We start from the raw sequence: 72,089 nt of genomic DNA, 5'->3' as shown, positions 1-72,089 counted from the left end.
CATGGGAATGGTAGTACCTAAGACAGATAACATTTCATGCCTAAGATTTTCAAATCTAAAGTTAGGATCCTAAACTTATAGTTGGGGTCCTAAGTCAGTGTTCTGATTTTTTATAAGTGCTGAGTGCCCCTGCAGCTCCTATTGAAGTAAATGGAGTTGTTCCTACTTACAGCCAGGGCTGAATTTGGCCCAATATGTGCAAGGCGTGGTACTGAATTACTGCTGGTGAAGCTGTTGTGCTTGTAGCTTTGAACTTCCTACCTTTTAAATTTAAGAGTTAAATTCTCAACCCTGATGTTACAGTGATTGTGTGAAAGGGTCCATAGCAGTCAGTACTGTGGAAAAGTTCAGGCAGACACAGAAGTCCTACAGACCATATGCTTAATAGCTGTTGCACATAATAGATGCTAAAAGCAAAAAGAAAAGTCTGATTTTTCCTGGTGCGTGGCATCTGCATTTCCCTTGACTACCATTACAAATTCTCAGCACCTCTGAATTCAGGCTATAAATGAATCATGGTGAAAGAAGTAAACCTTATCCTTGCTGTTGAGACTGCCAATCATGATGGTGTCTTTTAGTTATGTGGATCCCTGTGTACTAAGAAATGGACAGAGATCACCGAACATAGAGACAAATAAACTGCTGATCAGGGGGTAGTGATTTTTCGTCGTACCATCTCATCCAGAATTGAATTCAAACCAGTAACCAAGAGATAGAAAGCTTAGTGACATGCTGAATATTTGGTAAGTGTGTGTGCGTGCACACACACATTCATATTCAGGGCCAAATTCTCCCTTCACTTATGTGTATGTAATTTCCACCAAAGACAGTGAAAGTTGTACATGTATTATCAAAGGCAGACTTTGACCCTTTGTCTTCCATCAGACCCAGCTGCATTGACTTGGAGTGAATATGCCCTAGATCAATATAGGCTAATGTTACAGTAGCCAGCCTGTAATTAGCCCCCATAGCCTTCTAGATCTGTTTTTTTAGAATAAGAGATACTTTCAGCAGCCTAAAGTCTCCTAAAACCCATCAAGTTACAGACATATAATGTATCTACTTCAGCAAACACTTTTAAAATTTATTGGTAAGATATTAAATACATTAGCTTTCACTAATCAATCCATATTGTAACATTAAAATAAATAACAGCATATGCCTCCCATCATACCTTTAAAATCTGGAGTGCACACTTTGACTTCCCTCTGCAAAGTGCTTCTCTTCCAAAGAGCACCCAGTTGTGCTTGCAGAGTCTATTTCAAGGACTTCCCTTCTTCCCACCCCCCACACTCGTTTTGAGCCACCTGAATATTAATCCACGCTTGCACAAAATCACTTATCTTTGTGCTCAGAGGTGTAGCAACCAGTCCCTAGGGACACCACTTTGCTCCAGGATTCAGGGACAATTTCAGGGTCTCTAGTAACAGTAGTGAGGGGAAAACCCTTAAACCGATAACTCTTTCTATTTGTTTCCACACTCACATCCACCAAGAACAGCAGCTGAAAGTCAGAATCGAGGTGGAAAATAGTCAGAGGTGGCTGTTTCATGGCTTGATACAACATTCAATTAGATGTTAGCTCCCAAACCTAGAGCAAGAATAGAGGTGGGTCACTGTTGCCAAATTCAAAATGAGGTCTGGAATCTCCCATGTATAAAGGGTGTATGGAGTTGGGGACTCACTGAGCTAGAGACCAGCTGTGAATTTCAAATCCTGGCCTGTTTTCTGAACCATCCCCACCTGCACTTTCTGGGTTTGGGTCTGGGGCTTTGGATTAGGCTTTAACAAAAGCCAGTGTCCCTTTTATTCATCATTGCTCAACTTTCTATGCCCCTGATCTTGAGCTTCTGACTGTCACTTCCTGTCATTTCACCAAAATCCGACAACCCCCAGCAATGTAAGCAGTAGAGAGGTACACCCTCTCCCGCTTGCTTGCACTTCAAACGATCAGTTCATTCATACCCTTTGTAGTAAGAAGAGGGCCTGAAACGTAAGGCCTTGTATCAGAGGCCTGGTATGAGGCCTGAACTAAAGCAGTGATCAAAACTTTGCTGAAGCAAAGTCAAGTTGTGAGCAAGAGGCAGGCCCTGCTCACAGAATTTGGTAAGCACAGGGCTGATACTGCAAAAACACATATTCCTGAGAGGTGCTGGGCACAGAGCATTCATACAAGCACATTCCAGAAAGGTGGCACCAAAGCACCTCGATACCAGCACATTCCCCAAAGATAACAGGAACACATTGACCCATCCTAATAAGGTCAGGATGACAGCATGATGGATAGAGATGTTTTGATCAAACCAACAAATACATCAGAGGGTGGCACCTAGAGATGTCCGGGGTGATATGTAACTTGTTTGTATTTGTGTATAAATATGTATCTCAGAGGGAGTGTCTTTGGCTGGCCTCGGGGATAATGGAAAGTCCCACCATTAACTGAGCTAGTCCATTGCAACGGGCATACATGTGTTAGTGTAACTGTAACCATTGAGCCAGGACATTAGGACCCTGCTTCATTGATGACAAAATTGACCAAGTTCCTTTGCTATGAACCGAGTCTGTGGATTTACTGGGCAGTTTGATTGGAGCCTGCTGTACAGGCTATCTGGGCAGAGGCAGTACAGCACGCAGAAAGAACACAGACACGCACACACAGCCAAACATCTGACCACACCCTTCTGTATCCGTAGCCGTAAGGCCAGCCCACCATCAGAGCATAAAACTCCTTCAGTTACAATCTGTGTGTTCAGGAAGTGTTCTCTTCCCCACCAGGCACCAGTCGTCAAATGATCTCACTGCAAATACCAGACTGTCCTGTCCTGATCCTGTTGTTTAGCTTGCCATCCTATGTCATGTCTCAGGTGAACGGAATATTTTCCCTTTGATGTTTTGTCCTATCAGTCATCTGGAGCAGTTTTATGCTATCAGCTCTTCCCATTCAGTAGTAGGGCTACGCTTCCACTTTCTGGTCTTTGGCAATTATAAACTGGGTTGTCCTTTTAAGAATCTGAATTTTGAGTTTAAAGGGTTCCCTTTAATCAATTTCTTGGCTTTTGTGTCCACTGACACACCTAAATTGACCCTCTTCCCTGGGTTCTGGAAGAAGAATTTTTGTTCATACAACCCACTGAAAAGGTCTTTCTTTGTCTCCCCCTTTAAGGCTGTACACAGCTAAGGCAGAATTTCTGCTAGACTATAAGTTTTCAGGTGTCTGTTTGTTCTCTGTCTTGATGGATTGATGGTCCTGCAGTCTTGTAAGCATACTTTGAATTCAGAATTGTTTGGCTTTCTGAGAAGAGGTTTTAATACTTTTGTCCTCATGCTATTATTACTAACTTACAAATGTATCTGTCTTCCCATCCATCATCTGTTTTTGTGTGCCAGGCTAGTGCTTTACAGATGCTTCCATCACCATGGTATCTAGGTGCCAAAAAAGCATGTCAATATTTTTTATTTTTTAAGGAGGAATTTCCTTAACTTTTTCAATAGGATTTTGTAAGAATTACAAACTGGACAGTCTCTATGTAAAAGAATAAATGGACACAAATCAGATGTCAAGAATTATAACATTCATAAACCAGTCGGAAAACACTTTAATCTCTCTGGTCACTCGATTTCTGACCTAAAAGTGGCAATTCTTCAACAAAAAACTTCAAACCCAGACTCCAATGAGAGACTGCTGAATTGGAATTAATTTGCAAATTGGATACAATTAACTTAGGCTTGAATAGAGACTGGGAATGGTTGAGTCATTATACAAAGTGAAACTATTTCCCCTTGTTTATTCCTCCCACCCCGCCACTGTTCCTCAGACGTTCTTGTTAACTCCTGGAAATGTGCTGGAAATGGCCCACCTTGATTATCACTTCAAAAGGTTTTCTCTCCCCCCACCCCACTCTCCTGCTGGTAATAGCTCATCTTAAGTGATCACTCTCCTTACAATGTGTATGATAAACACCCATTTTTTCATGGTCTGTGTGTATATAAGTCTCCTCACTGTATTTTCCACTTTATGCATCCGATGAAGTGAGCTGTAGCTCACGAAAGCACATGCTCAAATAAATTGGTTAGTCTCTGAGGTGCCACAAGTACTCCTTTTCTTTTTGCGGCTACAGACTAATACGGCTGCTACTCTGAAACGTGTTATTACCAGCCCACCAATGTACTTTACAAGTCAGTGGATGCAGAGCTGTAGGTCCAGTGGAACCTCTGAGACATACCATATCCTGCAGCGTGTCTTTTACCCTATTTATATTGTTTTATTTAATCAATTGAGTCTTTCATTAATTACTTTTCTGCTCTGGGACCAATGACTTTAGCACAGTTAACGAATGTAGTAACCTGGACTCCTGTGTGTTAGTCTGCTAGACTTAGAAAGACCTTTATAAATGCCATCAGATGTTTGGTGAACTCAATAAAGTTAACCAGACACAGCAAAGCACATAACTTTAACCAGCAGAGGAGTCCTGTTGACTTCAACTGTTAATCATGGGCTTAAATATACACTTAGTCCTTTTTTGGAGTGGGGGACTGGTGAACTTTGTAAAGTCTGCCAAAACCTGATGAAGCATTCAAAGATTCAGAATGCAGAACTTCTGAACAGGTATCCAGGCTTGCTCGAGCTAGCCCCATGCACTACATCTCATCAAAGACTCTTGGCTGATACGTGTTTGACATTTCTAGGCCTCAGCATTTTTGAGAACCATAACTGTTGTTCACGCTGCGGAACGTTGCTATGGCTGCTCAGTTTCTGGCGCGCCGATGTCAGCTGCACTAGCGGTGGGTGCAACGGCTGACTCGGCGTTGTTCATATAGAAAGACCACAGGGGCTCGGTTCAGTGGCAGAGGCACTTGGCCAGGTTTATGGTCTATGAAGCACGGTCTTAGCGCCCTGGCTCCGTGGTTACAGGTAGCCTAGGGAAGTGGTTCTCACCCAGGGTACGTGTTCCCCCTGGGGACACGTAGAGGTCTTTCAGGGGGTACACCGACTCATCTAGATACTTGCCTAGTTTTAAAGCAGGCTACACAGAAAGCACATGCGAAGTCAGTACACACTACAATTTCATACACAGAAAGTGAGAAAGTCAGCATTTTTTCAGTAACAATGCACTGTGACACTTTTGTATTTTTATGTCTGATTTTGTAAGCAGGTAGTTTTTAAGTGGGGTGAAACTTGGGGTACGCAAGACAAATCAGATTCCTGATAGGGATACAATAGTCTGGAAAGATTGAGAAGCACTGCACTAGGGTGATCAGATGTCCCGATTTTTATAGGGACAGTCCCGATATTCAGGGCTTTGTCTTATATAGGTGCCTATTACCGCCCACCCCCATCCCCATTTTTCACATTTGCTATCTGGTCACCCTAAGGTACACTAACATACATACGCCCGCAACAATGGTACCCGCTCAGTCAGTGCACCAGGATGCTGCTCCCTCGGTGAGTGCAAAGATACCCCTCTTATGACTTCTCCCTTTATACATCGATACAAGCAATTTACATATTACATTCCACTTCATCGGATGCATTCAGTGGAAAATACAGTGAGGGGATTTATATACATAGAGAACATGAAACAATGGGTGTTACCATACACACTGTAACGAGAGTGATCACTTAAGGTGAGCTATTACCAGCAGGAGAGCGGGGGTGGGAACCTTTTGTAGTGATAATCAAGGTGGGCCATTTCCAGCAGTTGACAAGAACGTCTGAGGAAAGCTCACCTTAAGTGATCACTCTCGTTACAGAGTGAATGGTAACAGCCATTGTTTCATGTTCTCTATGTATATAAATCTCCCCACTGTATTTTCCACTGAATGCATCCGATGAAGTGAGCTGTAGCTCACGAAAGCTTATGCTCAAATAAATTTGTTAGTCTCTAAGGTCCTCCAAGTCCTCCTTTTCTTTTTGCGAATACAGACTAACACGGCTGCTACTCTGAAACCTGTCATATTACATTCCGTATACTTTTTGTTACTATCCTGTACCTTGTACCTGCAAGTTTGAACAAAACTTCCTCATCCCTTATCTAGTCATCTCCTCCTTATCTTACAAGGGGTCTGTGTGTCCCTGTACCATCTCCTAGGAATGTGTTTACGCAGTTACTTGAGAGCTCTGGATGTTCCTATGCCATCCTCTCAGCTCAGGAATGTGCTTGCTTATAGAATCATGGAATATCAGGGTTGGAAGGGACCTGAGGAGGTCATCTAGTCCAACTCCCTGCTCAAAGCAGGGCCAATCCCCAATTTTTGCCCCAGATCCCTAAATGGTCCCCTCAAGGATTGAACTCACAACCCTGGGTTTAGCAGGCCAATGCTCAAACCACTGAGCTATCCCTCCCCTGATAGATTGCTACTTTGCCAAAGCCAGGCCTACTTTGGTTCACAGTCTTTTGTTCATAGTGGGACTTATGCTTAGGGCTCCAGCAAGACCTCAGTAATGACAAACAAGAATGACATGGAGAATTATACCCATTTTTCGTAAACCTCAGAAGTGGCTTGTCTGTCTGGCCTCCAGCTTTGGCCCCAAAGTACTCTGGGGCTGCAAGCAACACGTGAAAACGTTTGAGCACAAATGACATTGGTGAAGAATTAAGAGGAGGACCCAAAAATAGCTTGTAATGGGAAACTAGTTACAAATTTAATGATCAAGTGACTGATCCTATTAGTGAGAAAGTGTAATTTACTTATGCCTGTAGCAGTCTATAGTCGTCACTGCAAAACAATTAGATCCATCAGTGGAGCATAACTGTCCCTGAGGCATGGACAGTCTGTTAGCTCTGGGACAAGTGATTCAGAAAAGTTCCGAATGTTCTTTTCCCTCATGCTTTGGGTATGAAATGTCCTCACTGCAAAGAGATAATGTTGCCATGCTCCAGCCCCAGTCTGGCCACCTCCCACAGTCCTAGGGTTTGAGGTCTGAAGAGACCATGAGGCCATCTAGTCTGACCTCCTAATATCACAGGCCACCATCACCAGCTTGAACCCACACCCTCAACCCAACGACCAAAATTAGATGAAAATATTACAGCACACAGGAGACTACACTAGTATGAGCCACAAGCAGAGAATCAGACGGACTGAGGTGCACCAGAGCCCGAGGCCCCTGCAATAGCAGAGAAATAATTAAGTGAGACATACCCAGATAATTCTGGCAAGTGACCTATGCCCTGCAGAGGAAGGTGAAATCCCCCCGTCCCCCCCAAGCTCGCTGCCAATATTACCTGGAGGAAAATTCCCTCCAACCTAGGTTGATCAGTTAGACCTGGGACATGTAAGCAAGAACCAGCCAGCCAAGCACCTAAGAGAGAGAATGCTCAGTGTCCCCTCAGAGCCCTGGCGCACACCACCAAGTGTCCTATCTCTAGCTGTGGCCATCTTTGATGCCTCAGAGGAAGTAGAGAAAAAAACCCACAGAATACAGGGGGGGCAAAAATCCCTTCCTGACCTCTACATGTGACCAGCTAAAATCCTGAAGCATGAGCTTTGGAAACATAAAGCATTAACTGCGGGGGACGGGACTCCTAGGGCTATGGAGCCTTTCCCTCCAAAGCACAAGCAACCCCATCATATAATCCCACTCAAACATTTGTCCATGTCTTAAAATTAATCAAGTTATTTGCCCCCACAACTCTTATTGGGAGGCTGTTCCAGAACCTCCCCCCTCTGCTGATTAGTGACCTAGAACATTCCCTACATATTATCCCTTCCATGTACCCCCAGAGCTCTGCTACCCACCCTCTGGTGCAATTTGAATATTCAGTGGTAGGGTCAAGACAGAGCCACGCCCTTTGCTCGAGGACGACTGAATGCAGCTGTGGCATCCATTGGGGTCTCATTTTATTCAGCCAGTGTTACTGCTTCTGGATGGCAAGAGAGGCTTGGGAGTTCCTCATGCTGCTTTAGCAAACCCAGCTCCCTAGAGCCAGAGTGAAGTAAGAAACAAACCCTTGTTTAAAAAATCACAGCCCTGCTGGTGTGGGGTATTTTTACAAAATTCCAGTACCCTTGGCATAAAGGAAGCATGCTGAGTTTATCAGCAGCCAGCATCATAAGGATAAAAGGAGGGGTACAGCTTGGAATGGGTGCTCTTCTATCATCACGGTGCATTTATTGCATAGGCTTATTTCTATGTCACTTGGCAATTTGCAGTGCAATAAAATTAAAATAAATAAAAAAATACTGAGGCAGCTTGGATCCAGGACTGGCCGCTTGTGCCCAGCTCTGCTAAACCCACAGGAGAACTCAAGTGATCTAACGGAGTGAGTGACACTGGGAAACAGTAGTCACTGAGTATGTCTTTAGGCTAGGTAGGACAATAAAGAGGAGAACTATTAACCCTTTGGGTTAATCAGTGACATATTTGCCTCTGGGCTAGGACAGGCCAAGGCCTGGGGAAACAGTAAACAGGAAGTAGCATCCAACAGTCATGACCCTAGTTGGGGGGTCTCCTGGATTTTCCAGGTGTTTAAGCCCCAGCATGTGGTGGCTGGAGGGGTTTTCCCATAGTTCTGATCTCCACCGGAAGCTGGACACAGAGGACAGGCCTCTGCCAGGCCATGCTGCTACTGGTCTTGGGGGAGAGATAGACTAGTTGTTGGGCTGGGAGGGAGGGAGGCAGGCAGAGAGCAGCTGCTGCCATGATTCTGGGAAAGAGGGCGGGGTCTGTGTGGATCAATGAGGGAAACATGATCTGTGGGGCAATGGAAGAACACCCAGAGTCTGAACAGGGGTTGGGGGCCAGGAGCTTGGGAACACATGTAGAATCAGCCTGGAAGGGGCATACCCAGAATCTGTGATGGGGATGCCTGGGTTTCATGTGGCAGTGGGGGATGCACTTGGGCTGTATGGGGCAAGGAGGGGGACAGAATCTATGTGAAGGGGGCACACAGAATCTATATGGGGGAGTGGAGCAGAACCCAGATGATGGGGAGGGACACTTCTGATGTGGGGTGGGGGAGGCGGGATCACACCCAGAATCACCTTTGATTTCTTAGGGATGGGGACGGTGAGACTAGATGGCTAATCAGCAGGGAAAGGGGGTGTGATGGGGTGTCCATCCCACACAAGCCCTGAACAGCTTGATGGTGCCAGGAGGAGCCAATTAACCTTAGATGCTGCATCTGGAGGGGAACCAGGGCTTGATAAGCATTAATGGCAGGTGAAGCCCAACTGGGCTAGGAGTGTAAAGCCTGGAAGTGAGAGCGGGAAGGGCACTGCAGTCACTCTTTTTATAGCAGTGGTCACCAACTGGTAGATTGCGATCGACTGGTCGATCGTGGATCTTCTGACAGTCAATCTTAGTCTAGAGTTACCAACCCTCCTGCAGCCAAACTGGGAGATCAGCTGCTAACAGTCTGGTGGCACAGCAGGGCTAAGGCAGGCTCCCTGCCTGCCCTGGCCCCATGTCCTTCCCGGAAGTGGCCGGCATGTCTGGCAGAGGATCCGGGAGGGATGTGGGGGAGGGGCAAGGGGTCTCAGCGTGCTGCCCTAGCCTGCAGGCAACCCCCCCCCACCTGTAGCTCCCATTGGCTGGGAATGGGGAACCGTGCTGTGGGGGAGTGCCTGTGGACAGGGGCAGCGCATGGAGCCACCTGCCCCTCCTCCCCCAAACCCCAGAGCCACTGCCGGACATGCAAGCTGCTTCTGGGAGCGGTGTGGGGCCAAGGCAGGCAGGGAGCCTGCCTTAGCCCTGCTGTGCCGCCGCCTGGGAGCCACCTGAGGTAAGCCGTGCCCAGCCAGAGCCTGAACCCCGCCCCACACCCCTCCAACCCCTCTAACCCCAATCATGAGCCTCCCTGCACCCCAACCCCCTCCCAGAGCCTGCACCCCAACCTGCTGCCTGAGCCCTGAGCCTAGAACCCCTCCCACACTCCAAACCCCTTGGCCCCAGCCTAGAGCCTCCACCCCCTCCCGCACCCCAGCTCCTGTCCCAGCCTCGTGAAAGTGAGTGAGGGTGGGGGGGAGCAAACGATGGCGGGAGGGGAAATGGGTGACCGGAGCAGGGGCCTCAGAGAAGGGGCAGGACAGGGACATGGCCTCAGGGCAGGGACAGGGCAAGGGTGTTTGGGTTTGTGTGATTACTGTTATTTCTCCATTTTCTTTGTGGTAGATCCTGGTTTGCACTTAAATTCAAAAAGTAATCTTGTGCTTAAAAAGATTGTAGACCACTGCTTTATCGGGAAAGAGAGCTGGGTAGGAAGAGCTGGCATTCCAGCCACCCTTTTCTGGTTGGGCAGTTGCGCTTTCGGAGCTTGGGGCGGCAAAAAAAAACTAGAGCCAGCCCTGGTTAGAGACAAGGGGGAAGTGCAGGGGGAGAGTAAGCACTGGAGTCCTATCCTAGGGAAGAATTGGTAGGGGACGTAGAAGTGGGTAGCAACCTGGGCAGCAATGACCGTGAGATGATTGAGTTCAGGATCCTCACAAAAGGAAGAAAGGAGATTAGCAAAATACAGACCCTGAACTTCAGAAAAAGCAGACTTTAAGTCCCTTAGGGAACTGATGGGCAGGATCCCCTGGAAGACTAATATGAGCGGGAAACGAGTCCAGGAAAGTTGCCTGTATTTTAAAGAAGGCACAGGAACAAACCATCCCAACTGAGGACACAGGAACAAAGCATCCTAATGTGCAGAAAGAATAGCAAATATGGCAGGCGACCAGCTTGGTTTAACAGTGAACTCTTCAGTGAGCTTAAACACAAAAAGGAAGCTTACAAGAAGTGGAAACTGGGACAGATAACTAGGGAGGAGTATAAAAATATTGCTTGAGCATACAGGGGTGTAATCAGGAAGGCCAAAACACAACGGGAGTTGCAGCTAGCAAGGAATGTGAAGGGTAACAAGAAGGGTTTCTACAGGTATGTTGCAACAAGAAAAAAGGTCAGGGAAAGTGTGGGCCCCTTACTGAATGAGGAAGGCAACCTAGTGACAGATGATGTGGAAAAAGCTGAAGTACTCAATGCTTTTTTTGCCTCGGTCTTCACAGACAAGGTCAGCTCCCACACTGCTGACCTGGGCAACACAGTATGGGGAGGAGGTGAGCAGCCATCAGTAGTGAAAGAACAGGTTAAGGACTATTTAGAAAAGCTGGACATGTATAAGTCCATGGGTCCGAATCTAATGCATCCGAGGGTGCTGAGTGAGTTGGCTGATGTGATTGCAGAGCCATTGGCTATTATCTTTGAAAACTCATGGCGATCGGGGGAGGTCCCAGACAACTGGAAAAAGGCAAATATAGTGCCCATCTTTAAAAAAAGGAAGAAGGAGAACCTGGGGAACTACAGAACGGTTAGCCTCACCTCAGTCCCTGGAAAAATCATGGAGCAGGTCCTCAAGGAAACCTTTTTGAAACACTTGAAGGAGAGGAAAGTGATCAGGAACAGTCAACATGGATTCACTAAGGGCAAGTCATGCCTGACCAACCTATGATGAGACAATTGGTTCTGTGGATATGGGGAAAGAGGTGGATGTGATATACCGTGACTTTAGCAAAGTTTTTGATAAGGTCTCCCACAGGTTTCTTGCCAGCAAGTTAAAGAAGTATGGATTGGATGAATGGACTATAAAGTGGATAGAAAGCTGGCTAAATTGTAGGGATCAACAGGTAGTGATCAACAGCTCGATGTCTAGTTGGCAGCTGGTATCAAGCGGAGTGCCCCAGGCGTTGGTCCTGGGACGGTTTTGTTCAACATGTTTATTAATGATCTGGATGATGGGATGGATTGCACCCTCAGCAAGCTTTCAGATTACACTAAAATGGGGGGAGAGGTAGATATGCTGGAGGGTAGGGATAGGGTCCAGAGTGACCTTGGAGAATTGGGCCAAAAGAAATCTGATGAGGTTCAACAAGGACAAGTGCAGAGTCCTGCATTTAGGATGGAAGAATTCCATGCACCATTACAGGCTGGGGACTGACAGGCTAAGCGGCAGTCCTGCAGAAAAGGACCTGGGGATTACAGTGGATGAGAAGCTGGATATGAGTCAGCAGTTTGCCCTTGTTGCCAAGAAGGTTAACAGCATATTTGGCTGCATTAGTAGGAGCATTGCCAGCAGATCGATGGAAGTGATTATTCCCCTCAATTTGGCTCTGGTGAGGCCACATCTGGAGTACTGTGTCCAGTTCTGGGGCCCCCACTACAGAAAGGGTGTGGACAAATTGGAGAGAGTCCAGCGGAGGGCAACGAAAATGGTTTGGGGGTTGGGGCACGTGACTTAGGAGGAGAGGCTGAGGGAACTGGGCTTGTTTAGTCTGCAGAAGAGAAGAGTGAAGGGGGATTTGATAGCAGCCTTCAGCTACCTGAAGGGGGGGTTCCAAAAAGAATGGAGCTCAGCTGTTCTCCGTGGGCGGATGACAGAACAAGGAGCAATGGTCTCAAGTTGCAGTGGAGGAGGTCTAGGTTGGATATTAGGAAACACTATTTCATTAGGAGGATGGTGAAGCACTGGAATGGGTTACCTAAGGAGGTGGTAGAATCTCTATCCTTAGAGGTTTTTAAGGCCCAGCTTGACAAAGTCCTGGCTGGGATGATTTAGTTGGGGTTGGTCCTGCTTTGAGCAGGGGGTTGGACTGGATGACCTCCTGAGGTCTCTTCCAACCCTAATCTGCTATGATTCTATGATTCTTTGATCCTGAACTAGGGAGTCTTATAAGAGGCTTAGAGAGGAGAAGTAGCCACAGGGACTGGAGAAAGCTCCTGGAGACAGGCTGGGAGATAGAGAGGTGGGGTAGGAAGGAGCTCAGGGAGACAGCGACAGGCTCTGAGACTGAGCAGCCCTAGGTTGCTAGTCTGAGGGTCCCTGGGATGGAACCTGGAGCAGCCACTGGGCCTGGGTTCCCCTACCAGCCCCTGGCAGAGTGGCACTGCACCTAGATTTGAAACAGAAGACTGCCTGAGATGACATATGGATGACTTGTTACCCTGGGGGTACTATACAGTGACCTGGCTGGAGGGCAGAGTCATGAACATGGAGCCCCAAGTCCTGGAGAGAGAATGGGGCCACAGCATGAGCAAACCAACCGAAGGGGGTGCTAAACAGGGTGAGAGCTAATTCCCAGGCCCAGCCATGAGGAGGTGCACTTGTGGTGAGTAGAGCCTCTTTAGAAGGGGTGCTCATGGTCTAACTCCCTGTCCCCGCTACAGTTCCATTGGGAAACTGCAGCCATTTGCTATCCCATTTAGTGTGCAGAATGGTGCTACAGAGGAGCTGATGGCATCAGGAATAGCACAAGCCCCTGAGAATCTAAAGGAGAGAGATGTCAAAGGAATAGCCTTGAAACATTTAAAAAGATGCTGTGATGTTTCCTCCTGGTCACCAGAGATGTATCTGTGAGGTATGAATGATGTAGAAAGAAACCACTCTGCAAATTATTGCTGGTTAGCAATCAGGGCAGGAGTCCTGGTAGTGCTTATGATCCCTGCAGGGTGGGGTTTATAATTTCCGCAAAAGCATATACAACTAGGTGAGATTATTCCCTTCCTTCAGGGCAGGAGATTCACATCTCAAAACAGGGCTGGAGGTGTCACTCAGCCATGTCTCACTGAGATTTCAGTGGCCATCCTAGAGCGCTCAGAGATTAGTGTGCACAGGAGACCTCATGTAGCTCTGATGTTCCCCAAATCCCTATTGAACAAGTTTGTAATTGGCCAGCCAGCCTTCCCTAAAGTTCTAGTCAGCCCTTGAATGAACCACGGTTGGGGCTTCTGGGCCATGCTGTGTTTGAGATTTGAGATTCTGAAAGAAAAACTTCCAACAATCTTATGAAATTGAGAGGGCAGTTTGAAAATTTGAGGTTATCTGTCCAAAGAATGCTGAGTCCAGTCCCTCCCCACATTCCACACCAACTCTGCCCCGCAGTGGGGCACACGTGCTGAATGTCAGGTCAATTGATTCAGGCCAATGTAGAATGTCAACTAACGTGCAACAAAGCTCACTTCAAAATCAGTGTTTTCTCCCTTTTTATGTGTTTCACAAACCCATGCCATTTCTCTTTTTTTTTTTTTTTTTTTTTTTAGTGTTTTGCGGATAGATTTTTTTCATGGACTCTTACGGCATTTTAAAACATACAGCATTATTGCATCTGAACTTCTTCTATCACTTTGAGCAGCTAGGCAAGGGCAGAAGGCACTTTAAGATATTTTAAAATGTTTATTACCCCCTTTTAAGTGGCAGAATGGAAGCATACTGTTTGTAGATGTGGTTAGCTTTCTGTACACCAAAGGCCTGTGGCTGGCTAGGAGATATATAGGAAAGGGTCTATTTAATCCTCTCAGAGCAGTGAAAAAATTACACCAGCCTGCCCTCAATGAAGTAATGGACCAGTGAAGGAGTGAATTACCTGATTTCCCAGCTGGGGTGAATTACTTGATCCCTCATCAGATAGATACACTCTACTGACACAAGTCTTCTCTGTGAGATAGGGGAAACTGGCTGGTAGGCAGGCAGGAAAAGCTCTCACTTGCACATGCTCTTTCTCACTCACACTAGAATTGTTTTTGGCTGGGCAAATCTCTTCGGTTTTAATAAGTTGAGTGGGCTGAAAGAAGCACTTCCTGGGTGATTGAGTTTGTGCTTCAGCTGCATAAAATCTCCTTGGAAAAGCCCTTTCTCTTTGTGAGACAAGATGGGGGAGGTGATAACTTTTATTGGACCAACTTCTGTTGGGCAGAGAGGCAAGCCTTAGAGCTTACACAGAGCTCTTCTTCAGACCCACCTTGTCTGAAGCCGACGACATGGCTCCATCACCGCTTTTTTCTGTGCGTCTGGTCAGCAGGAAGATTGGCTCTAAGAGAGATTTCTTTTCTCTCCACGGTGTGGAGCTGGCGTCACAGCAAGCTGTATCTGTTGTGGCTTGATACGGAAACTCTCATAAGGGGCTGATGCAAACATCCGCACCAACAAAGTTACAGCCGTTATATCTTAGTCCCTTACATGCTGCCAATATTTTATCAAATCGCCTCCATTACCTTCTGATAAGACCCCCGGCTTGGGTCTGTATGTGCTTACACAGAGTAGGAGGTGAAGGAGTGGGGAATCTCTAATTTCTTTTGTTTGCCCATTTTAACATATTCCTCTTCTAACTATAGGAAGAAAGGCAGCACTATTTGGGAAACCTATCTATGAAGGGCCACGGCTGGAGAAACAGAGTCCAGCACAGTGTTCTGAGAGGGTGAACAGAGGGAACTGAAGACCTTGTGAGAAGGGAGGGGCTACTATGGGTTTTGTTTTTAATGGTGACTCTGAAATTGACCAAAATGGGCTGTGAATTTGGTAAGGTCCTAGAAATAAGGAAACCAGTTGCATAAAAGATTGAGGGCATAAGCCTAAAATAGGGGGTAGGAGTATATTAAATGCCATGTAGTGTCCAGGTTATTCATCCTACTATATCTTCAAATAATGGTGCAAGGATATGGAATCTCCTTCACTGGAGGTTTTCAAAAGAAGGCTGAATAGTCATCTGGTGGGTGAGGGTGGGGGAATTTTTAAACCCCTGGGCTAACACTGTCCAGCAAAGTTGCTTTTTAACTCTGTTCCGGTCCTCCCATTCGAAGGAGAAAATCTCATGTGATGAGGTGTCAACTGGGATGCCAAAAAAAGCATTTTTTAAATTAAGAACTGAAAAATGGGCATACTGTTCCCCTATAGAAGCCAATAGGGTATATGGTTAGGGACAAGAGGGTGCAGAGTCTTAACCCATTTATTAATTGCCCTTAGGTCTTGTACCAGCCGGTACATGCCATCAGGTTTCTGTACAGGTAAAATGGGAGTGTTTCAGGCTGACTGACATTTCCGGAGAATACCCTACGTTAGAAATTGATCTATGGTTTCCTGTAACCCCTCTCTGGCTTTCTTCTTGATTGGATATTGCTTTACCCGCACCAGGCCTTTCCCAGGTATGAGCTGGACATGAATGGGGGTTTGGTGAGTAGCTTTTTTTGGGATCCCTGATGCCCACACAAGGGGATACACTTGGACTTTCCACTGGTCCCATTTTGGGGCTTGCATAGCCAAGCGTTTAACTGCAAGGGCCATAATTCATGCATTTTCAGGGGGTAAGGTAAGGGTTATTTTATCTTGAGTAAAATGCAGGGTGGCACCTAGGTGACACAGCAGGTCCCGTTTCAGCAATGGTGTTGGGCATTCAGGGAGGTATACCAACTTATGGGATATGGTTTTATTTTTTAAAGCACATTTTGCTGGGGCATACACTAGGCACTTGGTATTTTTGCCTGTGGCTTCTATCACAGTGAGGGAGTCTGCTACTGGCAACTGAAGGGGTTGATTTACAGCAGTTTTCGCCGCTCCAGAGTTCACTAAAAAATTTATTTTTTTATTTTCCACCCGCATTTTTACTCGGTGTTCCGGGGGTAGGATGATCCGTCTCCCCTGAAACCCCCTGAAAAATGCACTATTCCTGTTCTTCTATCGCCATTATAGAGGTACCCCCCCTTTTCTTTTTGTTTGGGCACTTATTTTTTCAGTGTCCCTTTTGCCGACACAGGGCACACTGATTGCGCCCCAGTTGTTTTTTTTGCGGGCCTGGATGTCCGCGTCCACGGCCCCTTTTTTTTTGTTACTTTCCTTTGTGCCTGCCTGCACCGCTGCTACCATTAATTTTACTTGCTTTTTTTTTCTTCACTTTTTTTAAACTATACACTTGATTTGCTGCTTTTAAAATCTGTGCCATGGTCATAACCATTAAATCCTCCTTTTTCTGTAGCTTTTTCTTAATGTTGGGGGCTGCCCTGCTTGTAAATACTCCTTTAATAATTGCCTCAGTTTGTGGATCATTAGGATCTGCATTGGTATACTGTTGGATTGTGTCTTGAATGCGCTGTAAAAAGGCTCCAGGTCTTTTCTTTGGATCCTGCACTACCTTATATGGTTTAGTCCAATTATTCTGTCTGACAGCTGCATGACGGAGTTCATACAGTAGCAGCTCCTTATAGGAGGTGAGGTGGGTCATAGCCTGATTGTCATTTGGGTCCCACCTAGGATCCTTTATAGGAACCTGATCATCTGGGGTCGGGATATTGTTACAGTCCTGGTCATATTGCCTTTTTGCTTTCTCCCTTGCTTTAGCTATGACCTGTTTTTGATTAACCTTAGTCAATAATGTTCACAGAAGGACATTACAATCATCCCAGTTTGGCTTGTAGCTGCTAAGACATTCCTTAAAAACTGATACAAACTTGCTTGGGTTGATAGAAAATTCTTCAGCCTGTGCTTTGAAAGCAGCCAGGTCCATAGGATTAAAAGGTGCATGAGTATAGACCTGCAATGGTAACAGCTGGTCTACCTTCCACTGCATTCCGAGCAATTTTAGTCTCGGTAAGTAATGGGTATAATCCAGCAGATGGAGCTTGAACTTCACTGTGAGCTTCACTAGGAATCTTACTCTGAGCCTTGCTCTGTGTGAGTGTAGGGGCCGAAGGGGACACACTCTGTGTGGGTGTAAGGGCCGAAGGAGACACCGGATCTGCCATTACATTTGGGGTGGGGGTCCGGGGACTGACATTAATTGCTACCGGGCCAATTTGCGGTTAAATTACAGCATTGTAAAATATCAGTACGAGACCACAAAGTCATAAACAAGTAAGCATACGAATGCTCCTTTCACTTCCCCGTTCGCTGACAGAACAGGAGTAACTGGAGGATTGTATTATGATTTAGTGATCCTCCGGGAGGCCACTGTTCCTGGTCCTCTAATTGGTACTGAGGCCAGTCAACCGTACAAAATTGCTTCAATTTACCCTTCGTTATTGGATCTGATCCAAATACCTTTTAATTTACTAAAATACACTCTAGGGGCGTGCACCGTACCCTACCTCCCGTGCTCTGTTCCTGTCCCATACCTACAGGATAACTCTGGGCATCCCCAGGTTTCAACAGAGCATATAATCCGGATTTTAAAAGGTTTCTACCTTATTCAAGGGACTGGTTCCTCACCGTTGCCCACAGCTGCTTCTCCACTGTGTGAGTGCATTGCACTGTTGTGCCCTCCGGGGTCGATCAAACTGCGTCTCCTTCGAGGCCCCCGATGAACTCACTGGTGCGCGCTGGGTGTTGGTTGTTGCTGCAATCCTTGACCGCTGGAAGGGATCCGGGCAAGGCTAAATAGCAGCCTCGTTGCCCCACCTTGGGCGCCAAAAGCTGTTGCCGGCACCCAGTGCCGAGAGGCGAAACAACAGCAGGGGTTCGTTACCCGGTGTGTTTCACTCAATAATCACAACGGGGTGGAGAAGCAGAAAAGTTTATTTGCAGCTGCAAACAAGGTACAGGGAGAATAGAATCTCAAATCCTGCACACCAGAGCAGGTCATTACACACATTATTATATTCTTTAATGCTACTGCACTACACATTAGCCAATCAAAAGTTTACAAAAATACTCTGCCTTCCTTATATGGGTTACAACAATGTTTATTTCCTGCAACCTCTAACAAGCATTCCTAGCAACTTAAACAACCAGCACATTCTGTCTGGCCTTGTAACTATCTCCTATTATCTTTACCTTGGCGTCAGCAAACCTTACACTATAAGGCATTATCTGTGGCTGCAACATTGTTTTAAGAGCAAAAGAGCTTACTCAAACCAGCCAGGCCTGAATTCTGTTAAGGGGGGTTAAGAAGAAGCCCTTAAGCCTTCAGCAGGGAGACCTTTTTGACCCTTATGGCCTTCCATCCCCTCGACTTAACTAGTGGTCATGCCCTGGGGTCTCCAACAGAAGCGACTTTGTCTGTACAAAGTGCAAGTTGGTCTCCATATTGGAAGAGAAGGTTCAAGGTCTGGAGCAACAGGTATTGACCCTGCGTTGCATAAGAGAAACTGATGATTTCCTGGAGAGACATCAGGATATGCTTCTACGGGCACAAGGTTCTGAAGATTCAGAGCAGGCTGCACATCGGGGACAGGAGGACGGTGAAGAAATTTGGCATCATGTGACCTCCAGAAGAAAAAAGGGGAACATCCATGTACCAGCAACGCCAGTACAGGAAAGTAACCGTTTTCATGTTCTCTCCACAGGTACTAATGCGGAGAGTGGACCAGATGATACGTCTGAGGGAAGGGAGCAGAAGGAGACTCCACCGATTGGAAGGCATGAGATGCACTGTCCTAGGGTTGGGGGTTCCACGACCACCGCTCCCAAGAGAAGGAGGCGGGTGGTGGTGGTCAGGGACTCTCTCCTCAGGGGGACTGAGTCATCTATCTGCCGCCCCGACTGGGAAAACCGAGAAGTCTGCTGCTTTCCAGGAGCTAAGATTCGCGATGTGACAGAGAGACTGCCGACACTCATCAAGCCCTCGGATTGCTACCCCTTCCTACTTCTCCACATGGGCACCAATGATACTGCCAAGAATGACCTTGAGCGGATCACTGCAGACTACGTGGCACTGGGAAGAAGGATAAAGGAGTTTGAGGCGCAAGTGGTGTGCTCGTCCATCCTCCCTGTGGAAGGAAAAGGCCTGGGTAGAGACCGTCGAATTGTGGAAGTCGACGAATGGCTATGCAGGTGGTGTCAGAGAGAAGGCTTTGGATTCTTTGACCATGGGATGGTGTTCCAAGAAGGAGGAGTGCTAGGCAGAGACGGGCTCCACCTAACGAAGAGAGGGAAGAGCATCTTCGCAAGCAGGCTGGCTAACCTAGTGAGGAGGGCTTTAAACTAGGTTCACTGGGGGAAGGAGACCAAAGTCCTGAGGTAAGTGGGATACCGGGAGGAAGCACGAGTGCGTGAGAGGGGAGGGCTCCCTGCCTCATACTGAGAAAGAGGGGCGATCAGCGGGTTATCTCAAGTGCCTATACACAAATGCACAAAACCTGGGAAACAAGCAGGGAGAACTGGAAGTCCTGGCAAAGTCAAGGAATTATGATGTGATTGGAATAACAGAGACTTGGTGGGATAACTCACATGACTGGAGTACTGTTATGGATGGATATAAGCTGTTCAGGAAGGACAGGCAGGGCAAAAAAGGTGGGGGAGTTGCACTGTATGTAAGAGAGCAGTATGACTGCTCAGAGCTCAAGTATGATACTGCAGAAAAACTTGAGTGTCTCTGGATTAAGTTTAGAAGTGTGAGCAACAAGGGTGATGTCGTGATGGGAGTCTTCTATAGACCACCTGACCAGGGGGATGAGGTGGATGAGGTTTTCTTCCGGCAACTCACAGAAGTTACTAGATCGCATGCCCTGGTTCTCATGGGAGACTTCAATCACCCTAACATCTGCTGGGAGAGCAATACAGCGGTGCACAGACAATCCAGGAAGTTTTTGGAAAATGTAGGGGACAATTTCCTGGTGCAAGTACTGGAGGAACCAACAAGCAGCAGAGCTCTTCTTGACCTGCTGCTCACAAACCGGGAAGAATTAGTAGGGGAAGCTAAAGTGGATGGGAACCTGGGAGGCAGTGACCATGAGATGGTCGAGTTCAGGATCCTGACACATGGAAGAAAGGAAAGCAGCAGAATACGGACCCTGGACTTCAGAAAAGCAGACTTTGACTCCCTCAGGGAGCTGATGGGCAAGATCCCCTGGGAGAATAACGTGAGGGGGAAAGGAGTCCAGGAGAGATGGCTGTAATTTTAAAGAATCCTTATTGAGGTTACAGGGACAAACCATCCCAATGTGTAGAAAGAATAGTAAATATGGCAGGCGACCAGCTTGGCTTAACAGTGAAATCCTTGCTGATCTTAAATGCAAAAAAGAAGCTTACAAGAAGTGGAAGATTGGACAAATGACCGGGGATGAGTATAAAAATATTGCTCGGGCATGCAGGAGTGAAATCAGGAAGGCCAAATCACACCTGGAGTTGCAGCTAGCAAGAGATGTTAAGAGTAACAAGAAGGGTTTCTTCAGGTATGTTAGTAACTAGAAGAAAGTCGAGGGAAATGTGGGCCCCTTACTGAATGAGGGAGGCAACCTAGTAACAGAGGATGTGGAAAAAGCTAATGTACTCAATGCTTTTTTTTGCCTCTGTCTTCACAAACAAGGTCAGCTCCCAGACTGCTGCACTGGGCAGCACAGCATGGGGAGAAGGTGACCAGCCCTCTGTGGAGAAAGAAGTGGTTCGGGACTATTTAGAAAAGCTGGACGTGCACAACTCCATGGGGCCGGATGCGTTGCATCCAAGAGTGCTAAAGGAATTGGTGGATGTGATTGCAGAGCCATTGGCCATTATCTTTGAAAACTCATGGCGATCGGGGGAGGTCCCGGACAACTGGAAAAAGGCTAATGTAGTGCCCATCTTTAAAAAAGGGAAAAAGGAGGATCCTGGGAACTACAGGCCAGTCAGCCTCACCTCAGTCCCTGGAAAAATCATGGAGCAGGTCCTCAAGGAATCAATTCTGAAGCACTTAGAGGAGAGGAAAGTGATCAGGAACAGTCAGCATGGATTCACCAAGGGCAAGTCATGCCTGACTAATCTAATTGCCTTCTATGATGAGATAACTGGCTCTGTGGATGAAGTGAAAGCAGTGGACGTGTTGTTCCTTGACTTTAGCAGAGCTTTTGACACAGTCTCCCACAGTATTCTTGTCAGCAAGTTAAAGAAGTAGGGGCTGGATGAATGGACTATAAGGTGGATAGAAAGCTGGCTAGATTGTCGGGCTCAACGGGTAGTGATCAATGGCTCCATGTCTAGTTGGCAGCTGGTATCAAGTGGAGTGCCCCAGGGGTCGGTCCTCGGGCCAGTTTTGTTCAATATCTTCATAAATGATCTAGAGGATGATGTGGATTGCACCCTCAGGAAGTTTGCAGATGACACTAAACTGGGAGGAGAGGTAAATACGCTGGAGGGTAGAGATAGGATACAGAGGGACCTAGACAAATTGGAGGATTGGGCCAAAAGAAATCTGATGAGGTTCAATAAGGATAAGTTCAGGGTCCTGCACTTAGGACGGAACAATCCAATGCACCGCTACAGACTAGGGACCGAATGGCTCGGCACCAGTTCTGCAGAAAAGGACCTTGGGGTTACAGTGGACGAGAAGCTGGATATGAGTCAACAGTGTGCCCTTGTTGCCAAGAAGGCCAATGGCATTTTGGGATGTATACGTAGGGGCATTGCCAGCAGATTGAGGGATGTGATCATTCCCCTCTATTCGACACTGGTGAGGCCTCATCTGGAGTACTGTGTCCAGTTTTGGGTCCCACACTACAAGAAGGATGTGGAAAAATTGGAAAGAGTCCAGCGGAGGGCAACAAAAAAGATTAGGGGCTGGAACACATGACTTATGAGGAGAGGCTGAGGGAACTTGGGATGTTTAGTCTACAGAAGAGAAGAATGAGCGGGGATTTGATAGCTGCTTTCAACTACCTGAAAGGGGGTTCCAAAGAGGATGGCTCTAGACTGTTCTCAGTGGTAGCAGATAACAGAACGAGGAGTAATGGTCTCAAGTTGCAGTGGGGGAGATTTAGGTTGGATATTAGGAAAAACTTTTTCACTAGGAAGGTGGTGAAACACTGGAATGCGTTACCTAGGGAGGTGGTGGAATCTCCTTCCTTAGAAGTTTTTAAGGTCAGGCTTGACAAAGCCCTGGCTGGGATGATTTAGTTGGGGATTGGCCCTGCTTTGAGCAGGGGGTTGGACTAGATGACCTCCTGAGGTCCCTTCCAACCCTGATATTCTATGACTTCATAATTTTTTTGCAATATGTAATTCATACTTTGGCCCTTCCCTCCCATTAGCCTTAGGCCCCTCATAACCTTAATCCGCCACTGCAGCCAGCGCAGTTCTTTTGCCGTTACTGTATTGTCTAGTTTAGTTCTATACTTCTCTGGCAAAAGGGCTTCCCCAGGGAGGCTACTCTGTCTCCTTTGGGCCGCAAGGCTGGGATGGGCAACATGCAGGACTTCCCTCTCTAGCTGCCTCCTCAAAGGTCATTTTCATTGATTCCCGTTGCAGCTCCATGTCTTGGGATGCCCACAGGAAAACGCCCTTGTATTGAGAGAAAAGGCTGTGAGAACCCAATGGGCATTGAGTACATGAGATAGATATTGGCTTAGCAGCAGGCCCATGGACAAGCTGACAGAATAATACTCCCCAAATCCCCCAAATGCATGTCCCTCTACCGACAGCTCAGATATGGCTGCCTTACTGGCTCTGGATGCTATTGGGTTTTCCTCATGGCTCCAACTAAATCCCCAGCACATGAACCCACTGGATAACTGGCCAAGCTTTGGCAGCTGAGAGCAGATATTGCCCCTTCTTTATGTAGCCCTCTGAAGGGTTTTAAAATTCCTGTGCAATGCCAATGTAAGGGCGAGAGGCGTGCTGTCTCCTGCTGTTCACTTAAGATCCACTGTGATACAATACTGTGCATATACTCTGTGAGCCTTTAACCGTGAGCCTGAGAAGCAGCTGGGGTTGTGGAAAATGGCTGAATAGATGAAAGATCACTCCCCATGTTGGAATGGGGGCCAAGCAGCTACTGATCTGAACTGAGAGCTGCAGGCTACAACTACTGGTGGGCTCTGATTTCTGTGCGTGTTTCTGTGGCTGTTTGTAGCGCAAGAATGTAATTGTTCAATACAAACTCTCTTTGCTTTGAGAACAATAGAAAGAGAACTTCGAGGGACAGGTACATAATGCCTGCAATCTTAAAAGATGACTTGATCACTTCTCAGGGTCTGTTCCAGCCCTACATTTCTATGATTCTATAGGCAGTTCAAGTCCCTTGCACTGAGCCAGGGCCAAGTAAACCTAAACCATCCCTGACAGGTTTTTGTCCAGCCTGTTTTCAAAAACCTCCAAAGATTTTGCAACCTTCCTTGGATGCCTTTTTCAGTGCTTAACCACCCTTCTAGTTAGAACATTTTCCTAATAGCTAACCTAAATTTCTCTTGCTGTAGATTAAGCCCATTACAACTTGCCCTACATTCTGTGGACATTGAGAACAACTGATCAGTCCTTTTTATAACTGCCTTTAACATGTTCGAAAACTGTTAAGTCACCCCTCAGTCTTTGTTTCTCAAGACTAAACATGACCAATTTTTTAACCTTTCCTCATCAGTCAGGTTTTCTAAACCTTTTATCATTTTTGTTGCTCTCCTCTGGACTCTCTCCAATCGGCCCACATCTTTCCTAAAGTGTGGGGCCCAGAATGGATACATTACTCCAACAGAGACCTCACCACTGCTGAGTAGAGAGAGACAATTACTTCCTATCTCTTACATACAACACTTCTGTTAATATACCCCAGAAAGACATTAACCTTTTTGCAGTTGTATCACACATAGATCATAGAATATCACACTGTTGTATCACACTGTTGACTATATTCAATTTGTGATCCACTATAACCCCCAGATCCTTTTCAGCAGTACTACTGCTTAGCTAGTTATTCCCCAATTTGTAGTTGTGCATTTGATTTTTCCTTCCTAAGTGAAGTGCTTTACACCTGTCTCTACTGAATTTCATCTTGCTGAATTCCGATCAATTCTCCAATTTGTCAAGGTTGTTTTGAACTCTAATTCTGTCCTCCAAAGTGTTTGCAAGCTCTCCCAGCTTGGTGTCATCCACAAATTTTATAAACATACTCTCCACTCCATTATTCAAGTAATTAATGAAAATATTGAATGTTGCCAGACCCAGGACTGACCCCAGCAAGACCCCATTAGATACATCCTCCCAATTTTGACAGAAAACCATTGATAACTATTCTGAGTATGATCTGGATTGGAGACGCCAGCTGAGTGTTGGGAACCACAGCCAGGGCGGGACATCTGCCAACCAGGGCTGCCTTATCCAGAGATGCAATGCCCTGGGACAAGGATAAAGGAGCCTTGGGACACCTGCCTGTCATGGAGGAGCCTTTTGAAATGGGCCACTCTCTTTACCTCTACAAAAGTGATTTTTCTTCCCTTGGTATCCTACTGTTAATTGAATTGTCTCATTAGACTGACCTCCCAGTTGGTAAGGCAACTCCCATCTTTTCATGTGTTGTGTATTTATACCTGCTACTGTATTTTCCACTCGATGCATCTGATGAAGTGGGTTCTAGCCCACAAAATCTTATGCCCAAATAAATTTGTTAGTCTCTAAGGTGCCACAAGGACTCCTTGTTGTTTTTTCATTTAGATCTCATTTCCCTAGTTTGCTTATGAGAATGTCAGGTGGGACTGTGTCAAAAGTCTTAATAAAATCAAGATATGCCACATCTACTGCTTTCTTCCTATCCACTAGGCCAGTAATCCTGTCAAAGGAGGAAATTAGGACATGATTTGTTCTTAACAAATCCATACTGGCTATTCTTAATAATCCTATTGTCCTCTACAAATTGATCGTTTAATAATTTGTTCCAGAATCTTTCTAGGCATCAGAGTTAAGCTGAGTGGTCTATAATTCCTCAGGTTCGCCTTGTTCCCCTGTTCAACAATAGGTACGTTTGACCTTCTCCAGTCCTCTGGAACCTTACCTGTCCTCCAGGAGTTCTAAAAGATAATTGCTAGCAGCTCCAAGATTGCTTCAGCTAGTTCTTATAATACCCTAGGGTGAATTTCATCAGGCCCTATTGACTTGACTATATCCTAAACCTGTTCTTTTCCTAATTTTGGCATGCATTCCTTCTCCCTTGTTAATATCCTTTTTAATTAACCTTTTTAGTGAAGAGTGAAGCAAAATAGGCATTAATGATGCTTTGATACATAAGCCCTCTTATTCTTCATGTTCCGTTTCACAACAAACTGCATTTCTGCCTTCTGTTGTATATTAAAAGAACATTATAATTTACTGGAGTTCATAGATTTAAAGACCATGTGACAAGGTGGCATCCTGCTCCTGTCTTTTCTAGCCACAAACTGCTCAGCGACCTCATTCTGATCAAACACCTTGTGCAATTTATTTAGTGTTCTCCCTACCACCTTTACAAATTCGTGCAGCTCTGTAGTTACACTAGCATATCCTCCTTAGTTCACTCAGTCAAGGAGTGGGGAGCCAGAAGGTATCTTCCCCATGGGAGATCTCTCCTGGCTCTGGCTCTCAAGAGCCTCCCAGCCTCTTTCTTCCCCCGACCACTTCCTTCCTGTGCCTTTTCTAATTTCTAGGCTAATGGGTTGACTAGCCTGGCAGATCCCTCCTGCCTGTCCCCTAGCTATCAATTAGGCCCAGCTTTGCCCCACAGATTTAATTGGTGAGCCAGTGATCAGAATGCTGGTACAGCTGCTGTTGCCCAGCACTCTGTCATGGGCCAGAAGGAACCATTGCAAGCAGGCCATAGAATTACACCCAGAAATTCCTGCAGTGTTAAACAAAACCTCCCCTCTTCCTGCCTTGTTTAAAACCAGCCTAACAACCCTGAGCTGGGGAGAGAGACTCGGCTTCATTTCCTGGCTCAAGCCATGTGAGAGCAGGTGTGGGAGGCTTCCATCAGCATTGTGCTGTGTATTGGACATAACAATGGGCTGCTGCTACTTAGTCATTGGCTGAGTCTGTTCTAAAGGGTGCATTAGACAACAGCAGCCTATGGAGAGGACAGACTTGTCCATAAAATATCCCCTCTTCAGGCCTGAACGTGCAGCAGCGGCTCAGAGGTGTTGTAATAAATGGGTCTATTTTAATTGGTTTCAGAGTAACAGCCGTGTTAGTCTGTATTCGCAAAAAAGAAAAGGAGTACTTGTAGCACCTGAGAGACTAACCAATTTATCTGAGCATGAGCTTTCGTGAGCTACAGATCACTTCATCGGATGCATGCCGTGGAAACTGCAGAAGACATTATATACACAGAGACCATAAAACAATACCTCCTCCCACCCCACTCTCCTGCTGGTAATAGCTTATCTAAAGTGATCATCAAGGTGGGCCATTTCCAGCACAAATCCAGGTTTTCTCACCCTCCGCCCCCCCCACACACAAACTCACTCTCCTGCTGGCAATAGCCCATCCAAAGTGACCACTCTCTTTAAAATGTGTATGATAATCAAGGTGGGCCATTTCCAGCACAAATCCAGGTTTTCTCACCTTGATGATCACTTGATGATCACTTTAGATAAGCTATTACCAGCAGGAGAGTGGGGTGGGAGGAGGTATTGTAAGGTGCCACAAGTACTCCTTTTCTTTTTGCGAATACAGACTAACACGGCTGTTACTCTGAAACCTGTGTATATAATGTCTTCTGCAGTTTCCACAATACGCATCCGATGAAGATATCTGTAGCTCACGAAAGCTCATGCTCAAATAAATTGGTTAGTCTCTAAGGTGCCACAAGTACTCCTTTTCTATTTTAATTGTTAGCTTAACTAGTGAAAAGTGAGCGAAGGTTTGTGAATTGTTTCAATGATCTGTAACAGAAAACTGTTTAAGAAAAGGTGGACAATGGAGACAGAAAGACCACATTAATTTAAATAGTAAGCATTGACTGATACCACTCAAGGGCCATGTTAAGATTATGGCTGGTAAACAAGAGGAGTAGAAGATTGGAAATTAGACCTAATTGTTTGCCAGAAGCTGGGAGTGGACGACAGGGGATGGATCACTCAATGATTGCCTGTTCTGTTCATTCCCTCTGAAGCACCTGGCATTGGCCACTGTCAGAAGACAAGATACTGGGCTAGATGGACCATTGGTCTGACCCAGTATCGCCGCTCTTATGGCAGACAATGAGAGGATGGATCATTCCACCCATTGCCTTGTTGAGGCCTTTATAAAGAGATGTTGGGGAAGGAAATAGTACGGTTGTGGCAGAAGGATTGTTGCCATGACACCAGACTGTGATACTCCAGTGGGGGTGCTTGACTAACATCAGTGCACCAGCAAGGACCCCAGCCTGATACATGTGAAATCCTGCTCTGTCTTCCTCTCCCTCGTGTGCTCCTTTCTGTCCCCCACGATCTTCCTCTGATCCTCTCTCTTGGCTTTTCACCTGATTCTGAAATCAACTGTACTGCACGGCACCAGCATAGCAAGATGAGACTTCCCACACAGCTTGGCCTCAGAAGGAACAATGATGGAGAGGGATCTGATCAGACCAACCAGATGTTCCTGACCAGGGAGATGTTCCTGACCTGTTGTGGCCTCCTGCCAGCCCAAAGCATCAATCCGTGATTGACCAGATGCCCTGTATCCCTGAGAACATCAATAAAAGCAGTATTTCCCCATCATTACTATCCTATCTCTTCTCTCCCTTAAGTGCCTGACTATTTTGTCTAAACAGAAAAGTGACTCTAATTCCCAGATCAACAGAGCTAACCCCTTTCTTCCCCACCGAGAAGGACTGTTGACTCAATAAGAGATTTTAACCAATATTCAACGTCTTCAAAAAGATAAGAGACTTTGATAGGTTTTGATTCAATTCCAGTTTTAATGTTCTTTGCCTCGTTTTGATTCTTTTCCTTTTATGTGTTTGTCAATACATTTCTAACCTTCAGCATGAATTTCCTCATGTGTTTGCCATAGAACTGAGCAGACTGAGCTCCCTGTATCTCAAACCCTGAACCTTGTTGAAAATGGATTAATGTTGGACAGGGACTGGGTTATGTTAATACCTTTGACTCTTTGGGCCCATATATTCCATCTCAATTATTATAGCAGTCCCTGCTGGAAAGAAAGTAAAGGTTCTTGTAGAGTTCTTTACAGTAGGTGTGTTCCCATGATGTGAGCCCTGGGCTCTTAGTGACAGTGATCACATAGAAGGCGGGAGAAGGGGTCTCACCATTTCTTGAGATTAAAAAACACAGATTCTTATTAAGATGCCTCATCTGAGTTTATTTTGATCAACTGATCATCAGAAAAGAATTGACCAGATCTGTGCTCCTAGCTGAACGATGCTGACAGATAGTAATAGAAACACTCTAGAATCAAATCCAGCACAGGCCTGGTATTCTCCTACATTCAGTTGCTACACAATTAATATGGAGAGGAAAGGGAGGAAGCTGGAGTAAAATGCTGCTTGAAACACCACCACGAATGTATGTGATCCAAAAGGAATCACACAGAGGTTGGTCATGTTTTTGAAAGGAGTAGAGGTCAGCAGGGAACTGATTCTGATCGGGCTGGCTGTTAAGCCACCCAACCCTGGACCTTACAGGTTTTGGAGGGGTTAGCCTTCTCCACCACAGTGTAGCGGCAGGTCTTCACGTGGAAAATACGTTTACACTTCTGTTCATTGTAGGAAGTGGGTATAGCGAAACTGTTATTGGGAAAGACAGACCAAACACAGGAGCATGAGATTAGTCACAGTAACATGGACAGAAGACAAATATAGAGCCTGGCTCTCAACTCAGTTACTCTGGATTTGTGCCAGTGTCGATTCACTGACATCAATGGGTTGGGGGACTATGCATGTGGAAAACTCATGTAACGGAGTGGAGAATCAGGCCCTTAACAGTGTAACAATTTGCAGACCAAATGAGTTAATGGTTAACACAAAAAGAATTCTAATCACTTCCTCTTGTGTCCTCTCCTAATACTATGCCAAGTTCTTGGGTGTAACTTTTACTAAACTATCAGAGAGACAAGATGGGTGAGGTGATATGATTTATTGAACCAACTTCTGGTGGTGAAAGAGACAAGCTTTTGCACTAATGGCTCTTCTTCAAGTCTTACTGAGCGCTGTTAATTTACATTCTAACCAACATGTGTCCTGTCCCCGCTACCTGCTTGAGCAAGAGCAAAGATAGATCTTTAGTTGATTATCTTAGTTTGTATGTGTTATTCCTGTGCCTTGCTGAGTGTTAGGCTCCTTTAAGTCTCTAACGGTCAGAGTATCTAGAATGCTTCCCTTCCAGGTCTGTGGGTGTCGCAACTAACAGTGATGCCAAGCTGGGACTGGATGACAGGGGATCACTCCATCACTGCCCTGTTCTGTTCATTCCCTCTGAAGTCCACTGTCAGAAGACAGGATTCTGGACTAGATGGACCATTGGTCTGACCCAGTCTGGCCGTTCTTATGTAAATTCCTGCACACCACTGATCATGTGCTTTCATCAGGAAGGTGGCTAATTACAATAATCACTTAGATCTCATATTTCACTTGGGTGCTGTGAGGGTTAATAGGCACTTTATAAGTAGGAGCCATTATTATTATAACTAGATACCCACTGAAATGAATGTGAGGTGTGCTTTTAAAAAACAACCTGCATTGAAATGTATATTTACACATATGCTTCTGTGTGATTAGAGGTTTAAAACATTTCATTTCCTGCACTGTGTCTGAGAAGTCCTGCTCGTGCCAGATGTTTGTCTGTTATCGAGAGTGTTCCTCAGGGATGCCTAAAGAAATGACCTTTGAAAATATGGCTTGCACAGGCGGCAGCTTCACCTAGAAACATAGAGCTCCTCCTGGTTCCCCAAAGATATGAGCACATTTTTTCATGCAAATAGGTTTTTTTTTTGTTGGTTTTTTTTTTTTTTTTAGGATTCAGATCAACCGAAACTTGTTGCAAATTCCAGTCAAATTTGGCAAATAATTTCAGCTGAAAAAAAAAGGTTGGGGGAAGAAAAATTGGAAATGTCAAAATCTTCTGTTCCAGAAAGATCTTTTTGTTTGGGGATTTGCCTCCATTTAATTTAGAAGGCTGTTAGACCCCAAAAAAGAAATGAAATGAAAAAGTGAAAAACTTCATTTCAGAAATATTTTGTTCAATCCCAAACAAATGTCATTTTTGGTTTGATACCCACCTGAAAACATCAGTTATTTGCCCAGCCCTGATTCTGTAATTCAAAGATGGTTGGATCAATTTAGCAGAAATTAAATTTGGGTTGAGACCATGCAAAGAATGTTTCACTCCACTCCCAAAAGGAAAAGTATTTTAAAGAACTCTGGCAACTAAAAAAAAAGTGTGTATGGAGGGGAGGAGGGAAATGGAGGTGCATTCTCAATCTCAGCTATTGCTACCATGAACTGTAACTACCATATAGTGTAAATTAGAGCATTATGGATAAGGTAGAATAGTCTAGTGTTCTGACACAAGAGACTATTTAAGTCAGAGTGTTTCAAATCTGATTCTTAGCGCCAACTGCAAAATTTGGATCATCTTTGAACCAAAATCCCAGAGGTAAACACCTCCATGAAGTTTGGAGTGTTATAAATCTGGGTCTGGTTCCAAAGTTTGTTGTGTAAAGACCATTTTAATTTGTTTCTTCATTGGTCTCTTCCGGCCTTGGAGTCTTTGATCATCTAGTCTGACCTCCTGTAAAACACAAAAGTTCATAGAACTTCCCCCAAATGATTCCTAGAGCAGATCTTTTAGAAAAACATCCCATCTTGATTTAAACATTGTCAATGATAAAGACTACACTATGACCCTTGGTAAACTGCTCCAATGGCTAATTACCCTCACCCTTAAAAATGTATGTCTTATTTCCAGTCTGAATTTGTCTAGCTTCAACTTCCAGCCATTGGATTGTGTCATACCTTTCTCTGTTACACTGAAGAGCCCGTTAATAAATATTCTAGATTGTAATCAAGTCATCCGTTAGCCTTCTCTTTGAGTCTATCACTACAAAGCACATTTTCTAATTCTTTAATCATTTTCATGGCTCTTCTCTTAGCCCTCTCGAATTTATTAACATCCTTCTTGAATTGTAAGCACCAGAACTGGACACACAATTCCAGCAGCAATTGCACCAGTGCCAAATACAGAGGTAAAATAACCTCTCTCCTCTTCCTCGAGATTCCCCTGTCAATGCATCCCAGGATTGCATTAGCTCTCTTGCCCACAGCCCTGCACCGGGAGCTCATGTTAAGCTGATTATCAGTCATGACCCCCAAATCTTTTAGTGTTTAGTTTAGGGTTAAATATCTGTAGATCATCTACCGGGATAGCAGTGAAAACATCTCTTGAGCCAGCTGTATTTTCAGGGTATTATTTGGGATTTTCCAAAGAAATCTAACATTGTGGTTTTGAATCCTGCAGAAAAAAATTCTATGTATTTAGTTTGTACTCACAGGCTGCAGCACACTATTGTTTGCTTGCGACAGGTACAGTGGAAGCAATCCTTCGTCTTCCATCTCGTATTAAATTTATGAAAGGCTCCATCCCTATCATTGCAGCCTATAAGCACATAAGCAATGTTGAGTTAAATGTCAATAGTGCAATTTATTTTCAAATGTCTCTCACCCGGTCTTGATTTGGTGTGAGGTTGGAGGATAAGTGTTTGTTTGTTTTTATTTCTATATATTCCCCATTGCTTTACAAACAACGATAAGACCCAATCCCTGCCCAAAGCCGCTGACAATCTAAACATATGGCATTGGCTCATTCTCCTAAGGGTAGGGAGCAAAGGAATTACAGATGAGGATTGTTAATTCTCCTCTCAGATCAAGCTGAATCGCATTTTAGGCACGTATTTCATGGGCTGATCCAAAGGCACTGAAATCACTGGAAACGTTCCCCTGTCTTCAGTGGCCTTTGGTTCAGGCCCTGGATCTAGCATGTCTTAAATTCTTGGGGTTTTAAAGCACTGGGCTGGGAGTCAGGAGCCCTGGGTTCAATTCACAGACTTCTTTGTGTGATCTTGGGCAAATCACTTGGGTCCAAATCCTCAAAGGTATTTAGGCATCTAACTCCCATTGAAATCAATAGGATGCCCATGCTCAGGGCAGCCCTAAACCTTTGACTGCCAGAAGCCAGGAATGGAAGCCAGGGGTGGAACACTCCAGAATTGTCCTGTTCTGTACACTCCTACAGAAACTCTGGGATGGGCCACTGTCGGAAACTGGGCAAGATGGACCATGGTCTGACCCAGTGTGGCAGCTGTTATGCTTTAAGGATCTGGGCCTTAGCCTCTCAGTGCCTCAGTTCCACATTGTACATAATAGCCCCGCCCTACCTCACACAGGTGTTGTGAAGCTAAATCCATCAATTACCATGTGGGCCTCATATTTTTATCATTGTGAAAAGATCTATTCAGAGCCAGAGTTTAGTGCCTTATAAACCCCACCATTTTGGTTCTGCTTCTCAAAAATCACCCACAGGATTTTCTTACCTTTTGCCTTTGGATCAATCATTTCTGCATAGCATTGTGCATTGCATAATGTCGTGGAGAGGACAAAGGCTAGGAGGAAACTCAAGAAGCACTTCTATGAAATATGGAGAAGACTCATCATGGTAACTAAAGAGTTAATAGCTAAAATAGTTGACTTGCACAGAAATAATCAAGAGGAATCTTGTTACTCATGAATAAATTCAAACGGGAAATCTGTTCCCCAGCATGCCAAATACCCAGTCATGGAGTCAGCTGCCTTTTCCATAGTAATCGTGTTGAAAGCTGTGCACCACTGGAAACAATCTAGTATGTGGACAGGTTGGATATTAAAGACATGCTAGAGGATCAAGCACTCAGCCTGACAGGTTTCTCTAGTGTAAACAAGGCCAAAAAGGTGACTTTAGTTCTGGAGTTAAAAGGCAACATTTACACTCGCACAACCACCTAAGGTGCCTATGCTAGCAGTGAGTAAAGGGCCATATGCTATTGTTTCTTTGATCTGCCACACCAAGTTCTCTCCAACCTGAATGCAAATACAAGTCATTCATACAGTACAGCAGGGTGCAGACTGATTTATTATTCTAGAATCAGGTGCTTAATCCATCTTTTGAGGAACACTCACGTGGTGCTGGCTTTCAGAATCTCAGCGAGATGGACGTAAAGAGGAACACAGCAATTTGGCACATCAGTGGGCATTAGGAGGTTCTAATGTGACTAGCGAGACAAGATGGGGGAGGTAATATCTTTTATTAGACCAGCTTCTGTTGGTGAGAGAGACAAGCTTTCGAGCTATACGGAGCTCTTCCTCAGGTCTGGGAAAGGTACCCAGCTAAATATCAGTTTGAACACATAGTTGAGCGCAAGTAGTTGGCACGTATTCTAAGGAACCATTCAAGGTAAAGCGGCCTGTTAATACACCTGTAGTCATAGGATAAAAAGGGGGGTTAGTGGGTTATAGGTTGTTGTATTAAACCCTAAATCCAGTGTCTTTATTAAGCCCATGGTTTTTAGTGTCTAGCAAAGTTATGAATTGAAGCACCTGGGTTCGTCTTGTTGTGCAGGTTTCCTTTGAGGATGAGGACTGATTGGTCAGATATAGAGTGATTGCTTTGTGAGAAGTTCTGACTGCTACCCTCCTTCCTGAATGAAATGGCAATGTAAGAAATAGTTACAGAGCAAAAGGAGAGGCACTCAAAATGAAAACAGGGTGGAGATCATAAATTCAGAGCAAAATCAGGCACCTGACAGTAAAGAATTTCATGTAAATGTGATTCAGAATTACAATAAATTATCATTTCTTCCTTGTCTGGGTTTCTTCTGCTGTTCCTGTAAATACAGGAACTTGGATTCTGCTTTTATTTAATAGCCTATTTATAAAAAAAAAATAGTGGCATATCTTTTTCTTAGCATAGCAATCTGAAATGTTAGAGTTATCTCTGCATGAACAATCTGTGAATTATATTTGAAAAGACCTCTCTAAGCTACCGTTAGAGTTTCTCAGCTTATTGCTAGTGCTGATTTGCTGAACAGGAAATATTACATGGTGACACTAGCCATGTGTGGTTCCCAGAGTCTGCAGAGCCTAGCTCGGCATGCTTTAATACTAGGTTACAGAATAGCTGACCATTCATGGGAACTTTTAATAACTGCCTCTGTTAGACAGAACTCTGCTGACATAGCATTGGAGATAGCCGTGCTGTAGCTAAAGTTGATATGGGACTTCCATTCTAAGGCGTCTCTTTTTATTTGTTCATAGCTTTTCAAAGTATTTTTGAACCAGCCAGTGTCCAGCCAAACCAAGGCTTGCTCTTGCTCCCTTATTCCATTGCTGTCTTCACCACCACAGCTGTTGGTAGCTGGTCTGCCCATCAGGTTTGAAACACTTAGATTTGTTGTGCAGAGGCCTGAGCTTTAGGTTGTCCAAGGTAACAAAAATCCAACTCAGCCTGTTACATCAAATTATTTATAAAAGTTGTCAAAGGTTGAAGGCAAACAGACCAGGACAACCTAGGTTATTTAGGTTAAAGAACTGTGCTAAGGGATCTTTAAGAGTCTGGGTAAAGTTATGGGTTGGCATGACAATGAGCTAAAAGATTCTAGAAACCAGAAGAAATGTGTATCCTTGAACTCACCAAAATGTGTTTCGATTGGCTAATGCTGATGGAATGAGAGAGCCTCCCATTCTTGAATACTGTTGATCTGGGGGTCACGAAATCAGAGCATTGAGGTGGATGAACTGGTTCATTGGAACCCTTTATATCAATCCGTAGAGAGTGAGTCTAAATTTCTCTAGAATCAGAGACACTTTTATAGCCCTGGCTTCTCCCAGCAGTAAACGATCACTTGGCAAAACACCCACTGAGTTGTATACATAGACAGTGGGGGAGAGAATCTAGCAACCTTCTTTTCAATTAATATTCATGGCATAATTAATTTAATATGCATAGATTCTTATTCTCCTTAAACTCCTCTCAGTATTTGGTAAGAAATATACAAGTTGCATAAGTAGTTTGTAAATTTGTTAGTCTCTAAGGTGCCACAAGTCCTCCTTTTCTTTTTGCAGATACAGACTACCACGGCTGCTACTCTGAAACAAATAGTTCTGTAGGACCTGGCAAGCTTTCACTAAGAAAATCTAATTCTATATTTTTAAAAGAGCAATGTGTCCATCCCATTTTTACCATTGGAAAAATGGGTATTGACTTACCATTTCTACAAAGTGTGTCACTTCCAGCGTATGTATCCAGCCTGTAGGATGCAGCTTTTGGCTGCAGTGAATTTTTATATAGTGCAGAGGCAAATGTGTTACAAAGCCAAACCTTGAGCAAACAGACCACATGGAAGCTGCTGAGTTACCTATTAATACAGACTGACCTCACATATATAGGTGCTACTAAGATTTGGACAATTAATAACTGCATAGCAGTCCTAGCTCTGTGCCCTGGGGTGAGAGCTCATCACACCAGGAAATGAGTCCTCCTCTTCTGTATGCAGAAGCAGAACAGGCTCTTCCTGCCTCTGCCCGACCTCTGCTTCTTACCTCTTCCTACTGGGTCATCCTTAATTATTGCACATAGCATTAGTCCTACTGAAGTGGAGATGCTGTGGGGTGGGACCACCCAAAGTTCTCAGCAGCAAGTATGTCAGCCTTCAAGGGAAATGGGGGGTGGCAAACCATTTCCTCTCTCTCCTCCACGACCTCTGGCAGAACAACTGCTCATCTCACAGTGAGGGCACCACCACCCAAGCATTTAGTGCTGCTGCCAGTCACACCCTATTCCCCTGCCCGCAGCTAGCTTGGGGCCATAAAATCCAATTAAGTCCTCCTGGGGCTGCATGGTGCTGTCCACATATCTGAAACTAATGTTTTCTCATTCCTTACCAGAGCTATGTTGTGTAACTGTCCTTTACTCTTGCTGATGACCTTGCATTACCAAGCCTCATCTGGCCAGATAATGCAAGCCTAATATTAACTATCTGGATACCTCTTGGGATTGCCTCTTCTCACCTTGTAGGGCAGGCCATGTTTGATGCTTTTCACTCTGTGGTGCGCAGATCCTTTTCCAGGTAACATTCTGGTGTGTTTCCAGCCTCTGGTGCACAGCATATTTTTCACACACCTTTTCCTAAACGAAGAGTCCCATTGCTAAGAAAGTTAGAGCACTTCTTTTTGGCAAGGCAAGCAGTCCCATTCTATCAGCGAACTAATAGAAATGTAGGACTGGAGGGGACCTCAAGAGATCATCTACTCCATCCCCAATCCCTGTGCTGAGACAGGACCAAGTATACTAGACCATCCCTGACAGATGTATGGCTAACCTCTTCTTAAAAACCTCCAATGATGGAGATGCCACAATCTCCCTGGGTAACCTGTTCCAGTGCTTAACTAGCCTTAGAAAGGTTTTCCTAATATCTAACCCGCATCTCCCTTGCTGCTAACTAAGCCGATTACTTCTTGTCCTACCTCCAGTGGACATGAAGAACAATTGAGCTGTCCTCTTTATAACAACCTTTAATGTATTTGAAGACTGTCAGGTCCCTCCTCAGCTTTCTCTTCTCTAGACTAAGCATGCCCCGTTCTTTTCTCATAGGTCATGTTATCTAAACCCGTTCATCATTTTTGTTGCTCTTCTCTGGACTCTCTCCAACTTATCCACATCTTTCCTAAAACCCCAGTACTCCAGCTGAGGTCTCAACAATGCCAAATAAAGCGGGACAGTTACCTCCCGTGTCCTCTGTCCTCTTAATACACCCCAGAATGAGATTAGCCTTTTTTGCAACAGCATCACACTGTTGACTGATGTTCAATTTGTGATCCGCTAAAACCCCCAGATCCTTTTCTGCAGTTCTACTGCCTATCCACGTATTCCCCATTTTGTAGTTGTGTATGAGGTGACCTCACCTGCCAATAAACCATTGAACTTTTAGCTGCAGGGGGGCAGGCCGGCTCTGAGAGCAGGGTTCAGGAGAACATCACCAACATCTACTTGCAGATGTACATGTCCCCCTCCAGTTTCCGGGAGGATGTCTAAGTTAGGTGTACAGTTAGGATAATGGTTTGGCATCTTGCTGCTGTGGCAGTGCATGACTTGTTCATTTAGCATCTACCTACTATCCCAGGTATTTTTGTCTCTAGTACTTAGGGACAGATCTGACATGTCAGTACACTTTCCAAGTCACCTTACTCACCCACGTGGGGACTTTCCTAAGCCCAGAAGGACCATGGCCCACCACTTGGGACAGGGACAGCTGCCTACACCATGCATGGAGTGATTTTCTGGAACCCCACAGAGTGCTTTGCTTGGGGCTGCTGAAGGTGCCATGAGCACGTTCTGCTGGCTAAAGTCACCCAGGCAGCCAGACACTGCTGGAGGCTCTGGGGGCTGGGAACACTCTGTCTCTCACTGTGTCTGGATTGGAGCCATGATGCCAACTCAGTTGTTGTACCAGCCGAGAAATGGAGGCTGCCCTCCTGGCATGCCAAGGATCAGTGTGATCTCTTGGTGTGCAGCACTCTGCCTGTGTTGAACAGTTTCCTGGCACAAAGCACAACCACCAGACGTACTGATCCTCACAGATGTGCACACTCCTCTGCTGCCTCCTCATCCTGCATCTGCGCACATCTGCTGCAGTACTGTTGAATTGATCTGCGGTGCCTGGCCTCCTGGATGCATGACGTCCTCTTACTGGACACTTACCCAGATGAATGTGAGAGCAGGCATGGGGGACCTCCATCAGCATTGTGCTGTGTTTTGGATATTGTAATGGACTGCTGCTACTTACAGACCATTCGCTGAGTCTGATACAAAGGCTGCTATGACATTGGACAACACCAGGCCATGCATTCAAGGAGGGTTTGGGAAAGACAAGCTTGTCCATCAAATATCCCCTGATCACTCATGAACCTGCAGCAGCTTGAGTTCCCTGCTGGAAAGAAAGTAAAGGCTCTTTCAGAGTCCTTTATAGCATGCGTGCTTCCTCCGTATGCATCCAGTGGTTCCAGCAACAGTGATGGCGAGGGAAAAGATCAAGAAGATTCTCTGACAGACCTTTGATTCTGCATCAGAGTTTATTTTAATATAATAGTCATCAGAAAAGAATTTACAAGACCTGTGCTCATAGCTTGATTATGCCACCGCAGATAGTAACAGAAACACCCTAGAATCAAATATAGGGCTGGTATTCTCACACACTGAATTGCTTAAGGATTCTTAAAAACAACTGTGTTCCAGAAAGATTTGCCTGGATGCCAGTCTTGATTCTGAATGGGTTGTTTGTTAGCCCACGAGACCATGGACCTCACAGGGCTTAGAGGGGTCAGCCTTCTCCACCACATTGTAGCTACAGGTCTCCTCATAGAATATACTTTCACATTTCTCTTCATCGTAGTCAGTAGGGGTGGCAACGCTATCAGTGGGAAAGGCAAAGCAAACACAAGTGTGTGAGATATGTCAGGATACTGCAGAGAGACAGCAAATGTGAGGTCTGACTCTCCACTTGGTTACTCTGGGTTTATGCCAGCATCAATTCACTGAAGACAGGGGGGACTTACACTGAAGTAGTGGAGTGGAGAATCAGGCCCTTAATACATTGTTGTGTACCTGTGTGCAGACCAAAAGCTTTAACTGTTGGCAAGTGGCAGTTATTAGAATTGTCATTGTGCTGTGTGTCCTAGCCTAATGCTATTTCATGATGCTTAGTGGAACTCGAATTGAGCTGCTCTACATTCTGATAGACATTTTGTCTTTTTATCGTCTCTCTGGCAAACCAAGAGCAAAAGTCCATTTTATTTTATGATCCCTGTGTATGAGTGTCATGTCTGGGCAAACCCACCCAGTGTTAGGTTCTGACATTTGGAGCACCTACAGTGCTTCCCTTGGAGGTTTGTAGGCAGTCGTCATTGCTATCAACACTGCCAAATTTCTATGCCCCACTGAACAGGGGAAGGGAGCTAGTTACACATACATACTGTACTTCACTGGGACTGTGTGAGGGTTAATCAGCAATTTAAAAATAAATCATAATGGGGGTTATTATTATTAGGGGTAGAACTGCAGCTCTATGTGTCAGCACACTGAAATGAATTTAAGAGGGGCTTTTAGAAATGCCCTGTGTGGAAATGTATATTGGGTGTGACTAGACATTTTGAATGGTTCAAATGGAGGATTCTCTGCACCTTGAAGTCTTTAAACCACGATTTGAGGACTTCAATAGCTCAGACATAAGTTAGGGGTTTGTTACAGGAGTGGGTGGGTGAGATTCTGTGGCCTGCGTTGTGCAGGAGGTCGGACTAGACAATCATAATGGTCCATTCTGACCTTAAACTCTATGATTCTATGATTCTATTTAGAGAAGTGTATTTCAGGAGCTTTTCTCACTCCAAATTCTCATATATGTTGTTAAGGGTGTCCCCAAGTTGTATTGAAACAGGTGACCTGCAAAAACACTTCTCCTTAAAACATTCACAGCTTCTCTGACAGCAGATTCTCCTACAAACAAGCATATCTAGGGGACCTTCATTAGCTCCTCATGAGACATGGACTACTGGAACTTTTTACTTTGAAAGGCTTACTGGCCTAGGGGATGGGGAAAAGCAGTAGATGTGATATACCTTCATTTTAGTGAGGCTTTTGACACAGTCCCATGTGATTCTCATAAGCAAACTGGGGAAATGTGGTCTAGATGAAATTACTATAAGTTGGGTGCACAACTGGTTGAAAGATATCTACTCAAAGAGTAGATATCAATAGTTTGCTGTCAAATGGGGAGGGCATATCTACTGAGGTCCCACAGGGGTCAGTCCTTTGTCCGGTACTATTCAGTATTTTCATTAATGACTCGGATAATGGAGTGGAGAGTACGCTTATAAAACTTGCAGATGACACCAAGCTGGGAGTGGCTGCAAGCACTTTGGAGGGCAGTTTTGGAATTCAAAAAGACCTTGACAAATTAGAGAATTGGTCCAAAATCAACAACATGAAATTCAATAAAGAAAAGTGCAAAGTACTACACTTAGAAGGAAAAATTGAATGCACAGTAACAAAATGGGGAATAACTGGGTAGGTGGTAGTAAGGCTGAAAAAGATCTGGGGGTTATAGTAGATCACAAATTGAATATGAGCCGCCAATGTGATGGAAAAAAGGCTAATATTCTGGGCTGTATTAAGAGGAGTGTTGTATGTAAGTCATCGAAGATAACTGTCCCTCTGTAGTCGGCACTGGAGAGGCCTCCGCAGGAGTATTGTGTCCAGTTCTTGGTGCCACATTTTACAAAAGATATAAGCAAATTGGAGAGAGTCCAGAGGAGAGCAACAAAAAATGATAAAAGGTTTAGGAAACCTGACCTGTGAGGAAAGGTTAAAAAAAACTGGGCGTGTCTAGACTTGAGAAAAGAAGGCTGGGGGAGGGGGGACCTGATAGTCTTCAGATACCTTAAGGTCTGTTACAGAGAGGACATTGATCAATTGTTCTCCATGTCCACAGAATGTAGGACAAGAAATAATGGGTTTAATCTGCAGAAAGGGAGCTTTAGGTTAGATATTAGGAAAAGCTTTCTAACTATATGGATAGTTAAGCTCTGGAATAGGCTTCCAAAGGAAGTTGTGGAAACCCCATCATTGGAGGCTGTTAAGAACAGGTTGGACAAACACATGCCAGGGATGATCTAGCTTTACTTGGTCCTGCCCCATCATCAAGTCCAGCCCTCTGTGCTATCTCAAGGTCCCTTCTAGCTTTGCATAGAGGTTTTTAAGGCCCGGCTTGATAAAGCCCTGGCTGGGATGATTTAGCCGGGGTTGGTCCTGCTTTCAGCAGGGAGTTGGACTAGGTGACCTCCTGAGGTCTCTTCCAACCCTAGTCTTCTATGATTCTATGATTTCTACAATTCTATGCCCATAACTCAAAAAGTTCTGGATCAAATTATTTCAGGTTAAATTTTACCTTTAGGCTGAGACCAAGCAAAGAATATTACATGTGCATGCACACTCACACGGAACATATTTCAAAGGTGGGCAGTTAAAATGGGTGGTGTGTGGAGTTAGAATGGCAGTGCCTTCTCTATCTCAGCTACAACTACTGTGTAGTAGTACTGTGATGTAAATTACTGTGAGATGAGTAAATTAGGATAGTCTAGTAGTTGGAGCAGGGGGACTCTTCATGCTCAGAGTGTTTGAAATCACAGTTGATGCACATTTTGTACATGGGGTCCATCTTTGAACCCAAATCTGAGATCCGAATCCCCCTCAAATTTTGGGGGGGTTTATAAATCTTACTCTCAATCCAAATTGTTGTGGCTTAAACCCACTTTTCATTTATTTATTCTTTAGTATAATGACTTGTTGAGTCAATGTAACAGCAAAAATTTCTCTCAGGAGAGCTGTGCCTTTGGGGTATTTGAGTGGAGTGTATAGAACCCATCCTACCATAGCCACTAAGGGCTTAACAAGTAGGCTAGCTACCTCCTCCGCTGCAGCTAACTGCTGGGACATGGACAGCTGGAATAAGAAGGCAGCAGATAAGACAAGGGGTTGCTGCTAGAAAGGCTGGGAACTCTGGAGAGGAGACTTCTCAGCAAGCAGACTGGCAAGATGCTGCACCAGGAGTTGGACTTCCAGAGAGAGACAGAGACGGGTCTGGAGAGTGTAGTGATGTAGACAGGTGGAGCAGGTAGGAAGTAGGCAGGGCAACAGCAAGGGAAGCAAGTGATTGTAAGGAGCAGGTCCTAGCTCCTTAAACACAGAGTTCCTGGGCAGGAACCCTAGAGACAAGGCTGGGCCTGGGTTCTCTAGAAATGGGGATAATAAAGTGTCATAAATATAAAGAGAAGGGTAACCACCTTTCTGTATACAGAACTATAAAATCCCTCCTGGCCAGAGGCAAAACCCTTTCCCCTGTAAAGGGTTACGAAGCTAGGATAACCTCGCGGGCACCTGACCAAAATGACCAATGAGGAGACAAGTTACTTTCAAAGCTGGAGGGTGGGGAAAACAAAGATTCTGTTTGTGTGTGTGATGCTTTTGCCGGGACCAGAGCAAGAATGCAGGTCAGAACTCCTGTAAAGAGTTAGTAAGCAATCTAGTTAGATATGCGTTAGATTCTCTTTTGTTTAAATGGCTGATAAAATAAGTTGTGCTGAATGGGATGTATATTCCTGTTTTTGTGTCTTTTTGTAACTTAAGGTTTTGCCTAGAGGGATTCTCTATGTTTTGAATCTGATTACCCTGTAAGGTATTTACCATCCTGATTTTACAGAGGTGATTCTTTTACTTTAATTAAAATTCTCTTTTAAGAACCTGATTGCTTTTTCATTGTTCTTAAGATCCAAGGGTTTGGGTCTGTGTTCACCTATGCAAATTGGTGAGAATTTTTATCAAGCTTTCCCCAGGAAAGGGGGTGTAGAGCTTGGGGGGATATTTTGGGGGGAAGATGTCTCCAAGTGGGCTCTTTCCCTGTTCTTTGTTTAACACACTTGCTGGTGGCAGCATAAGGTCCAAGGACAAAAGGTAAAAGTTTGTACCTTGGGGAAGTTTTAACCTAAGCTGGTAAGAATAAGCTTAGGGGGTGTTTCATGCAGGTCCCCACATTTGTACCCTAGAGTTCAGAGTGGAGAAGGAACCTTGACATAAAGCCTCCCTGAGGAAGAGGGTGCAGGGCTGGGGCTGATGACCCTATATAGGGACACTGGACTTTCAGCCTGTGGGACTCTTTATTACCCTGGAAGGGATGTGATTATAAGTGACCTGGCTGGAGGGCTGGCGTGATGAGATGAGGCGGACTGTTGCAGGGCCAAACAGCTGTCTGGTGGGGGAAACCTGAGGCAGAGTTGCTGCAATGCCACTCAGGACTGCAAGAGGATGGACTGGCTGCGACGTCACCCAGGACAGCTTTGCATTTTTTTCCCCACAGAGAAATCTGAGCGTGTGGCCTGAACCCTGCAGGAAAAATCACTGTGCATATATTTTATACTCACAGGCTGCAGCAGCGCATTATTTTCTTGTGACAGCTACAGCTCTGGCAATCCTTCGTTTTCCATTTGGAGTTAAATTCATGTAGCACTCCTTTCTCATCAGTGCAACCTGAAAGGACATAGCCAACTTGCTGGTACATGCCAATAGTACAATTAACTTAAAATTGTTTATGAAATCTGGGTTTGGTCTTTGTATATTTAATATGAGGCTGGAGTGTAGTTTGTTCTAAGTTTTTTTTATATAGCACCATAAACTCTCAGCCTGCTAAGACCCATTTCCTGCCCAAAGGACGTAACAATCTAAACAAGAGAAGACAAACCAATGTAAGACCCTGGACAATTCAGGGGACAGAGAGGATTGCAGATAAGGTGGGATTGCTTGGAAAGCTATTTCTCTGCTCAGATTCCACTGAATCACATTATTGGCACACATTTTTAAGGCCTGACCTAAAGCCCATTGAAGTCAATGGACAAACTCCTGTTGACTTCAGTGGCCTTTGATTCAGTCCCTAGTACATTTCAAATTCTTGTGATTAAGGCCCTAGCTTGGGACTCAGGAGATGTGAGTTCAATTCCCAGCTCTTCCAGAGATCCCTTGTGTGACCCGGGGTAGGTTAAATAATCTCTCTCTGCCTCCATTCCTTATTTGGAAAATGGAAACTACTTCATCACTGGGGAGGTAATGTTTCATTTTGGGTCAATTTCCTTACCTCACAGGGGAGTTGTGAAGATAATTAGTGTTTGAAAAGCACTGAAATAATAGAAGCCAGCTAGCAGAAATTTTTCTAGCAGCTCTATCAACATGGTTTTTGGATGAACCCACCAAAAAAATCAAAAATTTCCATGGGAAAAATTTCAACTTTGCCAAAAAAAAAAAAATTGATTTTCTTTTCCCATCAGGCTGGGCAAAGCCAAATAGAAATGATTTAGTTTTCCAAACCAAAATGTTTCATATAATGTCAAACTGACCCAAATCTGTGTCTGTCTTGAGCTTCTGCAGTGCCTCATGGGAGTTGTAGTTTGGATGCTTCATGCCTCCCATTCTTCTTTGAGTCAGATGCCCCAGCTGGACTATATCTCCCATGCTGCACTGTAGTGTTCCCATTGGTTGAACCACTGCAGTGGCACATGGCCATGGTGCATCATGGGAGATGTAGTCCATCTGGGGACACTGATCTACAGATGGAGGTTTGAGGCTCAATAGCATCTCAGGAGGACACAGATTAAGGCTGAACTAGCTGAAATGAAGTGTTTTGATGTTTCTGAATCATTATCAACCAAATTTGTAATCTCAAACCTGAGTTAATTATTTGATAAGGCCTATTTCCATAAAACAATATTGAGTGGCATTAATTATATTTCTGTCCTCTAATTCTTTATTGATGGAATCCCACATCAGCTTTGTTGTTTTGCCCAGCACTTATATCAGGCTCACTCTGCCTATAATTATCAGGGTCATCTCACTTGCCCTTTTTGCATATTAGCACAGCACTTGCACTCTTCCAGTCCTCTGGAATTTCCCCAGTATTCCAAGGTTTATTAAAAATTGGTCAGATCTCCTCAGCCAACTCTCCTACGGGTCTTGGGTGCAAGTTATCTGGGCCTGCTGATCTTAAAACTTTTATCCCTAGCAGATGCTGTTTAACATTCTCCTTAGTTGTTGCTGTTTATCATTTGAATTACCATAGTGCTTACCCCATTGCACTAGGCGCTGTACAAACAAAGAACAAAAAGACTGCCTCTGCCCTGAAGAGCTTACAATCTAAGTATAAGACAAGAGACAGCAGATACAGACAGGAGTATAAGGAAACAATGAGACAATATTGGTCAGCGTGATAGGCAGTGGTCTCAGCACACCAGCACCCTCGCCCAATGTCAAGTTTTTTGTAAGCATTATGGCAAAGTAGAGTTATGAGGAGGGATTTGAAAGTGGATTATGAAGTAGCTTTGTGGCTGTTTACAGGGAGTTCCTCCAAAGTGTGTGGGGCAGCATGGGAGTAAGCACAAAGGGGCTTGTTTGCAAATTTAACAAGTGAGCAATAGAGGTTGGCATCATGGGCTAGTTGGAGGTCGGAGTCGATATCTTCATGAATAATGAGAGATGTGAGGTAGGGTGAGGACAAATCATGAATGGCCTTAAAAGTAGTTCCTCCTCTAGTAATACACTATCCTGTTTCTTTCCAAATACAGAACAGAAATATGTATTGAACACCTTCTTTGTATCATTATCAGCAACTTTACCATTTCATCTACTAAGGAACCTGTACTATTGTTTGGATTTCTTTTGTTCCAGATATACTTTTAAAAACCCTCCTTCTTGTTGCCAGTGCCCTGCCAGCCGTGGACTCTCGCCTGATGTGTTTAGCTTCCCTGCTGTCTCTGTACATGTTCAGGGACACTGCCCAGCCTGCTCCTGGTAGTCATGAGAGCAGCCAGTGTGCAATGTGGCAGGCCTTCGTGCTGCTGGAATGCATCCCTACACAGCCTGGACACAGTGCATTTTAGAACAGTGTTCACCACCAGTACACTGGGCAAGACAAGCCAGGCAAAAGGTTTGTGCATGCTACAGCCTGGCTGATTCTGTGATGTCCCCAGTGCTCTTGCATCTCTCATCTTCTCCTGCCTCTTCTCCCTTACCCACCAGAGTGCAAAAACTTGTCAAACTGATGCTTGTTCTTGGGTGTTCCCCAAGAAACCTGCTAGCCTTCATCTCCCACATCCCCACACCCATCAAAGTCCTTGTGTCAGAGACTACCTCTTCTGAACTGCAGCAGAAGCCCTCCATTGGCTGTTGGGCCCTGAACCTTCTTGGCCCCATGACTGACTCGTGTTTGTGTAAATTACCGTAATCTCATCCCATCCAGATCTGAAAATAAGAGCTGCACAACTCCCAGAAGCCAGCCCCCCACAGCCTTCGCCCACTTGTGCCTTTTATGAACACATGTCTGGCTGTTCCTTTGAAAATCTCTGTACAAATGCCATTTGTGCCCCAAAATCCATATGTGTAAGGGCTCTTTTGGCTGTGCAAGCTTTCAGAAAACTGTCCTGGAATGTGTGGCATCACTAACACTTCCCAGTCCCCCTTTCTCTCATGGCCTCAGTTTACCACCTTCCTCCAACAGTAGATCTGTATTCATGACTCACCAGCCATCCCACATCCCTCCCATCTTCCCTGGTTTCTTGTCCCTGGTTAGGTTTCAACAGACAGGTGTTAAATTTAGCGAACAACTCTGTTCTCAGTGATGTGCATGGAAAAGGCCAGATTTCACACTGAAATCTCCTGAGATAGTGCAAAGGGGCCAGAAAGGGCTGCATACAGCCAACAGGGAATTCCCCTGGAATAGGGGAACTTTTTTGCTGGCTTGCACCAGCCTTCTCCCTCCACAGGGGACTGTGACACCTATCCACCAGTGGCTACACTAGTGGCTTAGAGCAGTGTCTCAGTTGCTCTGAGCTTTATTGGGAGTGGCCAATGAGCCCTCAGGAAAAGGCCTGGGTAGAGACCGTCAAATCGTGGAAGTCAACGAATGGCTATGCAGGTGGTGTCGGAGAGAAGGCTTTGGATTTTGACCATGGGATGGTGTTCCAAGAAGGAGGAGTGCTAGGCAGAGACGGGCTCCACCTAACGAAGAGAGGGAAGAGCATCTTCGCAAGCAGGCTGGCTAACCTGTGAGGAGAGCTTTAAACTAGGTTCACCGGGGGAAGGAGACCAAAGCCCAGAGGTAAGTGGGGACGTGGGATACTGGGAGAAAGCACAAGCAGGAGAACCCGAAAGAGGAGGGCTTCTGCCTCATACTAAGAAAGCAGGACAAACAGCAAGTTATCTCAAGTGCCTATACACAAATGTAAGAAGCCTGGGAAACAAGCAGGGTCCTGGAAGTCCTGGCACAGTCAAGGAATTATGATGTGATTGGAATAACAGAGACTTGGTGAGATAACTCAAATGACTTGAGCACTGTCATGGATGGATATAAACTGTTCAGGAAGGACAGGCAGGGCAGAAAAGGTGGGGGAGTTGCATTGTATGTAAGAGAGCAGTAAGACTGCTCAGAGCTCCGGTATGAAACTGCAGAAAAACCTGAGTGTCTCTGGATGAAGTTTAGAAGCGTGAGCAACAAGGGTGATGTCTGGTGGGAGTCTGCTATAGACCACCGGACCAGGGGGATGAGTTGGACGAGGCTTTCTTCTGGCAACTAACGGAAGTTACTAGATCGCAGGCCCTGGTTCTCATGGGAGGTTTCAATCACCCTGGTATCTGCTGGGAGAGCAATACAGCAGTGCAGAGACAATCCAGGAAGTTTTCGGAAAATGTAGGGGACAATTTCCTGGTGCAAGGGCAGGAGGAACCAACTAGGGGCAGAGCTCTTCTTGACCTGCTGCTCACAAACCAGGAAGAATTAGTAGAGGAAGCAAAAGTGGATGGGAACCTGGGAGGCAGTGACCATGAGATGGCCGAGTTCAGGATCCTGACACAGGGAAGAAAGGAAAGCAGCAGAATACGGACCCTGTACTTCAGAAAAGCAGATTTTGACAACCTCAGGGAACTGATGGGCAGGATCCCCTGGGAGAATAACATGAGGGGGAAAGGAGTCTAGGAGAGCTGGCTGTATTTTAAAGAATCCTTATTGAGGTTACAGGGACAAACCATCCCGATGTGTAGAAAGAATAGTAAATATGGCAGGCGACCAACTTGGCTTAACAGTGAAATCCTTGCTGATCTTAAACACAAAAAAGAAGCTTACAAGAAGTGGAAGATTGGACAAATGACCAGGGAAGAGTATAAAGATATTGCTCAGGCATGCAGGAGGGAAATCAGGAAGGCCAAATCACATCTGGAGGTGCAGCTAGCAAGAGATGTTAAGAGTAACAAGAAGGGTTTCTTCAGGTATGTTAGCAACAAGAAGAAAGTCCAGGAAAGTATGGGCCCCTTACTGAATGAGGGAGGCAACCTAGTGACAGAGGATGTGGAGAAAGCTAATGTACTCAATGCTTTTTTTGCCTCTGTCTTCACAAACAAGGTCAGCTCCCAGACTGCTGCACTGGGCAGCACAGCATTGGGAGAAGGTGACCAGCCCTCTGTGGAGAAAGAAGTGATTCGGGACTATTTAAAAAAGCTGGACGAGCACAACTCCATATGGCCGGATGTGCTGAATCCGAGTGCTAAAGGAGTTGGCGGATGTGATTGCAGAGCCATTGGCCATTATCTTTGAAAACTCATGGCGATCGGGGGAGGTCCCGGACAACTGGAAAAAGGCTAATGTAGTGCCCATCTTTAAAAAAGGGAAGAAGGAGGATCCTGGGAACTACAGGCCAGTCAGCCTCACCTCAGTCCCTGGAAAAATCGTGGAGCAAGTCCTCAAGGAATCAATTCTGAAGCACTTAGAGGAGAGGAAAGTGATCAGGAACAGTCAGCATGGATTCATCAAGGGCAAGTCATGCCTGACTAATCTAATTGCGTTCTATGACGAGATAACTGGCTCTGTGGATGAGGGAAAAGCAGTGGACGTGTTGTTCCTTGACTTTAGCAAAGCTTTTGACACTGTCTCCCACAGTATTCTTGCCAATAAGTTAAAGAACTATGGGCTGGATGAATGGACGATAAGGAGGATAGAAAGCTGGCTAGATTGTCGGGCTCAACGGGTAGTGATCAATGGCTCCATGTCTAGTTGGCAGCCGATATCAAGTGGAGTGCCCCAAGGTTCGGTCCTGGGGCCGATTTTGTTCAATATCTTCATTAATGATGTGGAGGATGGTGTGGATTGCACCCTCAGCAAGTTTGCAGATGACACTAAACTGGGAGGAGATGTAGATATGCTGGAGGGTAGGGATAGGATACAGAGGGCCCTAGACAAATTAGAGGATTGGTGCAAAAGAAATCTGATGAGGTTCAACAAGGACAAGTGCAGAGTCCTGCACTTAGGACAGAAGAATCCCATGCACAGCTACAGACTAGGGACCGAATAGCTAGGCAGAAGTTCTGCAGAAAAGGACCTAGGGGTTACAGTGGACAAGAAGCTGGATATGAGTCAACAGTGTGCCCGTGTTGCCAAGAAGGCCAATGGCATTTTGGGATGTATAAGTAGGGGCATTGCCAGCAGATCGAGGGACGTGATTGTTCCCCTCTATTTGACATTGTTGAGGCCTCATCTGGAGTACTGTGTCCAGTTTTGGGCTCCACACTACAAGAAGGATGTGGAAAAATTGGAAAACGTCCAGCGGAGGGCAACAAAAATGATTAGGGGACTGGAACACATGACTTATGAGGAGAGGCTGAGGGAACTGGGCTTGTTTAGTCTGCGGAAGAGAAGAATGAGGGGGGATTTGATAGCTGCTTTCAACTACCTGAAAGAGGGTTCCAAAGAGGATGGATCTAGACTGTTCTCAGTGGTAGCAGATGACAGAACGAGGAGTAATGGTCTCAAGTTGCGGTGGGGGAGGTTTCGGTTGGATATTAGGAAAAACTTTTTCACTAGGAAGGTGGTGAAACACTGGAATGCATTACCTAAGGAGGTGGTGGAATCTCCTTCCTTAGAAGTTTTAAAGGTCAGGCTTGACAAAGCCCTGGCTGAGATGATTTAGTTGGGGATTGGTCCTGCTTTGAGCAGGGGGTTGGACTAGATGACCTCCTGAGGTCTCTTCCAACCCTGATATTCTTTGATTCTATGATCCGCGATGTTCCCTCGCCGGAGCTTAGGCACAACCAGCAGGATTTCTTACCTTGTGCATCATATCCAATTGTTTTCTGCCAGCATTGTGCATCGCATGATGTCACTGAGAAGACAACGATAAGGAGGCCTAACATGTGCATCTGTAAATGACAGACGACTCAATCATAGTCACTTGAAGGTTCATAGCTCAAAAATCGCTTATTGGCATAGAAATCATCAGGACAAATCTCCTTATTGATGAATACGTTCACAGAGGGAAGCTACTGCTTAGCGAAGCACTTAAGCATGTGCTTAATTTTAATTTAACTTACTTAACCTATTTAAGCCTATGGTTACTTGCTCTGCTGGATCAAAGCCTTAGAATCAGGTGGAGGCTTTTTCTACAGGGGTAGAAATCCCTGGGAGCAATTGTGGATATGAACCTTATCTTCATATAAGTAGTCCATTTATTATAGTGACATCCCATTCTGCTCAGTTGGAGAATTTAACTCCACCCACACTATTTCTTTGTTTGGTTATGCCCGACCTTTCCTGATGCCCACACCAGGAGATCAGATTTCTGTGCTCTTCATTTCCACCTATTAATATTCCAGCAGTTGGCAATGCTTCAGAATTCCCCAGGGGATAGCACTTGACCATCTAATAAAAAGTATCAGACTTGGAAAGCTCACTCCATACTGTTGCACTGTAGAAATTATTTATACTGCATTCGGGTCAGAGAGAGCTCGTTGCAGTCGGTCAAAGGAATAATAGCACCTTGCCACCTTGCCTAGAGGGTGTGTTCTTTTCATCATAGTCTGATGTAGTCATGCATGAGTGCCTTTCAGTTTAGTCCCAGAACTAGATACATCTTTTGGCCTGTCTATATGAGAGAAATTTAGCTCATTAGTCTCTGTTTGGCCCAGTCCCTGTGTCAGCATTTTACTTGCTATACAATCACAGGTTTCAGAGTAGTAGCCGTGTTAGTCTGTATTCGCAAAAAGAAAAGGAGGACTTGTGGCACCTTAGAGACTAACCAATTTGAGCATAAGCTTCGATGAAGTGAGCTGTAGCTCAGGAAAGCTTATGCTCAAATAAATTTGTTAGTCTCTAATGTGCCACAAGTACTCCTTTTCTTTATACAATCACAGTGACTCAAAAGGCCACCTGATTCTAAGCCTCTTCATATCACTGAGGGTGGTACAAAGGGGCCAGAAACTGGCTGTATACAGGCAGCAGGGAATTCCCTTGGCAACAGGCAAACTTTCTGCTGGCAAAAAGATGCTGCAGCCAAGTACTGCAGGAGCTTCCTTCCAACCCCCGTGTAGGGCAAATATCGGGATGGTCACACTTGTCTTCCACTAGCATGGAGCCATAACCTGAGCACCCCCTCAGTTGCTCTGTGCTTTGAGACTGATCCAAATCAGGGAGCCATAACTGGTTTCCTGGTGCTCCCCCTCCAGAGCTTGGGCACAGAGGAAAGTCCGACCCTGAGACTTTGTGTGCCTGCATGAATTTAGAACAGCAATATCTATTGTTTTTTCCTCTTGTGTCCTGAATCATGAAGGCTGAATTTGATGGTCATTTTAGGCCGAGCTCCTTCTGGTTCCATTTTAGAGGTGGAGGGCTGGAGGTTGGGTCACCTCTCATCATCTGAGTGAATTTAGTGCTGGCCAAACAAGGAATACATGACCTCTGCTGAAATTGCCAAGAGTGACAATCAATGGTGGTTATAGTGCAGACATTCTTCCACTAGGAGCTACATTGAGACTAGAGCTGGCCTAATAATTCACTGCAAACAATATTCTGCACAAATGTGGGCATTTTCCCCCACACCAACAGGTTTTTTTTTACAAATGAATGATTCCAATAGAGACTCCCAGCTCAGTTCACACAGGCGGCAAACAGCCTTCAGGTGGTATTAGCCATTTGTGATTCCCAACTTCCCTGAGAGGGAGCGAAATCAGCAACCTAGAGAGAACTCCACCTGAGTCTTCACCATGCTTTATGTAGAGCTGAACAAATGCATGTCTCTGATGTGACATGTCGGCTGCTGCGTTAGAGCCCAATGGTAACTTTTGTAAGTGAGTCTTATTTTAATGTATCTAGTCTGCTAGGTGTTTTTCGAGGAATCTTCAGTTGAATTACTTAACTACAGGAAAAAGAAAAGGAGTACTTGTGGCACCTTAGAGACTAACCAATTTATTTGAGCCTAAGCTTTCGTGAGCTACAGCTCACTACGAAAGTTTATGCTCAGATAAATTGGTTAGTCTCTAAGGTGCCACAAGTACTCCTTTTCTTTTTGCAAATACAGACGATCACGGCTGCTACTCTGAAACCTGTAACTACAGGCTGTATCAACTAAAATTCTCATTGGAAGTCTGTGAACGTTTAAAAGCATGTCAAGGCTGCAGAGTTTGGCTCTTTGCTTTTATTTATAATATGAACTAATCTCCCAGCAGCCAGCCTTTTAGATCCCTTTACATGAGACAGAAGAGAGGGATTCTAAATATCCCCACAATCAGACAGACTTTTACAGTGCTGGCAAAAAACAAACGAACACTGAGTCTCCCTCTCTGTGTCTCTCACTCCCAGCACCTGTCAGTTTTCTTTTAAATTCATTGTCATTTTATAATTGATTTAAACTTGAAATCCCCTCAGATAAGGAAATATACAAGTCAGACAAGAAGTTATTTTATGTAGCAACTGGGAAGCTTTCCCTAAGAAAACCCAAAATCTGTACTTTAAAATTGCAATGTGTCCCTCCTGTTCTTACAAGAGGAAAGATGTGTGTTGACTCACCATTATTCCAGAGTGTGTTCCTTCCAAAGCACACGTCCAGCCTGAGTAACACCTTTGTTTGCAGTGAATTATCATATAGCACCGGAGTCTAGAGACAGACTAGCTGAGCCCTGCACAAACAAACCACACGGAAGCAGCTCAGTTGCCTATTAGGCAAAGACCTCACATATATAGGCATCACTAAGATTTGGATAATGTTTAGCAAGAAGGTTTGGTTCAAAATAGAACCAGTGGACTGGTCCTGCCCCTTCTTGGTGGCTGCAGAGAGCCCAGATGTAGTGAAATTGGTGCAAACAGACAAGATTTGGGATGCCCTTGCAGGACTCCAGGCTCCTCTGCATCCAAACAGTACAGACCTATTGTGTTCCTGCAGAGCAAGTGCGTGGGCAGGTCTGGGGAGCAGCACGGTGAGGTCTGGTGGATGACTTGCTTGCAGGTGAAATAAAAAAGTAGGAAGAGGGAAGTATTCTATTGTTCCTGTTGCCTTCATACAGGTCACTGGGGTTTCAAAAGAAGCATCTTTGCCAAGACCTCCCTGTTGCAAAGACTGGCATTAAGGGCTAACATTTCAGCATAGTGAGCAGAGGTTGCATGTAGCAATGTAGTTGTACCAGTCACTTCCCACCTGGTGCTGAAAGTTTAGCCACAGGAGAAAGCTTAAGTTAAAGAAGGATTATTTCAACAAATGGATTGTCTTCAAATGTACTTGTCCCTTTCCCACAACAGCTTTGTCTCCTTGCTCCCTGCAGTAGGAGTTGTGATATAGTATGTTCAAAATGGTCACTTGAGTGTGTAACCCTTCTGTCAGTGGTGTTGGTAGCAACAATATCCAGGGGTTACTCTTGACAGTACAAAACAGAACTAGCTTGAGCCTCCACCCAGCAATCTGGGAAAAGTAAATCCCACCCCTGGGCACCTCTAAGAGGCAACGCTTCCCACTGGCAAGCACTGAGTCTGTGTGTAACAAAAGAAAATGTTTAATACAAGGAAAAGGGAATCCAGCATTAATGTGGGTAAACACCACAACCATGACTCAACAACGTGTAACCATAAGCAAACACCCACCCTATGGTATGTTGGGCAGTGTCCTTTGCTTCAGTTTCCCACCTTGGACTGTGAAAGTCTCTTCAACCCGGCACGCCCCTTTTCCTGCACTGCTCCCCACCACAGCTGATTGTCCTCGATCAGTGAATCCTGAGTTCAGAGGTGGGTTCACCCCCCTCCCCTGGAAAAAGCAGGGAAAGCTCATTGAGCAGTGATTCCACTGCTGCTACCACCTCTGCACGTGGCTCTTGTTTGCTGCTGCTCAGCTCCTCTACTGACACTGGCATGGCTGTGATGCCATGCTCTGAGGTTTCACTGCTTCGCCCGGCTCTTAGCGATTTCCTGGGTAGTACGGAACCTCACCGCTAGTGCAGCCTCTGCATTCTCCTTCACTGCAACACTGTCTCCCCGCCACCAGATCTAAGGCTTAGCACCTAGACCTGCTTGTCAGTGATTTCAGCTCTGGTAATAGCTCAACAGAAACAAGGATCTCAGCTGAGTCCAGTTAGCTCTGTCTTTAATCACTGGAGAGGGGAGTGTCAAAGTCTGTCCAGGACTCTTTAAGCAGCAGCTCCACTGGCTATGCAGGAACACCTGTCCCCATCCCCTTGACTTTCACTGAGATTTGGCATCCCTACCTCATGCTTAGCAAGTTAAGGGTGCATCCATGCAAGTATGGGCTGCTCCTGAAGTCTCTTCCCCCAGTTTGTCACTAGATATCTGGGGAAAGGTCATTTGGTCCCTGCTAATAACTTCTGTATTCACGTCCCATTACCCGTGAACATGATGCCAAGCCAATGTCATGCCAGCCAGTGAACAGAGGCCACTGAGTTACAAAGGCTAGCGCCTCAGTACAGGGGTTACAAAGTGTGGCTGTGCTGTGTCCCCATCTAACAGGGCTGATCCTGCACCCCAGGCACTGGGATTTGATAGGGAGGTACCGACCTGAGCTGTACTGATCACACCTACCCTGCCTGTCTGTTCATGCAGCATTGATTTAAACTCCAAAGCCCTTTCCTAGCATGCACTGGCCATAGTCTGAAAGCAGGGATGCATTCTCTTCGGGCAGATGCTTCTTTGGTTGGTTTTTGTGGGGGAGGGAAGGTGAGAGGGAAGGGTGGTGGCCCTGCTCTGGTCATTGGCCACTGAGAATAGGAAAGGAAGTCACCTAGTGTCACCTGAATACCCTGCGGATGAGGGACCTGGGTTCCATGCACAGTGGGTGCTGGTAAGTCAGGCTTCTGCCCCCTTCCCCTGTACAACCACCTCTGAAGATGACTCAGGTAATGCTGGGCAGGAAGACTTGTGTTCCCACGGGAGCTGGCTGTGCATGGGTTTGGCTAGGATCTGCCCTGGTTCTGGCTAGGTTTGGGGTCATAGCCCAGCTGTTCACACTGCTGACACTGGGCCGGCTTGCTGGTTTGGTTTCTCACTGGAGAATGAGAATAAAATTGCCATTCATTTTTCAAAGCCAGCTTTGTCATGTGCTCTGGGTGCATAGAGAGGATAATGCCAGGGCCGGGTCCTAGCAGTTCTTGCAGTTAGGTGAATGGAAGTGGTTTTGTAGGGAAGCATGATTGTTTTGCAAACTGAGAAGGATGGGTGTGAGTCCTTCATGAACCGGTATTATCCTGGATAAAAGGCACAGAGGTGGTTCAGGAAATACAGGCTGGTTCTTAACTGTTTTCCTGACCTGGTTCACCCATCCCAGTTAGAAAAACTGCAGAAATCTGTGTGCTTTCAAAACAAAGAGAAAGGGCCCATATTTATTTGGGTATAAAACATGCTTTTATTAAGACACCGAAGGACTTTTGTCTGAGTTTATTTTACTCAACTGATTATATTCAGTTATAGCAATGAAAAGAATAACAGAAACAATATAGACTCAGATACAATGTAGTCTCACACATTGAATTGCTACTCAGCAAGGCATAGGAAAGCCAGCTGTTAGTAGTGATGCTTAAAACACCACCGTGACTCTTTCTGATCAAAGAACAGACTCATTCCATGGCTGATCATCTTGTAGAAGGGAAAGAGGAAGCACTATGCAGAGTACTTCTGAGTGGATTTGTTGTTAACCCACTCAAGTATGATCCTTGCCAGCTTTCAAGGGGTTGGCCTTCTCCACTGAAGCTGCAGGTGCCCTTGTTGAAAATGCATTCGCGTTTCTCTCTGTCATAGGCAAAGGAAAGCTGCCACTGGGAAAGAAAAAAGCAAATACCAGGCCATGAAAGTGGGAAGCAAACAATCTCCGGTAAAGATAGTATCTGCATTTTTGACAGGAAAAGATGGTGTTGAGTGATTTGAGCTGGCGAGCTATTTGAAATTAATAGTTTGCTTAATTGAGCCCCTTTTATTGCTCATGAACAAAGTCTGACATTTGCAGGTTGTTTCATTCTTTGTCATTCGACAAACAGTCTGAAAACTAATTTCACCCAAGGGCTTGTTCTTGAAATGTGCCTGTTTTGTTTATTTACTGTAAGATTTTCATTCTCACCATTGTCTGGTCACTTGAGTCACAGGGTGCTGTTTCTCATCTCTGAGTGGATGGATGGAACTGCACTTCAGGGGGAGAGTATAGTCAAACCACTGAGCCCTTTCTGATGGGCAGTGCCATCTGTGGAGAAAGGAGGATTTAGGCCAGAAGCTTTAGGCAGTGTTTAGAACGTGATATCTTCCCCTTTCCAGGTCACTTGTGTCAGTCCTTATCTGAGACATCACTGCTAGGAAAATGGAAATTGAACTTCAGAAGTCTTAACTCTTCTCCTAAATCTTAAAGCTGTGATTTTTGAACATGAGCTAATTTTTGGCAAAGGAAATATTTGCATTCCTGATACCTTTTGGCTCTGAGAAGATAATAGGGTGTGTAGGTTCCACTTTAAATGGACATCATCAATGCACACAATTGGACAAATCAACCCAAGCTACTTCCTTGAACCAAATCGAATTGTAGTTTGGCATGTGTGATGCTTCCTCCTCCCCTCACTGCTCCACCTTGCCAGCTCTCTCCTGCTTTAAACTACAAATCCACAACTCTCCAAATATCCCACTTTCCTACCACTTGTTTCTCCACCTAAATCCATTCCTGGCTCATGTCAGCATAAATCCCTTAAAAGGGGTCAGACCAGGTTGATCTGTTCTCAGGGGCATGCACCAAGCTGAAGAAAAACAGGATTTCTTGCCTGCAGAGTGATCACCTGGTTCCAATGGTTCCATTGGCTGCATGTAGCAATCTGCATTGCATAATGTCACATTTATGACATAATCAAGAAAGCAGACCAAGAAACGCTTCTGTATGAGAGAGAGGAGACTTATTTTAGATCTATCCCTGTATGTGATCTTGAAGGTTAATACAAAGTATTTGCTTTTGCTCAGCTAAATCCAAACCAGCTGTGTTTTGAAAACTCAGACTTACCATAGATCCATCTACTTTTTTATCCCAGGCCCATCTCTGTGTATGTGCATGAGAGACAGGTCCTCCTCTATCCGCAGAAGATTAGTCTGTTTCATCAGTGCCTAGAGTGGCTTCACTCAAGATGCAGCGGCTCATGCTTTTAGCTCTTGAGATCCCTGATTCAGTCCCTGTTGTGTTGGTCAAGATGGCAACCATCACATAAGTGTGTTATGCATGTATGTAGTTCTCAAGGATGAAGGCAATCCTCATTTTCTAAAGACATTGTTCATTACAAATTGCTCTAATTAAAACACAATCTAATGGATTAATTTAGCCCTGCTTTCTGTGTGCCCAGGCTTTGATTTTTACACACTTGTTTGTTCTACGTTATTACAAGTTTTTAGATGACAAATTTCATCTTAGTAACTTTTCCTAATATTGGGATGGATGACTCTGTCAAGCAGATGGGAAATCAAAATTTTAAGCATGTATCACTCAAGGATTTTGTTTTCTTTAATAAGAAAAAAAAGGGGGGGGGGGTGTCTAGTTCTGAGTGACATTGAAAATGTCCAGAGGTAAAGTTCAGCTATATTTGAGCTGAGGGTGACTAAAAAAAGCAGTGTAACATTTACTTACATTGGGAAAATTTCTCCTCTCCATAACTCTGAAACTGGTGGAAAGATTTTTGCCTAAACTCTCTACAATGAACAAATAAAATTCAACTCTGGGCTGACAGTAAACAGGAATAATTGCAGCCAGCAAAGAGAATTTCTCCAAAGATTATGAATGTGTGAAAACAGGAGGTTATAAGAAAAGGGTTTTACCTATAGCCAATGGTACCAGGAATCTAATGACAGGTTTCAGAGTAGCAGCCGTGTTAAGTCTGTATTCGCAAAAAGAAAAGGAATACTTGTGGCACCTTAGAGACTAACAAATTTATTTGAGCATAAGCTTTCGTGAGCTATAGCTCACTTCATCGGATGCATTCAGTGGAAAATACAGTGAGGAGATTTTCCACTGTATTTTCCACTGAATGCATCCGATGAAGTGAGCTGTAGCTCACGAAAGCTTATGCTCAAATAAATTTGTTAGTCTCTAAGGTGCCACAAGTACTCCTTTTCTTTTTTCAGGAATCTAATGTCATGCAAACCCTTGTATTTTTTTTGTGTACTCCAGCAGGTAAAATCCTAGTGGGGTCTGATTTTTTCCCCCAAAGGTGCTAAGCACTTGCAGCTTCTATTACAGGGAAGGGCAAACTACGGCCCGCGGGCTGGATCCGGCCCGTCAGGGCTTTCAATCTGGCCCGTGGGATTGCCAGCCCCATGGTGCAGCGGGGCTAAGGCAGGCTCCCTGCATGCCCTGGCCCTGCACCAGTCCCAGAAGAGACCAGCACCACATCCCTGAGGCCCCTGAGGGAGAGGGGGGCAGAGGGCTCCGTGCGCTGCCCTTGCCTGCAGTCACTGCCCCCTGCAGCTCCCATTGGCCGGGAATGGGGAACCGTGGCCAATGGGAGCTTCGGGGCTGATACCCACAGGCGAGGGCAGCGCGTGGTGGAGCCGCCTGCCCCACCTCACACCCAGAAGCCACTGCTGGATGTGCTGGCCATTTCCAGGAGTGGTATAGGGCCACGGCAGGCAGGGGGACTGCCTTAGCTCCGCTGTGCACCACTGCCACCCTGGAGCCATTCAAGGTAAGCGGTGCCGGGCTGGAGCCCACACCTTGAACCCTTCCTGCACCCCGCTCCCCAACCCTCTACCTTGAACCCCCTGCCACACTCCTCCTGCACCCCAACCACCTGCCCTGAGCCCCCTCCTGCAACCTGCACCCCAACCGCTTGCCCTGAGTCCCTTCCTGCACACCGCACTCCCTCCCACCCCCCAACCCCCTGCCCCAGCCCTACATTCATGGCCCTGCATACAATTTCCCCACTCAGATGTGGCCCTCAGGCCAAAAAGTTTGCCCACTCCTGTTCCATTGACACAATTTAGAGCTGTGAACTCCCAGCACGTATGCAAATCAGGCCCCTAATATCTACTTTAAAATCAGTAGCAATGTACCTTTTGAAATAGGAAACAAAGGAATTTGCCATTCTTGCAAAGTTTCTGGCTTTGAAGGAGTAGACTTTCTTTGGGAAGCTTGTTTGTTTGCAGTGTGCTTATTTTATGACATGTAGTTTGCTCAAGGATTGGTACTATGCACATAATGAATGCAAATAGCTCTGATACAGGATTCTGCAGAATGATTTTATATGGGTGGACACCATTAAATTGTTTAGTCAATTACCAGCAGGAAGGTTTAGTTCGGAAATGAAAGGGCAAGACTTCTGCACACTAGATACAGAGGCAGCTGTGTGGGGTTTTGAGTCAAGGGTTATCAGGACTAGCAAGTGTGGGTAAGGATTCATATCAGACTTTGTTGCCAAGACTTCCCTGGCCTCAAGGCTTGTATGAAGCACTAACCTTTCAGCCCAAGCAGCAGCAGTTGCGTGCAGGGCAGCGACTATGCGCAAACTGCGCCAAATGGTTAAAGCCTCTGGGGGGGATATTAAGTGGAAGGAAGGATTACCCCCCCCTCTGCGGAGATCACCCCAAACTTCCCTCCTCCTGGTCTGCCTGTAGTCCGGGGCTCACATTCGCAAGGCTGGTATTTATCAGAGCGCCATGGAGCCTGACACACAGGAAACAGATTCACCTTTGGCCCAGTGGTGGCATCTCTGGGCTGGTATCAGTGAGAGAGAGAGCTGCTGGAGGAATCTGGCTCGTAATGGCAGTGGTATTGTTTGGAAGTGTTTAGCACTACAAAAGCCACGTGTCTTTTTCAGCACTTGAGAACAGCTAGGGCTGCTGGGGACTTCTTGTCACTAGAGCTGAGAAGCCCTGCAGAGTAGGGCATTCCAGAGTGGACTCCGCAGGCTCAGTTCACAGGGATTGGTCCTACGTCCTCTTCTGTGGCAGAGACCTTCAGGCATTGCAGAAGCCAAACTTCCAAGAAATCACTCCCCTCCTTATTACCCTCTAACAGCTCCCCCTTGCGGGAGGGTGGGTCCTTGTGGAAAAGGCAAGGCTGTTGCAGATGGGGTGGGTCCTTGGAAGCCTGGATTCTGTGTATGGAACCTAGCTGTCCCCTTTCTCAAACTCCTCAGAGTGGGCCAAGTGGCCACGTTCCTGGGCTTCTAGCTTTGGGAGGCTGCCATGTAGAGCCTCTATCCATCAAGGTCTTCTGCAGGGTGTAACAAGGACCTGACACCCTCCCCTCCCTTTCATAGGCAGATGAGGGGAAAGAGTCCATTTTTTGCTGCAGCCCAATATGGCAGGGACAGATGCTGCGGCACAAAGCTTAGCACAGTAACTTAGGAGCCAAGTCATGTAGAAGATGATGACCACTTGCAAGATGATCGTCCCCCAAGGCAGTGCAACAGGGACTCTGCCCTACATGGGATTCGGATCCTGCTCACAGGAGCAAAAGTCCAGATAGCACCAGGGAGGCAGTGTGGCCTAGGGGGTAGGGCACTGGCCTGGGAGTCCGGGGACCTGGCTTCTATTCCTGCCTTGGCCACTGGCCTGCTGGAGAGCTTGGACAAATTGCGGTGCTTCTCATACCTCCCTTCGCCTTCCTGGCCAGTGTCTGTGTGGATTGTAAGCTCTCTGAGGCAGGGCCTGTCTCTCTCTGTCTTTGCACAGAGCCTGGCCCGTGTTGACTGGGGCCTCTACCATACAATGATAACACATTCTACTATTTGATTCCTGCCTATAGAAGCTAACCTGGTGACGCTCCCCTGCCTTCCCCTGGGGGAGGGACTGCTCCTGAGGTACCGTTGGTAACTTGGCAGAGCTCCAGTCTGGATCTTGCCCCTCTGGTGCTCGGAGCAAACACCAAGGGAGGAATGGCCACCGCTGCAAAGAGCTGACTGCCTAAGGAGACAAAGCCAGACCCAGGGTGCAGCATTGGGTTACAGCATAGCAGCAGGGAGAGCAGGATGATGGCAGCACAGGGGAGGGCACTGCCATGTCTCTGTTGGTGCAGACAGATGTTGGTTTGTATTTATCTGTCAAAGATGGCAGATATTGGGGTTTTGCCTGGTGGGGGAGGTTGGGGAGGGCTGTTGGGGTAAGAGGAGAGGTACAGGAAGAGGCAGGTAGAGAGAGTAGTGGGGTGAGGGAGGCTAAGCACAATAGGGAGCATGGGGTGGGGTGCAGTGGTAGAAGGGGGGTGGGGTAAACAGCATCCCAACAGCCAATGGCAATACAGGAAATGCGGCAGGGGAAATACTCCTCCAGAGCCCGAGAGTCACAATCGTGGATGCCAGGGGACTGCCAAGGCCTCTCCCAACCAGTGGCTGCACCTTCTCTTTTGGATGGGGGTTTCCTATGCCTGATGACCCAGGAGATCCCTCTGGGTTCAGCAGAGGGATTGTGGGAGTTGGCAGGCCCTTCCATATAGCCTGTACCTGGTGCTATTGCTGGTGGGTGCTTGTTCTGTGTATCTGTAGGGAGAACTTCAGCAGATGCATACAGGCATTCTACCCTCCCACGAAGGAACAGCGTAAGGAAGTCTATGGACTGTTGCAGTGGGGGAGGTTTAGATTGGATATTAGGAAAAACTTTTTCACTAAGAGGGTGGAGAAACACTGGAATGCGTTACCTAGGGAGGTGGTAGAATCTCCTTCCTTAGAGGTTTTTAAGGTCAGGCTTGACAAAGCCCTGGCTGGGATGATTTAACTGGGAATTGGTCCTGCTTCGAGCAGGGGGTTGGACTAGATGACCTTCTGGGGTCCCTTCCAACACTGATATTCTATGATTCTATGATTCTATGACTGGAGGGGTCTGACTGGAGAGTCTGTGGGGAGGTTCTGTCCTCTGGACACCAAGCATGGACCAGAAACACACAGTTGCTGATGGACTGAACCCAGTTCTTATACATGGAGGCGTAACATCTTATACCTGACTCCAAAATCAGCCCACAGCAAGGATGAAGACTATCGGGGACTTCTCACCAGCCCCTATCTCACCCCTCGGGCTGTTGGTGGAGACTCCCTGTAAATCAGCACCCACCCCTCCTATCAGTGTTCGTGACTGGCCCTTGCTCATGCAGACCTTGGCAAAAAATCAGCACTGAGCTGAATGTCAGAAAACAAATTCAGGTGCAACTTTGGCAATTTAGGGTTTGGAGGAGCATTTTTGCATCCAAAATATATTTTCCACTCCTACCTCCACAGTTTAACTTGTATCTGTGTGTCCGTTAAAGGCATGCAGACAGGCTAGGAATTCAGGCAGTGGAAATTGACATAAAAGAAACCAGGGCTCAATGAAAAGTTGCAAAATGTTTCATGGATCTTTATCGGAAATGAGTTTCTGCCCCCTTGCTCCCTACTGGTGATAATGAAGGGCCAGATCCTCAGCATGGTGCTGGGCTAGTCTATACGAGCTGGAGATCTGACCCCAAGACTTGCAGCCTTTGGATCTTTCAACTTCTTCTTCACCCTTGGGCAGATTTGGGCTATTGTTTAACTCAGTCGCTGTCACAGTGGCCATACCTCTGCCAGCGTTAGGCCAAAAGAACCACAGCATGTACATGTAGCCTCTGCTAGGAACCACTTGTAAGATATGAGGACTTTGGGATCTGGGAAGGCCAGCCAAGACCAAGGGAGTTCTGGGAACCATCTGTCTCATTCTGTGCTCTGTATAATGTCGGACCTTTTTGCTTTATTGATAATTCCACCCCCCCATTGTTCCCCTTCCTCAATAAACTTCAGTCCTTGCACTTCACTCGAGCAGCTGTTTTCTATTCTGAATGCTCTCTGGAAACAATACATCCCTACAGAGGGGATACTGCATATGCCAGTTGCACATGGTACACACCCACTGTGTACACACTGGAGGCAATATGCAAGACACACTCCTGACTCATGCCCTCTGGATGTCTGGTCCCCAGTGACAGACCCTGAGGCTCGGTACCACGCCAACCCATGAATCCAACCTTATCACGCACAGCAGGATTTCAAGGGGGGATTTCCTGGCTACAGGTCTAATTCTTGTTGGTGCCGTGGGCTCTTGCAGATCATTCTAGCAGAGATGAAGATGCAGAAGGATCCTTTTGTACAGAGATCGCTCAGGGCTGCAGGCTGGGACCTTTCTGTTTCATTTTAACTACATCACAACAGAGTGGGGGGCAAACTCTCACTGAATGAACAGGAAGTAAAGGAGAGGTGGGGCATAGCTCCATTCCTCAATATTCTGGATAACCCCGTTAACCCCTATCATGACCGACCGCTTTCCTACACTTCCCTCTCTCGCACCCTGCTGGGGATAGGAAAGTCAGACTATTCCCTGAGCCCCGGGAGACCTGGAAAAGCACTGGCTCTATGTGTCTGCTGCTGCCACTCTTTGCAACGCTCTGCAAGATGGGGGAGCAGCCACCCGGAGACTCTAGGAAGTGCACCACTGGGTCCCCTACAGACTGGGTGGTGAGGCTACCGGGCCTCCTCCTCAGAAGACAATTAAGGTAGGGTGACCAGATGTCCCATTTTTAAAGGTACAGTCCTGTTTTTGGGACTTTTTTTTATATAGGCGCCTATTACCCCCCAACCCCGTCCCGTTTTTTCACAGTTGCAATCTGATAACCCTAAATTAAGGAGCAAGGAGGGAGAGGAAGGGACCCCATCATTTCTTAAGAATGAAAAAACTCAGACCTTTTTGATGCTTTATCTGTCTGTTTTAATTAATGATTCATCAGCCAAGAGCTCTTGGGAGAGTTCAGTTACTATGACACACCTAGAATAATATAAAAACAATGCTGATCTCTGAGATACGAGAATAAAGAAGGTTACACAGTTGATAGGGAAATTACAGCATGCTGGTGGCAAATCTTAAAACAGCATCTACAATTACTAGGATTCAAGAAAGGAATTATTCCATGAGTCACTTAAACCTGGAAAGAAAGTTCTTCCAAAGAGGGTATTTCTTAACCCACCATGCCCGTGAACGGACAAGTTTTAGAGGGGTTGGCCTTCTGCACCAACGAGTAGCTGCAGGACTCCTTATGGAAGGTGAGTTTACATTTCTCTTCGTCAAAGCCATGAGGACGAAAAAAGCTAGCATTGGGAAGGAAAACAAGCATTGGCGTGAGTTGTAACATGTCAGGCTAACAGCAGAGAAGAGTTTTACTTCAGTGGGAACTCTAGATGTCCTCCATCACCATGGCATCTGAAAACCTCACAACCGCTTAACATTCTGATCTTCCCAACACCCCAGAGAGCTGGGGAAGTGCTAATAGCCTCATCTTATGGCTAGGGAAATGAGGCTCACAGAGACTTAGATCCAAACCCTCAAGAGTATTTAAGCTCTTAACGTCCATTATTTCAATGGAACCTAGGTGACTTCTTGAGGATCTGGGCCCAAGCAACTTTGCCCAAGGTCACACATGAAATTTGCGTCAGGGCAGGGTATTGAATGTGGGTTTCCCAAAGTACTACACGAGCGTGCTAACTACTGGACCATCCTGCTTCTCTGAAAAATTGAGGTATTACATCCCCTCTGATTATCAAAAATCCAATGGGCATTTTTCACAAAGGGAGCAGTACTAGACCCAATTTCAATTAACTCCAATCTTCAAGCTTAAATGCCCCATATCATTTCAGCTGGACAAATTATGTCTCAATACTTCCTATGTGGTTTTAGCCATCTGTGACTATCTTCTACCCCAATGTAAACCAGGGATTTGTCAGTGTCACAAGAAGTTCTAAAAAAGCCATGTAACATACAGCCATGCAACAAGATGAGTGTCCAGCGAGGCTGCCTCCAACACCAGGTGGTAAGATGTAAGCGAAGGAGAATGCAGCCATAGGCCTAATGGGTGGCAAAGCCAACACTCAAGAGAAGGAGTGATCAAGTGACTTTCCCCAGGGCTATGATGAAGGACAGGAAAATAGCCCTTGGTGGAGTTGTGACTTGGGGAGTTTGTTTATTCAGAGTATGGATGGCAAGTGCGTCACTGTGGTTTTCACAGTGAAAACATTGCTACTGGGTTCTGTTGAACTTACATGGAGCAGCACTGTATTCCTCCCTTGTCACAGCTGCACCTGTAGCAGTCCTTAATCCAAGTGGCACCATAATGATACAGTTTTCCATCTTGAATACAACCTACAATACACAAATAAAACAAAATAAAACCCAAACCTTCACTTAAACTTCAACATTGGACTAAAAACTTCAGCATATCTGTGCATGTTGCAAATAAACTTCAGATCTCTGCAGGTAGAGTGCCGTTAATTCCGCTCTTGTGCCCACCTGAATGACATTTCAGCCTTGTTTACTACTTAGAACATAAGAACAGTCATACAGGGCCAGACCAAAGGTCCATCTAGCCCAGTATCCTATCTGCCAACAGTGCCCAATAACAGGTGCCTCAGAGGGAATGAACAGAACAGGTAATCATCAACTAATCCATCCCCTGTCACCCATTCCTAGCGTCTGGCAAACAGAGGCTAGGGACACCATCCCTGCCTGTCCTGGCTAATAGCCATTGATGGACCTATCCTCTGTGACTTTATCTATCTTTAAGAGCATGAGCTTGTTTTCTCCATTTTCTGCACTTCTGGGATGAATCTTTTGTGACAATAAGCAGTCAACTAGCTAGGATCATATCCTGCCATTGTGGTGCATTCAAAACTGCAATCAAGTTGCAGTAGGGGAGGTTTAGGTTGGATTTAGGTTGGAGGTTTAGGTTTAGGTTTAGGTTTCACTAGGAGGGTGGTGAAACACTGGAATGCGTTACCTAGGGAGGTGGTGGAATCTCCTTCCTTAGAAGTTTTTAAGGTCATGCTTGACAAAGCCCTGGCTGGGATGATTTAGTTGGGGATTGGCCCTGCTTTGAGCAGGGGGTTGGACTAGATGACCTCCTGAGGTCCCTTCCAACCCTGATATTCTATGATTCTATGATCAACTCCGATGGAAGTAGTCACATGCAAAATGATGGCAGCATCGCTCCATCTTTTCCAAAATCAGCAGAAACCCTCTGGAGACCCACAGTTTTGGAAGGAACACACTGGGGGCTCGTGTCTTTGATTCCTGGGAGACAGAACACAGTTGGGAGACTCCAGCTAGAATGGATGGTATCACTATGCAGAATCAGAATGCACACAAGCTACTTGCTTGAGCTAAATCCATTAGAAATTGGCCATGTGTGATGCCTTCTGTGCACTCCTCTTGCCAGCTACCTGCCATTCTAAAAACATAATTTTGTAGGGTACCCTACATTCTCCTCTTTCATACGCTTCCTGGCTATTCACAGTGACAGTGAGCTAATATAGAGCAATCCTTAGAGTTGTTGTGGTTCTCACCTCTGGTAGATTTCCGTGGGCTAGCTACTTCATAAAAACAGGCTGCATCACATAGTGTCACCAGGATGCCAACGGCAAGAAGGAAACCCAGGAAGCACTTCTGTAAGAGGGAGATAAGGCCTGTGGCAAGGATTAAGTGGCTTTTCAATGGTTACCAGCTAAAGCTGGTTCATTTCTACAGAAACAAATAGGAAAAATCGTGGTACAAAACAAAATTCAAAAAGGAGACAGTTCCAAAGAGGATGCACAAATAATAATAATAATATAAACCTCAGTAAGCAAGTGATCAGTGTTACTCTGAATGATCTCCCAGCCCTCCACTCCCCAGTAGGCAGGCAGAGAAATGTGTGCCCTTTAAAGATGCAGTGCACAAAAAATTGAATCATAACATTTCCCCTTCATTTATAAATCTACATACACCACAGAAACTGCCACATGGCCTGCAAAACCTGTGCTCATCAAGACCCTGTGAAATTCTGCCTGTCATTACACCTGTAATTTGCACCAGTACAAAGCAGAGCAGAATTTGGCCTCTGTTCTTTATCCATCTTTTGCAGAATGCCTAAACATTGGCCAGCTTTTACAACCTCATGTATTTTCCCTCTGTAACTTCTGATCGCATGGTTCTAAATATTTCCAGAATCGGAAAGGCTTTTACAAAGGTAACTTTTCCCAAGTGTAAAATAACAATTGACAAAAGACCCACAGATTTACCTGTGTAGCTCATAGCAAACAAACAGAATTCATTGTCATTTTCATAAAATTATAGCCGGTGTCTTAATCTCATGATGGATTCCTGCAGGTATTCAATAAAATATACCCACATTTAGTCAGGTGGTTCGCTGGAATGCACCCAGATAGCAAGTTTAAAACAAATAGTGCATGATAGGGCTATCAATTTTGGAAATCTGAATCTTTGATTTACCATTGTAAAATTTGTGCTTCCAAAGAGCTCAGAGCTGGTGGGAATTTTTTTGCAGTGAAATTATACACTGTGTGAAAACAAGTATTTTGCAAGGCCTAATATTGAGCAATTTTAATATATATAAGTCTGTTCTGGAGAGAATTTTGCAGAAGTTCCTGAAATTTGTCCAGTTGGTAATAGGAAGTTTTGGCTCGGCAAGGCACTAAATAAAGTTTCACTTTGTTTGTTTGGCTGGATTGGAAGCTCTCTGATGGTCTCACGCCTAGAGCTGGTTGGGAATGTTCTGATCAAACTGCCAATAGTTGACCCCAAAATTTTCTGGAGAAACATATCAGGTTTGATCACTGCTTAATTTGTAATGAAAGAGGTGTTGGGGCTCAGCAATGGAGTGCTGGGGCTCAAGCAATGTTTTATGTTTGTAACTGATGCAACAAGCCCAGAGGTGCTGGGATTACAAACTGCCAAACCTAGAGGTGCCGAGGATCAGTGCTGGCAAGCCACAGCACAAATTAAGCGCTGAGTTTGATGTACTTTGGATAAACCACAGGCACGGCTCTGACAGAAAATGGTTTGGTTTCCTACCAAACTGGTGGATTGCATGGGAGCCCACCTTTCCAGGGTCTGTAGCTCTGGAGTATCCCCATCATGCAGATTGCCCCGGGGCTGGGGAATCTCAGGGCTCCCCAACTCCCTGCTGCAGAGCAGGAAGCCCTGAGAGCTCTGACTTAAGCTGGGATCCTCTGTGATTCCAGCATCTCTGCCATGGAGCTCGGAGCGAGAAACCCTGGAGGCTCTCTAGTCACTGATGTGCAGCAGGGAAACTGATTCTGGTGGGACCCAACTGAGAGTGACAATTCAGCACAAATTGCTTAAAGCAGGGCAGTTACAGCCCAAAGCTGGGTTTTTTTTTCATCTCTAAGGCAACCCAAACCAGCCAGACAGAGAGGACTTTGGTTTTACCCCACTGGCTAACCATAAGTCACACAAGCAATTCCCTTAGACACTCCAGTTAGCAATTCCCTTAGACACTCCAATTCCTTTAGACACATCACCAGTGCCACTCATTATGGGGACAAATGGTTATGAAAACCAATACCCCAGTAAAAGAAAAAGGTTCTCTTGATCCCAAAAGACCAAGCCCAAAGGTCAATATATAAATCAGATCTTACCCACAAATCACGCTGTTGCCAATCCCTTAGAATCTAAAATCTAAAGGTTTATTCATAAAAGGAAAAAGATATAGATGAGAGCTAGAATTGGTGAAATGGAATCGATTACACACAGTAATGGCAAAGTTCTTGCTTCAGGCTAGTGGCAATGATGGAATAAGCTGCAGGTTCAAATCAAGTCTCTGGAGTACATCCACAGTTTGGATGGGTCATTCAGTCCTTTGTTCAGAGCTTCTGTTTGTAGCAAAGTCCTTCCAGAGGTAAGAAGCAGGACTGAAGACAAGATGGAGGAGCTGCAAAAGCTTTTTATATTCTCTTGCCATGTGGTCTCTGCTTTCTTTGTTCCAAAGACAAGCTGTCCATCACATGGCAGGGAAAAACCTCAGAGTTCTGTCCATAGGCATGTCCCTGCATGCCTTGCTGAGTCACAAGGTGTATCTGCCTTTTCTCAATGGGTCAGTTGTATAGCTGATAGTCCTTAATGGGCCACCAACCAGGTTAGGCAGAGCTGACGCCAACTTGTCTGGGGTGTCACCCAGAAGCATAGCATAAGTTTGACACACAGACAGTATAGATCCAATACTTACAGCTTTAAATACAAAAGTGATACATGCATCCAGATAGCATAATCATAACCAGCCAATAATAACCTTGTCTTAGACACCTTATCTGACCCCCTTTATACAAGATTTGGTGCCACTACAGGACCTTGGTTGCAACAATGATCTATACAGTACCAGATTTTGTCAATAACATCACACCAGGGTCTGTGGCTGGTGAGAATCATGAGGCAGCCTGGGGAGCATGTTTCATTTCAGAAACTTCACCTGTCAGTGTTTCCAAAATCAATATTTTATGGAATTTCTGGTTCACAGGAAATTTTTTAATTTGGTTTTGTTCCAATTTAGAATGAAGCCAAATTTTAGTACGTTGAAATGTCCCCCGAATCAGAAATTCTGAGTTTTGGCCAGTGCTTCTCACACCGGAAATCAGCAAACACTATTTCTGCTGCTGTGCTAGCAGTGTGAGGCCTTCAAGACAAGCTTACATGTCTTGGAGATGGAGCTGGAGACAGATGTAGTATAATGACAAGAAAAGTGGCAGCATTCCATTGCTTCGGCGGCTGTGCTGTCTGAAAGACCTCAAAGATTTCACATGAGACATCATTGCTAGGAATTGCCTCTTTCACAGAGTTGCTGTTGAATTAAGGGATGGATTGTGGCCTAATGGTTAGAGCATGAAACAGGGGATGAGGCATTCTGAAATCCATTGCCAGCTCTTGAACTGAATCATGTTGGTGTTTAGATGCTACAGCAACCAGTGCTATAGAAAAACCTAAGAGAGCTGTACCTGGTGGATGCTGAAGATAAAAAAACCCCTCTTGTCTAGAATCCTGCCGAAAAGCTCTTAACCTTCAGGTCACAATAAAAGCTTGAATACTTTATAAACATCTCTACTTTTCTTCAAACTACCTGGAAACCCAGCAGAAGTAACATTTCTGTCCACGTCTGACACAATCTGTTTGTCCCTTTCAGCTACTTAGACTGTAACTGTGATGGTGTGTGTGATCCTTTCCACAGGTGACGGGCTTCCCCAGGAATTGCTCATTTTTAGAATGATGTTTCCATCACATGGAACAAATATGCTGCTTCTTCCCACAACCATAACAGCCCTTTTAGGAGTGAGGTCCACAGACTGTCACGCTGTGCTGGTTGCATCCAGGCTAACTCAGCTCTTATTACTGGTGCTGGCAGCTAACTGGACATCTCCATCCCCACCCCCACACAGCATCCATGACACTCATATGGGACATGAGAGACCATGTGTTAAATCCCTGCTCAGATTTAACTCCCAGGTGAGTCCCCTTACCACCAGACTCCTGGCAGGTGGGTCTTTCTCACTCTCTGCTCTTTGAAGCTGTCCCACTTTGTATTGATATTTAAATAGTCATTGGAGCAGGGACTGGAACGCAGGTGTCCTCTCTCAGGTGAGTGCCAGCCAGCCTCTCCGCGATTCTATGAATCTAGCCCTTCATTTCTAAATTTCGTCTCCTTTTACTTAACAAGCATGAAACGGAAATGGAACATTTTCTTTAGGGTTGAACCAATGTTTCATTTGACTTGGAAAAAAAAATTCTCCCATTTCATTTCACCTGAAAAAAATTCTTTCAATTTCCCCTCCACACCCCCCAAACGTCCAGCAAACCAAGTTACTTGCCAAGCTCTGCATTGGTTGCTTGCCCCCTTCCTACTCTTTCATTTCACCTGCAATCTTCTGTCACTCATGCTGCTGTCTCACAGGTAACAGGGATTTCATAAGAAGCATCCTTGCCAAGACCTCCCTGTTCGCCCCTAATGCTAAGGTTAGCACAATGAGCAGAGGTTGCATGCAGGAATGCAGTTGTTCCAGTCCCTTCCCACCTGGTGCTGAAAGTTTAGCACGAGGAGAAAACTTGAGATAAAGAAGGGATTATTTCAACAAAGGGACTGTCTTCAAATGAACTTGTCCCCTCATCTCAACTTTGTCCCCTAGTACTCTACAGTAGGAGTTGTTACGCAGTATATTGTGAATGGTGCAATGATGCCTAATAACTGCTGTACTGGTGTCCTGTTTCCAGTGAACTGATGATGCCAAGCTAATGTCATGCCAGCCAATGAAATGAAGTTGCTTAGTTGCAATGCATAGCACTGCTTTGAGATATAGGGTTATAAAGCGTGTCTCATGGTAGTTGTGTGCTCCTTAAACCAAGGCACTGGGATGTGATAGAGAGGTACTGAACTGAGCTTTGTTGATCATGTTTGCCCTGCATGTGTGTTTCTGCAGCATTGATTTAAATGCCCCAAATTCTTTCCCAGCATGCACCTGGCACAGTCTAAAACCAGGGATGGTTCCTCTTGGGGCAGACTCTTCTTTGGTTAGAAAACTGTAGAGGACACCCTCAGCACAGGACACCCAGCTACAGTATCACACCCTTATAAAGTGTGACCTTTCCTTGTGGGCTTAGCCCAGTGTCTGCTACAGCTGAAGAGGGCTGTTTCCCTCTCCCAGTGCTCATGATGGCGGTACACTGTCAGACCACTTCCCAACACCGCACTCATGGAAGACAGGATCTGGAGGGGAAGGGCAGTGGCCCTATCCTGGATATTGCCACAGATAAGTGAGTCCGAGTCTTGTCTCCCCCACTAATCTTCCTCCCTTTTCACTTTTTCATTCACTTTCTCTACACTGCCACTTACCCTGTTCCTTCAATAACCTCACAAACGCAATTCTAAGATGGCTGCCGTAGTGCAGGGTAGGAGCCTTTCAGCCTAATAGTGGATGAGGGGGAACTGGCTGATGAATTTTAGTTGGAACTTTCAGAAATCCTTGGACAAAACCACTCACAAGAG

General features: G+C 45.5%; 1 protein-coding gene across 2 annotated transcripts; it reads right to left on the bottom strand.

The window, feature by feature from the left end:
- Positions 1-38,513: 38,513 nt before the first annotated feature.
- MSMB (microseminoprotein beta) lies at positions 38,514-53,585 on the bottom strand. 2 transcript variants are annotated; one of them, XM_084632826.1, is made up of 5 exons: positions 53,188-53,585; positions 52,832-52,941; positions 50,100-50,190; positions 43,386-43,491; positions 38,514-38,824 (listed from the first exon to the last, which is right to left on the bottom strand). In XM_084632826.1, exons 2-5 carry the CDS (start codon positions 52,904-52,906, stop codon positions 38,695-38,697), a joined length of 402 nt encoding a protein of 133 aa, XP_084488952.1. In that variant the 5' UTR covers positions 52,907-52,941; positions 53,188-53,585; the 3' UTR covers positions 38,514-38,694. The 2 variants fall into 2 exon arrangements, with proteins under 2 accessions (XP_084488952.1, XP_084488953.1); XM_084632827.1 differs by having other exon boundaries at positions 53,457-53,585.
- Between the last annotated feature and the right edge of the window lie 18,504 nt (positions 53,586-72,089).

The sequence above is a fragment of the Lepidochelys olivacea genome (genome assembly GCF_965140295.1).
Source record: "Lepidochelys olivacea isolate rLepOli2 genome assembly, chromosome: 7".
Lineage (NCBI taxonomy): Eukaryota > Metazoa > Chordata > Testudines > Cheloniidae > Lepidochelys > Lepidochelys olivacea.
The sequence above is the reverse complement of the archived record's forward strand: the minus strand, read 5'-3'. Positions and strand labels throughout refer to the sequence as shown.

Bases quoted from the DNA above. Each gene is read 5' to 3' on its own strand.
- MSMB (XM_084632826.1), bottom strand. From the start codon at position 52,906: ATGATAATTCACTGCAAACAAAGGTGTTACTCAGGCTGGACGTGTGCT. The intron at 50,191-52,831 runs GTGAGTCAACAC...TGTCATTTACAG, and splicing joins GAACACACTCTGGAATAATG to ATGCACATGTTAGGCCTCCT. The intron at 43,492-50,099 runs GTAAGAAATCCT...ATGTCCTTTCAG, and splicing joins AATTGGATATGATGCACAAG to GTTGCACTGATGAGAAAGGA.